The sequence below is a fragment of the Electrophorus electricus genome, chromosome 19, assembly GCF_013358815.1.
Source record: "Electrophorus electricus isolate fEleEle1 chromosome 19, fEleEle1.pri, whole genome shotgun sequence".
NCBI classification, from domain to species: Eukaryota; Metazoa; Chordata; class Actinopteri; order Gymnotiformes; family Gymnotidae; genus Electrophorus; species Electrophorus electricus.
In genome coordinates, this window is record NC_049553.1 from 5,184,405 (window position 1) to 5,256,248 (window position 71,844).

At 43.2% G+C, this 71,844-nt stretch overlaps 3 protein-coding genes across 10 annotated transcripts in view; 2 read left to right on the plus strand and 1 right to left on the minus strand.

Annotated features, from left to right (window-relative positions):
- Positions 1 to 3,182: 3,182 nt before the first annotated feature.
- On the minus strand, positions 3,183 to 6,643 carry gba3 (glucosidase, beta, acid 3). Of its 2 annotated transcripts, none has more exons than XM_027015055.2 (5): positions 6,171 to 6,643; positions 5,720 to 5,944; positions 4,761 to 5,563; positions 4,500 to 4,623; positions 3,183 to 4,333 (listed from the first exon to the last, which is right to left on the minus strand). In XM_027015055.2, the coding sequence occupies exons 1-5, from the start codon at positions 6,253 to 6,255 to the stop codon at positions 4,122 to 4,124; spliced, it is 1,449 nt and encodes a 482-aa protein (XP_026870856.2). In that variant the 5' UTR covers positions 6,256 to 6,643; the 3' UTR covers positions 3,183 to 4,121. The 2 variants fall into 2 exon arrangements, with proteins under 2 accessions (XP_026870856.2, XP_026870855.2); XM_027015054.2 differs by having other exon boundaries at positions 6,156 to 6,643.
- A 466-nt stretch (positions 6,644 to 7,109) lies between these two features.
- LOC113580469 (adhesion G protein-coupled receptor A3) lies at positions 7,110 to 35,070 on the plus strand. The gene is given in 20 exon segments (XM_035519822.1): positions 7,110 to 8,246; positions 15,566 to 15,637; positions 19,182 to 19,253; positions 22,536 to 22,607; positions 23,235 to 23,306; positions 23,528 to 23,688; positions 24,451 to 24,664; positions 27,553 to 27,717; positions 27,939 to 28,038; positions 28,040 to 28,141; positions 28,366 to 28,515; positions 29,168 to 29,323; positions 29,480 to 29,680; positions 29,958 to 30,165; positions 30,420 to 30,628; positions 30,937 to 31,061; positions 31,435 to 31,558; positions 31,930 to 32,075; positions 32,313 to 32,408; positions 33,253 to 35,070. Coding segments are annotated over 20 exon segments (4,134 nt in total). The 5' UTR covers positions 7,110 to 8,025; the 3' UTR covers positions 34,721 to 35,070.
- A 6,305-nt stretch (positions 35,071 to 41,375) lies between these two features.
- Positions 41,376 to 71,844, plus strand: part of kcnip4 (Kv channel interacting protein 4) — a 127,849-nt gene continuing 97,380 nt past the window's right edge. The window contains exons 1-2 of one of the 7 annotated variants that reach the window (XM_027015035.2): positions 41,376 to 41,398; positions 41,603 to 41,715. In XM_027015035.2, coding sequence (XP_026870836.1) covers positions 41,643 to 41,715 — 73 coding nt within the window. In that variant the 5' untranslated portion in view covers positions 41,376 to 41,398; positions 41,603 to 41,642. Of the gene's footprint in view, positions 41,399 to 41,446; positions 41,716 to 53,387; positions 53,469 to 54,028; positions 54,189 to 71,844 lie in introns of those variants that run through there. The other 6 variants (XM_027015040.2, XM_027015038.2, XM_027015037.2 and 3 more) reach the window with 6 other exon arrangements.

Below are 71,844 nucleotides of genomic sequence, written 5' to 3' on the forward strand. Positions count from 1 at the left end.
AGCGCGTTAGTTATGAATGCACAAATACTGGAGAGAACTTCCATGAACTTCTAACAGTGCCAGTACTGATCTGATGTGTTTTTCCTCACTTACAATGACTAGAGCAAGAGGAGTATGGACACAGGACGCAGATGGAGCCTCACCTCCAAAGTCTATTTTTAAATGATTGTTACTGACTCACTCACATTTAACAGGCTGAAGACTCTCTATAAAGCCACCAAGAAAGGGCTCTACGTAAGATTGGTGCTTCACATGATACCGTGTCTCTGTTGCCTTTGTGATGTTTAACTCCTGATCTCACCAAATGTGCATACTGACCTGTGTGCAATATCAACCATCCCACATTTTATCAGTGACTGAGAGCTGTGGTTTTATCCTCATTTCTTTAGTTACTCAGTCTACTGTACAACAAATGCACTGCGACTACAGCAGAGCATTGAGGAAATGAACGGCTTAATGGGATTAAGAAATGACTGATCACCAATGTAATGGTGCTTCTTCATTGCAGTTTAGATATCAGGCTTACATAGGAAGATAAATTCCCATTATCTTCTAAATGATTTCATATTTAGTTGGGCACAGACAGGTCTCTGTATTTTATCTCTCTTTCTCTACAGCCCTCGAATTCAAAAATCAATGTCCAAACTTGTGAAGGGGCTAAATTATTGCCTTCTAACTCCACTACCACACTCCTTACATCACTGATAAAAGTCACTGTGTGGATCCGAAGGACAAGGGAGGCCACTGAAAGCATTTATTCATCCGACGGTCCATTCTGTCTCAAGAGTCTCTTTCTCTTGCCCACACAAACCAACACAATAGGATGGACGGAAATCTCAGCAGCAGCGAGTAGAGAAATATCTGCTCTAACTCACGATGCATTATCACACGCATTATTTTATTTCATTTATTTGCTTGCGTGTGTGTGGTCACAGTTTTCGCAGTTGGTTTGGGGCGCATTGCGATTAACATAAATTCAGAAAGAAAAAAATTCGGAAAGACGAGGACAAAATGAGGAAAGGCACTCCCTCATCCTCGGGGTACTGCACTGTTTCTCCTTGAACAGAGAACTACAGACTGAACAGCTGAGCAGAAGCCTGAAAACAGATGGTTTTCTCATCTTTTTTTAGGACCCTCCCCCCCTCCTCAACCATGTCTGGCTACAGAGAACTACAGAAGGGAGACAGAAAGCAAAGATGCAAAGATGGTAGGAGGAGGACCTCCTCAACTCCTGGTTCCTTCGCTCTCTCAGGAGGTGACTAAAGAACGGGTTAGACAGGGAGACTGCAAGAGATGCAATACCTATGACAGTGGTGCTCAAGGGTAAAGAAAGATCATCTTCTCATTCGGATTATCAGAGAAACGATTTCATTACAGACTAACTTGCGGGAATATGCAGATGAGGGCAATAAGCAATAGAGTGGGTTATTATATGCCAGAAGTCAACCGCTGTACCTGGACGAGCTACAGAAGCCCCGCACTTAAGCTTCAAACTTCGTATATAACGCATAATGGCGATAGTTCATTGGAGGCTAAATTAGTCAGAGGGTGTACATTAAGCAAATGTGCTTCCTTGCTCGGACTGCAAGAAGTTAACTTCGGTCAGATACAAATACGCCTCCGTCACATGACAGTTAAACATAGTAACGCATCCTCACAAGTAACTTACTTGTGAATCGATGGATCGGCATTTTTCAACGGAGAGCAAGGTTCCCCTTTGCCACTTCATACCCAGTGGTTTAAATCACAGATATACATAAATAACGAGAGCACTGCTCACAAGACATTAAACCGCTTTTACAGTGAAATAATTTAAATGTTAATCGGTGTTTGGTTATTATGACCTGAAGGTAATAGATAGCGCAGCGAGCCCCGTGACAGGATGCTTTTCATTGACTAACTGTTCAGTCGCTCTGCTGTTGACAGACAGGAGACACTCTGGACTGCTCCAGTGTAGAGATGAAGATGGAATCTCAGAGTTGTGGAAGGCTGTAAATGCTCTGTTTTTTTCATTCTACTTCATCAAGACGGTCTGCTAATGATAACTAAATTCAGTAGTTTTAACACAAATTATTCTAAGTTTGACTAATACATTTGCATAATACGAAGGCAAGAAACAAATCATCAGAGTGTTTCTGTGGGGTTAACCAATGTAATTATAGGAAACTTGTCTGAATATCCTGTGGGGAAATCAAAAAACTCAATTGATCGAATATTATTATTTTTTATTTTTTTTGAAGCTGATGTTATGTTGTTAAGACCATGAAAACGATTAATTGCTTAGACTGGGGGCAACATACGGTTCCACGAAACAAAACGAAACCAGCAAATAAAAAATCCTCATCGTATCTTTTGATTTATCCACTAGTTTTCTTCTTCTGGCTTTTATCAACACCCAGATGCGCTCACTAATTTATGAGGTCCTTGATCCTAATCACTAATGCCTGAGGTCCTTTCTTGGTACGCATTCAGACTAATGTACACCTACAAGCAAGCCTTACGCCATGCACTGGAAATATAGCTGACCAAGAGACGTATATCTAGCCATATTGGGCAGCTATAGGCAGAAACGGTAAAGGAGCTAATTGCGACTGTCAAAAAGCACCAGTCTTGTCGCTCGCGAGATTAATGATACTGCCATGGAGGTTAGTTTTATCATCGCCAGAGACACTACACCACCATAAAAGCCGCGCCCTCATGGGAAGTTGGCTCACTCTAAAACACCAGTGTTAAAGACGGTGAACCTTCACATGTCGAAAAGCGACAGCCATTTTGCTAATGCTGATTAAAGCATCTGTTTGCGTTTGTTGTTTGTTTTTGTGCTAAAGTCATAGCACTATAAAATAATAAGCTACAGTGTCTACAGCAGTTAATCGAACAGACCAGTCACTGATAATTCTTTGCACAAATATCAGAACATGAATTAGCCCCATATTACTATTGAAAAGTAATTGTATGTATAGGTGTGTTCTCTTAAATGTGAGATTTTGACCGATGTGACACCCCACCCTGAGAGTTTGCCATCCCTGAATTAGATTGAGATCTACTATTGCTGAAAGAACCTAAAACCTACGATACCATACTCCACCACACTGTGGCAGTATACATCAACAAAACACACGGGGCATCAATGGACTCTTTTCTTCTCATACTTTCCATCATATTTTAGAATGAAAGGGAGACAAAATCAATCTTAATTTATTCCACAACTTATTTTCAGCATTCAGACTAATTATCAAAGTAGATCACACAAAGCAATAGGCCTACTTCAGCTTGGCTTATTCTGCAGATATCAATCTGAAAGTTATCGAACACCTATTTATCATCCAGAGCAACAACGGCTTGTTTTGCCGTTCTAACCCCATGTTTCATGTCTTAGTAGTACAGTCAGAACTTGGGACTGCCTTTTGCTTTTCAATTTTATGAAACACATTAAACTGGTATATCCCAGGGGTTCTGGGCTCTGGTCCAGGAGACCCACTACCCCTCCCTTGTCCAGGTTCTCTGCTCTCCTATTATGCCTGGCCTGACTCAGAGGGGCCTGATAATAATCTGATCAGCTGGTCCAGCTGTGCTGGAGGTGGGGAAAAGTGGAAAAAGGTGTAGGTCAGGGAGTGTCCCGGATGGCATCTGACATCTCCAATTTCTCCTTTAAAATCTGGAACCAGCAAAGACTCAATGTGACTTAATAGCTGAGCATACAATGACTTAATATTACCCCCTCCTCACCCCTATTTGACATTGGTAAAAGCTGAACCTCTCAAAAGAACAACATAAGCACAACTAAACAAACCCTGACTGACTTGAACATACGTTTGGTACGTGCAAGGCTTAAGATTATTAGTATTGTTATGTGGCACCAAAATCTGTCGTAACATTTTAATGATTATTCATTAGTAATGAAATAGCAGATGTAAGTGAATTTACCCTGATCCTGATTCAGTGGAACAGCAATTTGACAATGCAATACAATTAGAATAGTTTTTTAAAACTGTGCATCAATAATATAATGTAAATATGGTCTCTCTCATTTAGTATATTTAATTTTCCTTCTGAGTACTATTACAGCTTTATTTATATTCTCCTGAGAGTTAGGCCTCTGTTATTGCGAGGCCTGACTTTCAATCCTTGCTGAACTTGGTGTGGCCGCGATGTCTGGCCACCACAGCTGCATACTCTCTACCAGAGCGGTAAACAGTGCGGCTCCGCTCGTCTCTGGAGAAGTCCACGTGAAAGAGGCCGAATCGTACGCTGAAGCCATGCGTCCACTCAAAGTTGTCCAGGAGAGACCAGGCAAAATAGCCTTTTACATTCACGCCATCGTCTCGGATAGCTGGATGACAAACCGAGGCATGGCAATTAGGAAACTGAATGTTTCAAAATGTCCAATTTTCAGAGATATCTTCTTAAATAATCACAAACATGCATGCAAGTAATATGAATGTGAAAAGCGTGAGTGTCTAATAGAACTTTAATGAAGTTTGCTGATATCAAAAGACCTTTGGACACTTCCTGTAGAGTATCCCGATAAAATTGGCAGCGGTCAAGGTCTTCCAGTTCAACGGGTCCCATCTGTGCAAAGCCATTTTCAGTGATGTATATGGCTGGATTGTTGCAGGTCTCCTAAGAAATGGATCCAGAACAGTATAGTAATGTTATGTTAAAGTTGCAAATTCTAAAAGAGCTGAACGTAACAACTGAATACAAGGCACATGAAATAGAAACGAGGTAAATTGCTTTCTTCATTCACAGAAATCCACCTTTATGTAGCTTAGCAACTTCCGCAGTCCCTCAGGAAACACGGCGAGCCAGGAAACCCCACATATCGGCCATGATGGATCTGTTGTTCGCTCTGCTCCCTGGTCTGCTGCGAAACTGAGCTCACCGGGTCGAGGGCTCGCTTGCTTCACTTTCCGCGATGTGTAGTAATTCAGGGCAAAGAAGTCTGCTGTGCCCAAGACCGTGGGCTCATCCTCAGAAAACTTTGGCAACCGCTGGCCATCCACGAAGTCTAGCTCCAAGTTCCTGGCCTCAATCCTGGACCTCATGGACTCTGGGTAGTCCCCTGTGCAGAACACAGGGCAGGCGAACCAGCCCAGAGAGAAGTCCATGTATCGCTGTGCAGCTGCTACATCCTCAGGACAGCCTGGGTCTGATGGCATGGCCCAGTCACTGTTCAGAGCTATGGACACTTTCCCTCTCTGCAGATGTCTGAAGTGGGCATGGTAACTGTGCCAGACTCGAGCATGGGCACGCAGCATGTTGTGGCCCACCAGGTAAAGGGCACTCCCTTTCTCTTTCACGCCTGGTGCAAAAAGGCCATCCTCGTATCCCAGTTTGGCATATATCTGAGGCTCATTCAGTGTAATCCAAAACTTCACCCTGTCTCCAAAGGTTTTGAAGCAAAACCTAGCATACGAGTCAAAAACATCCACAATCTCAGGAGACTTCCATCCCCCACGGTGCTCTAGGGCCTGAGGCAGATCAAAGTGGTTCAGAGTGACCATTGGTGTAATAGCTTTACCTGTTAGGTCATTAATCACTTTGTTGTAGTATGCAACACCTGGGGATTAGAAAAAAAATAGATAATGAATTTTACAATTAATAATGTCCACTAATCCAATAACGATAAACCTGTCTTCAGTTTAAATTTAGATAATATTTTGAGCTAGTATGTCTGTGGAAAATATCATGCTTTTGTCAGTATACAATGAAGCACCTTTTGGATTGACATAATTTGTGGTTCCATCAGGAAGAAGCCGTGACCAAGAAAAAGAGAAGCGATAGTGGGTGAGTCCCAAGTGCTGGATGCACCTCAGGTCTTCGTCCCACAGCCGGTAGCTGTTACAGGCCACATCTCCATTCTGGTCCTCAAATACCCTGCCTTTAGTATGAGAGAAAATGTCCCATATGCTGGGACCTCTACCATCCAGATCCCAGGCCCCTGCACAAAAAGAACAATTTGCATAAATTTCTTTATCCCCACGTGCATTTGCCTTACGCATTTATGACTGCATGTATTTCTGTATTTTCGTGTTCATGTCACCACATGAAAACGCAGCTTTACAAAGGCTTTAATTAGACTTAGTGAAGCTACCATCATTAGGGTAGTGTGTACCCAGAAACAGGTGTAGCGAGGGCAAACGAGGACTAACCACATGCAGATCTACCTTCGACTTGGTAAGCAGCTGTTGAGGCTCCCCATGCAAAGTCGGCTGCAAAGACTTCTACAGATACGTCTTTAGAAAGGGACATTTCGTGCGTTGGATTTCTCAATCGGTGCGTAACCTGCTCCAACTTTTATCGAAACGCTTCGCCCGTTCTGCAAAGTGCTCGTTCGTTGCACCCGGAAACTCCCATAAACACGGGGCGGGGAGTAAGCGCGCGCAGGATTATTATATAGAGCGTAATTTCTTCCTCGAACCCGTTTGGTAAAATCTGGTTTTATGATAAGAAGTCGTTTAGGCCTCTTATATCGCCTTCACAACAGCACGGACGTTTTTCGTTCTTGTTTGAAAAAGATAATTACAGTGGTGGCGGGTAGATGTTCCACACGCAGAAACACAGTTTTGATGCATTAGTTGCACGCGATGTCTTCTCAGTGTTCTGTTGGCTCACTGCGAACTGGTCTGAACTTGTCTGAAGCCCTTTGAATCCTTTTGAGGAACACAAAACGAATGCACTAATCTTGGATTACTGTGTTCTGGTTTATGTTATAGATTTCGCTTCGGAAGCAATTTGTTTGACCAGTTATATAAATTGCTCCGCTATGATTTTCAATAGTCGCCTAAAACTAAAGTTAAAAATGTAATATTGCCTAAAACACATACAACATGAAATATCTAATATTTATCTGGAATTAGGTTTTTTATCTCAGAATTCCTGGTCTCGTGCCAATTGTTTTGTGGTGGCGAATAAGAAATAAATGATTTTTTTATGGTGATTCGTGCTAGAATTACCTGGGTAACTTATTTTTGCAGTGATCCAGGTAACACTCGGCACTTAAAATAAATATAACAAACAGCAAACCCTTTCAAATCTAACTATTTCCGTGGGACTTTTTTTTGAAAGAGGCAGTACTCTTTGGACGGCAAACCTGCGCTGACGTCAGTAGAGGAACTGGAAGCTGGAGCCTGGAAGAGTTGCATGGGGAATATGGATGGGATACAATGTTCATGGATTTATGCAAAATTATGGACTCGATCAAACAAGGATAGTGCAGTTCTTACTACTGGTTTGCTTGTTCTTGCGCGTTGATGTAGGGGAGCGTGGCTTTAATCGTCCGATACCTGTGGCTGTCGAGGAAACATAATAACTGAAAGAGGGAAAAACTATTCGACGCGTTGTTTTCTAAGAACGTTATTGTTTTCGTGCGGATATGCGTTTAAGTCGTGTTTTCAAGAAGCTAGAAGATGCTGGCACTTGAGTATTATTTGACCGCCGTGGGTGTTGGGAGTCGTTGGCGTGCGGGTAATTAGAAGATCGCAGGGGAAAAGTTCTTGATCGAAGTGCGATCGGATTTCCCGAAGTTTTGCGTTTTTTAAAAAAGCAAATAGCAGCATTTGGTTCACCATCGAGGGCGAGAAAGAAAATAACGTATGCCCGAGTCAAAGTTTACGCTTTTCACTGCAATAGCTTGCTTCGTTGAGCACAATAATCGCGAACTTTTAAAGCGATTAGACCGACGTGATTAGTCGGAATCGCTGAGCGAATCGCTTGGAAAACAAAGGGCACCGACGCTTCTCGGTGTAGAGTAACGTGGAGCGCACAAAGCTATGCTATATCGAAACGTACAGGCGTTATTATTCTGGGCACGCTACTTTCAACATGACCTAAGGAACCCAGCCTACTGTTTTGACTTTTTTCTCTTTTGTGGCCGTGGCTGAGCGTCTCTCGCAGAGATAGCGGCTGTTTTAATGGAACAAACCCAGTAAGGGTGGAGGAGGGGTTTCTTTCATGTTTTACACGTTACACTAAATACTCCCCATCCCCTTCGTGTTTATATCGACAAAAGACGAGCCAGACATGTCGGCCGGGGGTTCCCTTGTCCTTTTATTGGCTTTTGTGCTGCTGCGAGTCGTGAGCTGTGCGGTATCGTCTGACTGTAAATCGTATGACGAGCGCTCCAGAAATGCGGGGAAAAGCTCTCCCTCGGTGGCTACGCCGGACAGGAAGGTCGTCTGCAGCAACATGGAGCTCCATCAGGTCCTCCCTGCGCAGTCCTTTCCGAACAGGACAGTCACACTGTAAGTAAAAGCACCGAAGCTGCGCTGTGACCGTGTCCGCTGCTCTTCTTCTTGTCTCTGCTCGTGTGGACATAACCAGCTACTCCTTTCGGTGTCTAGTGGTTTAGTATCTTAAAAATGACCGGTCCCCGTGCTTGCTTGAAGACCCGTCATGTCCATTTTCGGGGCAAAATCGAGTTGTTTACTACCTCTAATCCAGCGTAGCTATTGCCCCCCTGCAATGGAGAACATTGCATTCACTAATTTATAGTAGGATGAGCACAAACTCACTTTCTGGGCAACACAACAGTTTAGCCCTAGAGGATTTCTTTTCTGTGCTCCTGAGTCCAAACCTAAACTCTGAGTCAATAAATCTTTTGTTCCTTTTTGAGAAGTGTGAGTAATATAAAATGGGATTATATGTTTTGTTGCTACATGAATTACATATGAATGAACTGGAAATCCAATGGATTATGTGCACTGCTGGATACTGCAGTGTTTATCAAGTGTGGGCTGTTTTTTTCTTCATATTGTAACAAGTGCCTTTCCAGCATAGTTCCTTTCACTTAAGTGATCTAATTCTTGAACACGCACAAGCTGTGAACGCAAGCAAACTTGTTAGTTTGTTTCTGTAAGCAGCATGTTTTTGAAGCAAAAAAACAACTTTGATTACTTTCTTACAGTTGGTCTCATCTGGTGTAAAATATGTACATGCCAGAAGTAACAAGCAGAGCCATGCTTGGTGGGGTAGGATAATTCTGAGGGTCCATGACTGACAAGACCCTAACCCGGGCTCTATCAGTTTAGTTAGCATATACTCTTAGTTTCACATGATACAGGAATAATGCTTGCTGTCACATTAAACAGCAAGTGTATGTAGATAATTTAAGGATTATCAATTTCCAGATGACAGTGTTGTCTGATTCAGAATAGCTCTTCCATTATGGAGTAAAAGCATTTCTAAAGCATTACTTTGGGCAAAGGAAATGCTTCGTATTCTGAAAGGTCATTTTATTTTAAACTTTACAGAGCTTTGTTAAATAAACAAAACAGTCAATAGGAAAAGGTTTATCATGTTTCTATTTGCAGGGTCTAAAATTCTAATGGAAAAATGTGGGGATTTTCATGTTTTCTGAATTTTAGAAGGTTGTACTATAGTGTTGTTTTTGCTTTTTGCAACCAACCTAATTCCACTTCATTGTAAAATGGAATCAGATAAGCAAGTGCAACTGGCACATTTAACTGGAAACAGGACAAAATCTGAGTGTCACATTCATGCCTTTTGTGGTACACTCATATTTAAAAGATTAAGATGCTAATTTATTTCTAATTTTTTAATACCTGTCTACTGTACAAAAGCTGCGAGTCATTGTTTTAGAAATTTTGGAATTTGCCACCTATAATGTGCATGTTGTCCTGACCTTTTGAAATATGAAAGATGGAACTCGTTGAATAAGGGGAGTAATTAACCTTCAGCAAGCGTCAAGTCTGTGGTCTCTCTATGGGATGTTTGTGCATTCCAGTGGGAGGCTAAAATCTGAACTCACATTTAACTTGCTTAGTCCCACTGGCTTCATGAGCATGAATCGTGGAATTCAGACCAAACAAATCTGTCCATGCGGTAGTTCTGTGTACTGCGTAATTCAAATTGGAAGTGGAATCAAATTTTTGGTGTTTGTTTAGAATTTGCTAATCTTTCTTTTGTTTTAGCAGGCCTTTGTGCTTTCATTTGTGCATAAAGAAAAAAAGAAATGGAAAAAGTTAGTCAGTTGTGATGGTCTTTTGATATAAAATACTATATAGCCTAAATGTCTCAAATAGATCTTGTTCTTGCTGACAGTGTGTAGTGACCTTAGAGAAAGGTGTACTCCTGTACTACTAACGTGTCCGTGTAGTTAACTAGGGGAGACGATGACTGCTAGGGCCTCGTCTGACCCCAACAATCACGTACCTCCTGGGGCCTGTACTGGGACCTCCAGTTCCACACACACACACACACACACACACACACACACACACACACACAAAATCATCCAGGCTGTTTGGTTTATTTCATTGTCCTCGGCAGTTAACTGGGCAGAGCAGTTAGGTTGAGAGTTTTTTTTCTCAATGCCGCACACCTTTCAGGGGTCTCTCACAATTGTAGAAAACATCATTGTTTGTTTGTTTTTTCACATCACATGTGATTTTTAAAAATATATATTTTTATGGTGTGGAGGGGTGTGTTGGCAATGGTCGGTTTACACCTTAAACTTGAAAGGGAAATCTCACCCCCTAAGTTCTGTGAAATACCTTTGGAAGGGAGAATGTTTAATATCAGGGCAGTGTTTCATGCTGGTGTTCTGCTCTTTTGTGGAAGTGTTGTTCTTGGGGGTTTTTCCCCAACGTGAGATTTCAACCCTAGATAAAATTACAGGCAGTATTTCTCAGCTTGTTCCCCTTCAAAGACACTCTTCTTTTGGACTTGGGCTCTGACCATAATGAAGCAGCAATCTTTCACCACTGCTGTGTCATTCTGAGCGGCGGTGACACTGCACTGACGGTTAACAGACAGGCAGACACTACAGCATATCACTTGTGGGGTTTTTTTCTGTCTTTTAGAATCTACCATGTCTGTGTCTCGGACACGCACACATACGTTCATACGTTTTTTTTTTGTATGCCTTGCTGATTGTGTGTACACACAGCTGTGAGTCTTGGGTGTCTTTTTGAAGGCCGTGGTGAGTGTGTATGTTCACACACACGCACCCCCACGCAGGCCCACAATCACCCTCTACATGCACCTGGCTGCTTCTCTCTCCTTAACACACACCTGCTGCCCATAGCAAACCACTGTACCATGACGGATTTCCACCCAGTGTAGGAAAATCCTGGTTTGACAGTCCAGCAGTCCTGTTAAATGTTGTTTCACAGCAAGATGGGATCATCTGGGATGATGTGAACGATGGACAGTTCCAAGCCAGCCCGAGTCTGTCACGCAGCCAATCCTCCCTCTAGCTACACCCAAAATGTCCCGTTTTTGTCATGTGTAAACAAAAAAAAAGGAACATTTGACATGCTTCTTATTTTGACAAAATTGTATATATCTTTTTTTTTTTTTATCCCACACTTTCTACCTCGTAAAGAGACTTCACTATTTTGGACAGATGTGTCACACTAAAATGTGTTGCATCAGATGGTAGAGTACTTGACTCCTTTGCTTAACTTGTTTAGCTGCTGCCTCATGAAGAGGTGAACTGGGATCATTTGAAGTGTTTGTGTAAGCGGTGCCCAGGCTAAGAGGATTGGTTCCGGCATGCAGCTGTTTGCCTTTACTCAGACACTATTAGGAGTCTAGTTGAATTGTTGATTTTCTTTCTTTATTCTGACTGTTTCTTTTCATTTTTCAAATTCATTTTCCACTGGTCCGAGAGATCAGAGGTGTTGTGGGATGATTTCTTCTGTAAATGGGGGGTAGGTTGGTGTTACCTCAGGTCTTTAGGCTTTCCAAAAGGATGTAAAATGACTTGAACGTTTTGCTTATAGAGAATATTACTTTACCATGTGAGCTATGATGTGACCGCCATTTGCTAGTCATACCGTGACCTACTGTAAGTGAAGGGGAAACCTCTTTTCTTAGTGTCTTTTAGTGTTACACTACCCGTTCAGTTGTGAATGAACAAATATTTGTGATATTTGCTTCTATTTTCTTGATTAAGAGCTGAACAAGAATCTTGATTCTACCTCAGGAAAAACCTTTGAATAGGTTTTAGGTCTACAGGACACCAGGCTCTTCAGTATGCCAGATTTCACAGGAAAACAATGCTATCAAATTCCAGTGCATGGATTTGATTTTTGGGTATAATTTTTCAATACCACCAAACAGACAAATGATGTTGCCCAAAGCTCTGTGTATATTTTTGCAATGGAACTGGAAGTGGTGGTATGTGTTACAGCACTGATTTCGTTTCTTTGTGACAAGCACTTTGTTGGTAAAGTCTCTGATTACAGTGCCTCGCAATTTTGCTCTCCACTGGGGGGGTGCCATTTAGCAGTAGTTATACGTGTGTGTGTGTCTGTGTGTGTGTGTGTGTGTGTCTGTGTGTGTGTGTGTGTGTGTGTGTGTGTGTGTGTGTGTGTGTGTGTGTGTGTGTGTGTGTGTGTGTCTGTGTGGATCTGACATGCTTACTGGCTGTTCTTGAGGGTACTTGGTAAGCCTACTTATATCGGCCCATTGACTAAGCTTGTGGCAGAAACCTGGCCCTCCTTCTGCCTCTTGGCTTCATTCACTTCTTTTTGACAGGTATTTTAAGCATTAAATGAGTCTAACCAAAAGCCTATTGTGTGTCATTAGGAAGCTTTCTACATGCTAATAGCACAGGGTTATCAGTCTCTGTCTCATCAATCCTGTGACTTCTTTAGAACTGAGACCGTGTAATCATTAGCCGGTTGTTTTAGGGGGCAAAAAAGGAGCTACGTAAATGGACATGGGTTGTTTTTTTGTTTTGTTTTTTTTCTCCCTCTGCAAAGCTGGAGTGTAGTGAACAAGTCACTGCTGTATGATCTTTATCGTCTTCTGGCCCCATGCCAAAACACGGAGTTCTGATTTCTCGTGCAGTCTATCCCATTTCAAGAGGCTTTTCATACGGTCAGACCTTAATAGCTGATGGACTGTGTTTGGCTTTGAGATGTTCAAGATGTTGTTTCTGACATCTGCTGCACTAGGCTAGGGACTTCTTAAGGGATCATCCACAGAGTTGTGTTAAAGGGGCATCCTCTAATTTTAAACACAGGGTCACCTTAGGGTTATATTCTATCACCAGTATTCTTTCTGTCTACAAAAATGAGATGAAACAGCAGAAGGTTTGTTTTTACCTATTTAAATATGCAGTTGACATTGCCTTAGTTGGCCTGTTCTTATAAGAATGATGACGCTTCAGATTATTTTGGTCATGTTTCAGAATTGGTACACTTGTGTAAATTCCATGTTGATCAACATTGGAAAAAACAACAAAGGATTTTAAATCAATTGTTTAAGTACTTATGAATATACTTTGATCACCAGTTGAATGGTACATTTAATGTTCAACGTGTATGCATGAACATTAGTCAGAGGTCGCCTTTGATTTGGAAATTTAAAGGGGTTGTGGATAGAAATGATATTTTGTTAAGTATGCATTCACTGGATTCTGTGTAATATTTCTGAAATGTGTGGACATCTGTTATCAGCAAATGGAAATGATTTGGCCTGGGTTATTAAAATGTCATTGAAAATTGTAGGCAGTCTGCAGAAGTCAGTCGTTGAGCTCTAGAACAGTCATACTGAGTAATGGCGAGAGAAAGCTAGGATAATTATTAGGGTCCCAAAGCATCTTGTTCATCCCGAGTTAGAGCTGCTCCTCACTGAGTAGCGATACTGAGTGTCCCTGACAAAGATCTATGATGTGTATTTTTCCTTAATGTAATCAAACTTGGCAACAAATTAAATTAATTTACATGCTTTTGAAGGCTATGCATGTCTGTGATGTGCTGCATATTGTGTATGCTGTTTGTTTTTCATACCTGTATTAATGAAACAAATGACTTGGCTGGACAGTAACATGCTATTCTCTTCTAGTCCTATTGTCTTCCATTTACTGGCCATTCATGCAGCATGACTTGACTTGTTTGTGTTCCTTGAGCTGTCCTGGTTGTAGGGAGACCCTCGGGCTCTCGGATTGTTTTTGAATGTCAAGATAACAAGTAGAATGCCGGGGGAGAGTCCTGTCTCCTCGCTTGTAGGGCCCACAGGTCCCAGGGCTCGTTTACATGCCAATTGTCCGAACTTTATTTGTCCTAGGAAAAGGTGGGGGGGTACAGGATTGGACTTCGCTGGAGTCAACAAATTATCCAGACATTTGAGCATCTGTTTACAGAAAAATATAGGAAAGCTCCACCAATATCTGAAACCAAGCCTGTATTGGCCTAAGGAATTGGAAGGCATCACCTCCCAGATGAATGTGTGAGAAGTTGGTGATTTCCAAGGTCTGGTGGAGGACCTCCACAGCTCTCTTAGCCATGTTTTGTCTTCTGCCGCTTGTTCTCTAGGGGAGACGGCCATGCGTAGAACGTTACAGACAGAACTGCCTTTTAGTTGGCCTCCCCAATGCTGATTTACAAGACATTTGTGCATATTTACGCAGTTTTTTCTGAATTATGCTCCCTCTCCTGGGAATTGGCCTGTAAACCAAATTATAGCTGTTTTACTATGAATACTATTTGCAGATAGATGTAACATGCATCCAGATTTACTGCAGACTTGACCTTTTGAGTTTGAAAATACATTTTAAATTCATTGTTCATTAGACTCCCTTGTTGATTACAATTTAAATTCATTGCTCATTAGACAGCCTTGTTTATTACAGTCAGCGTCCATCTTGATTTAACTACTAAGACTGTTCATTAGATTTTATTTTCTCGTTTTTATTCCACCCGTGTTTTATTGCTTACCTCATCCAATATTTAATTCCAGGCTTTTGATGCCAGCTGACCAATAAGCTATGCATTCAGGGCTGCTAATTTTCAGTGCAATCTGTACCCTGGCTAGGATAACCTGGCTTTGCGGCCCATGTTGGGTCAGTGTCTTCCACCAAATCGCGCCAAGAGGTGATGTGATGGTTTGCCATGCACCAGCATTCTGCACATATGGTGTTCGACATGGGGGGGCTGGAGTGTGATTGGGCGAGCACAGGAACCGTTAGCGGCTCTCGCGGGGCCCCGGGCAGAAATATCCATGCCGGCGGAGCAAAGCTGGCCTGCTCGGCAATAAAGCAAGCCTCCAGCAATCGGTAACTACAGCCGCGTGGCCCTGTGAGCGAAGAGCGAGCGTGCAAACTGCATCCTGCCCGGCCATCAGTGAACGGCCTGGCGAGTTTTCCTTTAGCGTGCAGCATCGCTTGCTTAATGTTTGTGTGCAAGCGTTTCCTCCAGAAAATGCTACTTATACATATTCTGGAACGTTTCTCCTGTGACATTTCATCAGATGAACACTTGGTACAGCTGCTTCTCAGCCCCGTGATCCGTGATAGTGGAAGGGAACTGTTGGCATATCCGGCTTACTTATTACACCATCAGATTGGCACGTCTGTACCAGCTGGCACAGGAAAGCGTTAGCCATAATACGGGAAGTAGCGGCCTTATTCAGCTTGTGCTTCACATATTGAATCTGCAGAATCTTCTGCTTGAAGTCTGATGTTTTAGAAAGAGAGTTTGAGAGTTTTCTTTGCTTCAAAACTTTAAAGGCTGAACTATATATATTACTGTTGCATTTCATTTGCATATGATTATGGCTGTTCTAAAAATGCTTTGTTTTGCTTTTGCAGGATTTTAAGCAACAATAAAATCCAGGAACTTCTGAACGGCTCCTTCGCTGGTTTGTCCACGCTCGAGAGACTGTAAGTTCAAGTTACCCTGTATTTCTTGTTATTTGGTGTTCGCTTGTTCTTTTAATGCGCCTTCATTGTTTGGAACCTGTGAAGATATACCACCTTGGCCTGACAAAGTGCGCATCTCATTTAGGAGGGGAAAAAAAACCTACCAGCAACATACAGGTTCATGCAGACCCCGTGAGCATAGACCTAGCGTGAAGGCTGCCAAGAGTAGAGCGAACTATATTAGTCTGTCAGCTGCCAGCACAAGTGCATCAGCGTATTTGAGGAAACTTAAAGTGCCTGTTGAGAGTGGGGGGTTGGTAGAAGGGAAAGTTAATTTTAGTGGCTGTCTGCAGAGAGTGCCATTGTCAGGCCTCAGTCATATCTATGGATACAGTCGGGAACATTGTTGGTCCTAAATGGTTTGCACTGGTTTAGCGATTATTTCCTGCATAGTAACATTTGAATAGTGGGATTGGGATGCTGGGTTTGCTCCAGATCCGTTTGCAAAGTTTCATCTCGTGGGCCAGTGTTGCTGGAGTTAAACGTATTTGCTACATCGTCTTTCCAGAAAATACAGGGAAACATTTGGGTCCTACAGTGTGTCATGGAGTGATTTACTGCCTGAAAATGGCTTCATGCAGATAAAATAACCAGCCCATTAATGGCCTTCGTGCTTCTATAAGGGCTAAAATAACATGATGCAGTCAGACTGGAATTCGAAGGGTATATTTTCCATGTCATTACTGCTATTCCTGCATAAGAAGAAGGTGGGGGGAAAAAAGACAGAAGGCATTTCTGAGGTGTTTCTTGATAACTTGGCAATGATTAGATGCCACTGGCAACCCTGTTCCTTATACAGTACCTTTGACACCAATATGCCCTGGGTTTTCAATGTATTCTGGGTAATCTCACCGTTAACAAAGGCATTAATGCTTGCCCTCTAGGTGTTATTAAGACACAAAATAATTAGAATTGACCCAGTTGGGAATCTGGAAAAAGGACTCTGCTGGATTCTGACTTTTGATGGGATGTCAGGAAGAAACTGTATTCAGAGCAGGGCGGGCTTCACTTTTTGGGAGGTTGTCCTTTCTTGGTTCCCAAAGCAGTCTGAGCACGGCACGGGCCATCTTGACAGGAGCACATCCTGAGCTGCACGGCTTCCATCCTGACAGCCTGGCCCTCCGTATTAAAACACACATTTCCTTGTTTAAACTCTCCACTGTCTTGAGACACTAAAATTCAAGAGAGCTGATGTCTCTCCGATCCCATCAAGGATGTAAACAGCTTTGATCCATCTACGGCTGGAAAGCGGGAGGAATCTGGGCGTGAAAGTCTGCTGCCGCTGAAGCTATGACCCCGTCCCCCCCAATCTCTCTCTCTCTCTCTCTCTCTCTCTCTCTCTCTCTCTCTCTCTCTCTCTCTCTCTCTCTCTCTCTCTCTCTCTCTCTCTCTCTCTCTCTCTCTCTCTCTCTCTCTCTCTCTCTCTCTCTCTCTCTCTCTCTCCCCCCACCCCCTGTCCCTTCCTATACCAGCTCCGTCGCCCTAACGGCACGTGACAACACTCTACTTTTGTTATGCTAACGAAAGGAGCAGAGGCCAGAGGTGTCGGTGGACAGATTCCCCCCCGAGCACTGGGCCTCCGGATGCCTTTGTGAGTGTCGGACTTTTCTTGGTACGGAATAAAGGCTCGGCGTGGTCTGCGGCTCACACCGCAGCCCCCCTGCGTGCTGGAGCAGCAGCTGTTCGCTGCTGGGTGATTGACAGGCAGGAAGGGAGAGCTGACGGAAAAAGAAAAAAAACCCACTATCCACCTTTTGCCTCCAGCTTTCCAGCCATGAAATTGCAGCGCCACCATGGCCGCCGCTCTTTTCTGTTCAATAGGAATGCGCCGAAAGAATTCCTTGTTATTGCTGTCTGAATGGGCACAAAGTTACTGCTTCACTGGGATGGTCTGTATGACTTGGCCCCTCATCTTGAAGCTCATTTGTTTTTAAATATTTACTCATTTTAATGTATATGATAATGACTTGATGAAATGTGTTAGTGCAGTCAGTCCCCAGCATTCTGTGCCGAGTAAGATGGCACTACCATTCCAAATGGACCGTTAACGCCAACTCATCCACAGTGTCTCCCATTTTGGAGGAGAAAGAAGTGTCTGAATTATTTGTTACAGTGCAGCAGAACCTTTCTGCTTGTTGACACTTGCTCGCGATGGAAGCTAGAATTCAGTTCCTGGAGTGGCTGAGGCCAAGAGCTTGATTTTGCTGTCCATGGGTTAAGATGATCTTCTTTTGTCTTTCTACTCCAGAAAGCCACCGAACTTCCCTCAGTGGTGCAGAACAGTCGGTTAAACTTGGATTAAGACTTCCTCAGACCAACAATAACTGACTACCCATTTAAAAGATTCGTGAGGGATCTAGTATATACCTGGCTGTTAGAGGTTGAATGTTTGGACCGTTGTGATGCAATGAGAGCTAAACTAAACTGACTAAAACTGATCCAGTTATGTATTTAATCTGGTGAGAAGTGCCAGGACAGTTTCGGCACTGTAGATGAATTCTTCACTCTTATTCTTGCTGTTGGAGTTTAAGCCCTGTGCAGTTTTCAAACAGTGGCTGCGTGGGTAGGGTGCCTGTCGGTGTACAGGGCATTGTGTGCTCCTGAAGCTCCCTGACTGCCACAGTCGCATGCTCTGCTGCGGAGCTCGGTTTCTCCTGCTTGAGAATACCTTCACGTGGAAAATTAACACCGGTTAAGATGGCCACCATCTGTACAGCCGAGTTCAGTGATGTGCTCCTTTGTACGTATGCCGATCATTTCATGTCATTTCCGATCGCAAAGCTAACCGGTGTATTTGCATTCCCGCTCGTTTATTTGAAGCAGAAGCGTAAAAGCTTTAAAAACGAGAGCCTGCGTATTCCGTTGAACTCCTCTTTCCACGATGTACTCGCCTCTCCCCCTCATCCTGATGAAAGGCCTTCAGCTGTCTGAAAATTACAGCGTCCCCCCGCCGCCCTCCCCAGAACATCAAAACCCATTCCTGTCAGCAGGGCCTGTCTCGTCTCTGCGCTCCTCTCCCACAAACCACAGTGACGAGACCTCAAAAGGGCCCTCGGCCTTTGAGGTATGGAGAAGCCGGGTAGTGCTGAGGGGTTGGGGCAGGGAGGTGCTGCTAGCGGACTAGCAGAGGTCGGATGTGTGGTGTACCTTTTCTTCAACGGCCTGACCTAGGAGGTCACTACACTTGGTGTTCTCCTCCCTGTGCTCTCAGTAGGGTCATTAAAGCCCCGGTATGGGGGTGGCAGCCAGTTTGTCCAAAATGCTAAAAAGGTGCATATGAATTCATTCTTGCATTATTCCATATTGATTTTGGCAGTGATTATAACATGTTGACAAATGATGCCTGATCATCTGTCAGTATTTTGGTTGGGTTTTTTTTGGGTTTATATACTGTTATTAGATTAGATTATGTTTGTTAATGTCATTGAAGTCATTTAAGAACTCGTGTATGATCTGGAGTGAGCTGTAAAACTTCCTGCTTCTTATCTGCCGTTTTCCTTTGTAGGGATATAAAGAACAACTTCATCACCCGCATTGAGCCAGGAGCCTTTCTGAGCCTCACTGCTCTTAAAAGACTGTAAGTACATTTCAAATCAAATCCCTCTCTCTCCATGGGTGTCGTTTACACCAGACTTGAAGATTTGTTCACTCCAGTCTTGAAGTGATTCATTGCATTTTACCAACTGAATGCATTTGTACAGCTGAAAGTCTGCTTATGTGAAGCCAAGGAAATTGAAAATAGTCTGTCTTTGTTCCTGCATTATTAATGCACACATGACAAGGGTGAAGTGTGTGTGTGTGTGTGTGTGTGTGTGTGTGTGCACACATGTATGTGTATGTGCATGTGCACATACTGCAGAAAAGTATCTGTCAACTGTGAATACCTTGTCATTAATTCTAGTAGTTTTGCTCAGGATGAATACCATACCTAATGCATATCCTTGCTGTTTTCCGCAAATGTTTACATCTAAAGAGACTGTGCGTGTATAGGTGGAAAAGTTTGTATGTGTATGCATGTGTGCGTATCTGTTTGTTTTGGCATTCCTTTATGTATATTTCTTAAAGCTCTTATTTTCTGAGCGGCTGGTATTGGAGATTGGAGTGTTTTGGGTTTTTTTCAAAGTTTTATTTGTCGCGTACATAGTCATATATGGTATAACTCGCAGTGAAATGGTTTTGTGACTGCTCTGTACGAGCTGAGGGGATACAGTGCATATAGTGTGTGTGTGTATGTATATATATGTGTGTGTATGTATATATATGTGTGTGTATGTGTATATATATGTGTGTGTATGTATGTATGTATACATACATACATACATACATACATATATATATATATATATATATATATATAATATGCAATTTACAGTTTACAATTTACAGTTACTGCAGTCCTTCATGATGTTATTGACATTGTGTCTGAGTGTATGGCAGTGACCCCATGCCCCTCCAACTTTTTGGCGTGGGGGACGAGTTAAACAAGAAGAGTGGGTTTGTCTGAATCGAGCATATGTGCGGTGAGACGTGAATATATACACACATGCAGAGAGCTTGTGTGCATAGCGGCCCTGTTAGAATGTCACATTTCTTGCCAGTATAAACTATTCCTTGGCTGCCTGAATCGAGAGGTATGCAGCTCCTCTGTGAGAGTATGGCTGTCATCCTAACGTTCTTAAAAAAAAAAAAAAAGGCCAGAGTGGTTTCCCCCTTTTATACCCCACACTGCTGCATAGTTTTAAGGTACCAGTGAGAAGAACTGCTATGCTTTTGGGGTTTAAATGTTGGAAAGATGATGTCCCGAATCCTCAGAACGATAAGACAGTTTGGGTTAAACCCCCTTGTAACTGTAAACAACAATGAAAAGACTTGTGTTTGACGCATACCCCGTGCTGTAGTTTGATTTTGGAAAGGGGAGACACAGGTGATTGACATACGGAGTACACTAGGGGGGAAATTTGCTCAGTCGCATGGTCCGTCAACAAAAGGACCCCTGTGTGCTGGCTCAGCTCAGGCCAGTCTTTAATTTCTCCCGGCTGTTTCTGCTTTGCCCCAAATCGCCTAATTGCGTTTGCCCCGTTACGTTTCGAAGTGAGACATGGCCTCGTCTGCTGCTCCCAATTTTTCTGTCTTCACGTGGGGGTTGGAGCTAGAGAAGGTGCGCTGGGGGTGACAGAAAGGGAGTTTAAAGGAGCACTGTGGAGGTGAGAGATGGCAGGATTAGAGAGATGAGGGAGAGGAGGAATGGAGTGAGATGAATTGATAATGGAAGGAATGAGGGGGAGACGGTGGAGTTTATGAGGAGGGGAGGATGAGGGTAGGATACATAACAGTTTAGATTGAAAAAGGATAGAGTGACGAAGGGTCAAGGGGTTACAGGTGCAGCTATAGCAGTTTCCTGTCAAAGGAGGCCTTACTTTCCATGAGGTGCTAAATTCCTTTGGTTTTTCGCTCCTTTGGAGTGAAATGTCTTCGTTTTCAGCGATACAAAATGATTGGTCTTCTTGATCACAAATGGCCTATAACTGTAATATAGCCCTCCCCCAAAGTAAGCCATTCAGTTAGCAGGGCGACATGCATCAGGTTCTGCACCTCCTGGGTCTAAAGTTAAAATTGCTGATCCCAAGTCAGCTATAAAGGTCTTTCTTAGTTAAACTGAGGTCTCCAGTCTCAAGAGTGGAATATCTTTGCTGTGAATTGTGAATTCCCCCACAGGAAATGGTAACTAGAGTCAACAGGCAGGACTTCAACTGAGCAAGAACCTTAAAACATGTGGTTCTGGCTGTTTCCTAGAGTTAATCACTGTCTGCAGAGCATAGGGAATCCATTCTAACGTGTCATGTTGGCTAGAGGAGTGAAACACCGAGCTCCATCCCATGTGCAGTCGCCACTGCTGGGTGAAGGGGCAGTCCAACTCGAACCTGGCCGATGTAACGCCATCCACCCTCTTCCCCTCAGAGCTGAATTCTCAGTCGCTCGAATAATCCAGAGAATCTAGATAAGAACGTTGAAACTAGCCTGGAATCCTGCAGCAGCAGCTCCTCAGCTGGTGCCAGTGTTGTAAAGCAGCACGTCTCCATGACGACGGGCTGAAAGGTCCGCGTCTGCTCCCAAACACCCTACCATTTTACAGGATGCAGGACTGATGGCAGCTCTCTGTGGTTCCCTGAGGGCCGTGTCCTGAAGCGTTTGCCCATGCAGGATCTTGTGCTATTTCTGCTCCTCTGGAATTGGGTGCATCTTTCGCATATCCGAACGCATGAGGGAGGAGTCAGGATTTATGCTTTACGTCCAGCCGCGAGAACCATCAGCTGCATGAGTCCTTTAGTTCTTTTCAGGGGAATGATTAGTAAAAAGGTTTAAATACCTTTTGCTTTAAAAGACAAATGTAGAACACGCCATGATATTTTGATAGTTACAGTTCTAGGATCTTCCACCAGGATCTTTCTTCTACCATGAAGAAGCCCAAGGCAAAATTAGACTTTCCTAATTAGAAGTTCCTTTGATATGACTGCTGCCTGCAATGTCAAAAAGCGATGGAGCGATAACGGAGGCCGAGAATTATACGAACACACATCGCCAAGAGTTAAGGCTGACGATTGGATTTATGTTGGGGTTTTAATAAGACAAAGATCTTAAAGTCTAAGAATGCACTTGGTGAAAAACACAGGAGCACTGTCAACCTACCATGGCCTCACCCAGTGGCTTTCCTCTGTAAGATTCTGTAAGCATCTAGGCTACTCGGTGCAGGGTTTGATGCTATAAGTTATGCAGAATAGGAAATTTATTATGTGAAATTTTATGTAACATTTCTTCCACCTAAATGTGCCTTTTTTTTGCCCCGCCCCTCCCCCCTTAGAGACCTGTCCAATAACCGCATCGGCTGCCTCAATGTGGATATATTCAAAGGCCTCACAAATCTGGTCAAACTGTAAGTAGAGCTGCCTGTTGTGATATTTGTTTGTTTGCTTGTTGTTTTGTGTTGGTATGTTTTGAGATTAATTTTAAGATATCAGTTTTGGCTTTAGTGGCAAAGACACTAAAATGTGCATCATGTGATCTAAGATTAACATGTTAGCCTTTGCCTCCCTTGGGTGTAGACATGCATGTATTAGTGTGTCACACCCACCCCCCAGTTTGGGGGTAAAATGACCCCTGCTATCTTAATTAAGTCTCTCAAACGACATTAGAATTAAGCTGTTGAGGAACTGGGGGGGGGGGGTATTGATTAGATCCCCGGGTCCACAACAAAGTGTATGCAGAGACCACGGTGATGCACCGGCTCTGAGAATTGTGAAATCAATCAGGTTGAGTGTCCCTTGAACAATCTAAATGAAAGATTAAAGTCCATCCTCTTGAGCGCTGACTCATCAAATTGGCCTTGGCCAGGACTGACAGTGTGGGCAGCAAACTTTGCGTTAGATGACCTCAGTTAGTTCTCCGCGAACTGGGTCACAATATATGACCAATCTAATATAGAGGCCACTTAGCATTGCAGAATTTCACCCGTGCTCGTCCTGAGCCGTGTTGTGGCAGTCAAGCTGTGCTTTTGTTTCAGAAACCTTTCGGGGAACATGTTTTCGTCACTGGCCCAAGGGACATTTGACAGCCTCGTCTCCCTTAAGACACTGTGAGTAAATTGACAAATGTGGAAGAAATTATTTTATTTTATTTTTTTGTATCGGTCCACCAAATCGGGTGTATTTCAATCCCAGGACTGAAGGCTTTGTCTGCAAGCCCTGACGTACCACAAATGTAACGCAAGCACTGCAGAGGGAGAAATAAAAGGTGCACCATGTCGTGCTTTGTTGCCTGCTATGCCTGTCGACTTGTTTTCCTTCTGTGTCTCAGGGAGTTCCAGAGCCCTTTTCTCCTGTGTGACTGTAACCTGCAGTGGCTGGTGCGCTGGACCAAAGAGCGGAGCGTGGCGGTGAAGGACACCCGCTGCTCGTACCCGCGCTCTCTCCAGGGCCAGCTCCTGACCGCCCTCAAGCCGGACATGCTCACCTGTGGTACGCGCGCGTTCACGCACCCTGGCGCACGCGCTGCAGTGCTCGCATGTGACTGATGTCTTTTCCTAACTGTATGCGTTCACACACATTTGAGAGTGGCAGTATGTGGGTCATGAAAGAATGTTGCATATGTGCTGTAGAAGTAAGAGAAGCCATTAAATGTAGATCATGGGTAGTTTTTTTTTTTTTTTTTTGGTTTTATTACAGTGTTCCAGGGTGTTGTATGCAAATGAAGCACTCCTATTCTTAACCTATGTCCAGGGCCTAGTGCAGACTGCTCAGCTAGATGGCAGATAAGCTTGGCACACAACAAACCCCCCCCCCCCCCCCTTCTTTGCAGAGGTTGTGCAATATAAAGATTGATAAGAGCGTGACTCAATGGCACAATGAAGAGACTGTCTGGCTGCTTTCCCAGACACAGATTAAGTCCAGGTCTAGTCCCCTTGGTGAAAAATCGCCCTTCCTGACAGGCCTTAATACGTCTGTGGAAACTGCTTCGCGATGACGTTTTGATGTTGACCGTTAACCATTATTGGTGAAAGATGGTTAAAATGTTAGGGATTTAAAATGGCAGTTTAAAGTTTAAAGCTGTTGGTAACGTATATAGAGACCCACTCAATGGCCCTGGAAGGGACCAAGCGATAAAGATAAATAGAAGTGTAAGTAAGTGCCACGCCGTCTCCTTCCGTGAGATCTCTTGGCTTGCCTCTCTCTCTCTCTCTCTCTCTCTCTCATATTCTCACTCTCCCTCTCTCTGTTCAGATGCACCCCTGGAGTTGCCCTCATTTCAAATGACCCCATCTCAGCATCAGATAGTGTTCCAAGGTGACAGCCTGCCCTTCCAGTGCATGGCCTCCTTTGTGGATGAGGACATGCAAGTGCTTTGGTACCAGGACGGCAAGATGGTGGAGCCGGATGCCACGCAGGGCATCTACATCGAGAAGAGCATGGTGCAGAACTGCTCGCTCATTGCCAGGTAAATGCAGGCGGGCTCGGAGCTGAGGATGCAAGGAGGAAGTTTTGAGTGGTACCTTTTTTTTGTTTTGTTTTTAAGTTATTGTTATTGATGAGTAAATCATAGTTGAAAATGATACAAAGTCACTGATACAAATGGCCATCACCAAGTTTTTACCCCATACAAAACATAAAAACAAACCCGTCCCCACCAAGGAGGGATTAACAAAAAAGGAGGGTGAGGAATTTTTTTAAATGCACTAGGAAGAGTGCCAACTTCAACCCTGGCAGGATGGTAGTTTTGGAAGTGTCTTAAAATGATCAGTGAAAGGCTGTTGGCACCAATTAAACAAAGCCCTGCACTCTCTAAAACTAACTTAATCTTCTCCAGACATGGAGAAAACACCACGTCTGTCAGCTAAAGGGAGCAGGCTGGAGGAGTGGTAGACTTCCAGCTGATGAGTGTTCTCCACCACGCCAAAAGAATCGTCAGGATCTAAACATAGTAGAATCAGCAGAAAGGCCAAAAGGGGACAAACATTTTTAAGAGTTTTGTTAAAAAATCTCTCCAGCTTCTTATATGATCAAAACACGAGAGAGAGAACTGCTGGATCAGTGTCGCAGTGAGGACTGCTCGAGCTAACGTCTGGATACATCTTAGCCAGCCTGGCCTTATACGTATAAGCTCTGAGTAGCTATCCGAGCTGCATTAAGTTCAAATGTGCACACAAGGAGGAAGAATTAAATCTTTCCACAACGTCTGCTGCTCGCCAATCCTAATCCAACTCCGCCTTGACTGCACCTTCCGTTTGGGCCTTGTCCACACTAACATGGGTAAATTGGAAAACGCTGTTTTTTTGTGTTTTGGCTAAACTGGTGTTTCGAGGCTGTTTTCCAGAGGTTTCCGCAATAAACACAAAAACGATGGACAAAATGAATGTGTGACCTTTTGACGCCTATGTCATAGCATTCCTATGTCACACTCCTTTGTTTACCTGCTGCAGTTGCGTGCAGACCCAGCAGCCGACATATAGAAAAAATTGTGAGGGAGGAAGAAAAAGGATAAATGGCTTTTTTGTCTGGACAGACAATGTCGAGCAGCTACACATGAAACTAAAATGCCTACTGCAGTAAACAGTGTGACAAAAGGTTCTGCCATTTTGTAACTGTGGAAGTCACATGACGACATCGCATAAAAGATACATTTTCCCTGATCCACATTATAACGCTAAAGCTGCGTTTTCAGAATTAACGACTTTGGAGAGCATATTGGGATGCATTTTTAGTGTTGGAAAGTGCAATTTTAGTGTGGTTGAATAGGCAGAACGCAAAAACATGTTTTCGGATTCACCTCTGTGGACTAGGCCGTAGGCCTAGTATATTAATTTCAGAAAGAGATAAAATGATCTTGTGAAGCACAGAAATGACCCCTTATAAAAAACAAAGGTACATTTTTAGGCTGCTGTGGAAATGAAGCAAAGGCAGTTTGTGTGCAATTTGGAACTTGAAAATGGCAAAACAAATGAGTTCTGGAAAGTTGGAATTTTAAGCATACTATCAGAACGCTGCAACAGGTGTCATTATAAGTCCTTAAAAGAGCTAATACTCAATTTGTCCCAGTTTAAAAACGTGGGATCAAAACTTGAAGGTGTGAATAGGTTATTCATGTATAGGACTAGGGCTAGAAGTTGCAGGAAAAAAAGAAAAAAAGTTTGGTGGAACTGAGCCCAGATGTTTAAGGTAGATGGAACTAAAGGATTAGAAGAGAAGGAAGAGGGGGAGGAGGAGGCGGAAATTCCAGAGCTCCAGGCGATGAAGAATGACGAGAGAGTGATCCGAATGCACACCACCTTTCAGGAAAATGAAACCAAAAAGCAGTTTGTCTACTGGCTACAGAAGAACAATTAAGAAAATTGGGCCCTTTCCCCACTGTAAATAAACTCATCGATAACTTTGTTTTATGAAGAAAGAAAAATGATTTAGGTAAGAACAGTGGAAGGCTATTAAATATCCAGGTGTTTGCTTTTATTTTTATATATATATATATATATATATATATATATATATATATAATTATTTTTATTTTTTTTCCCTTTTCAACCCCGTCTGCATGAGAGAGCGTGAGACTCCCCTGCTGAAAGTCCCTGTTCAGTTTGGTGATTAAAGGAGTAAAATTGCCATCCTGGATAGAAAATGTTGACATGTAACACTAACACCCAAGTGTTGAAAACCGTCTGGGTGGTACCTTTTGAAGATCTCCAGCTGGGATCATCGAATGGCATCCTCCAGCCTCAACTCGTCCCCGGCTCAGGACTATGAAGCTGTGGCGTTATAATATCATACTTCTGGTTTCTTGTTTTTTTTTGTTTTTTTTCTTCCAAAAATAATGGTTATGCTCCGCAACAAAGTGATGAAATATGGTGATATTCGTTGCTGGTTGCTTGGTTACTTGCAGTGTACATTTTGTACATTATTTATATTTCGTTGGATCGTATCGCTTCCCTTGCAAACCGCCGGCTGCGTTGCGGGTGTGCCCCTAAAATTTGACCGCGTTTCACTGCCTAGTAAAAGTGAACACAGTGCTAAACTACCTCTAAGCCCTGAGGACCACCACTCAACACTGCTTTGAAAATAAGACCTATTCAGTACATTTAAAGTAACAGGCCTCCAGTGAATATCGGTACCTGTTTTTCGCTATTGATCATTGTAATTATCACAATGTACATGTGATGTTAAAGAATAGATGGGTGAGCAGGTTCAGGTAATATTACAGAATAACGGGTCTGTCCCTTCTCTTTTGTAACCAGTATGTGTAGCGAGCCCTGCTGTGGCTCAGGAGGCCGGGAGATGACCTCATTCCCTTGCCCGTTTCTTGTCATTTGAGTATTCCTTTGTCTCCTCCCCGTGCAGCGCCCTGACCATCTCCAACATCCAGCCGGGCTTCACCGGCGACTGGGAGTGCCGCGTGCGCACCAGCCGGGGCAACAACACCCGCACGGTCCACATCGTGGTCCTGGAGAGCACGGCCAAATACTGCACCCCCGAACGGGTCTCCAACAACAAGGGAGAGTACAAGTGAGTGCAACAGACCTGTGTGCTTCCCTCTGCAATGAATAGGGTTAGGGTTGGGTTTAAAACGCGTGTTCCTGACGTAAAACTCTGGTTCCGGCATTTCAGCCATTTGCTGCCCTCTAGTGGTCAGAGGAGCTGTGTGCGTAGCAGAGTTTGCGCTAAAGCCACTGTCTGTCCAGGTCTCTACACAGCGGTTCGGTCATGACTTTGTCCGGTGCCTGCAGGTGGCCCCGCACGCTGGCAGGAATCACGGCGTACCTGCCCTGTGCTCGGCAAGTGACGGCGCAGGGATCTACTCGGGTGGCTCGGGCGGAAGACCGCCGCCGCCCGCAGGCGCTGCAACCGCAGCGGGCGCTGGGCCGAGGAGGACTACACCCGCTGCGAGTACATGAAGGACACCACCCGCGTGCTCCACATCATCAACCAGGTGCAAGGCCGCATGTACACACACGCACAGGCTCATGGGTCATGGTTCTCCCAGTAACCTCACACGCCCTTTTGGGAGCCTCTTGGGGGTGGGGGGGTAAACGCTGTGAAATAACGCAACCCGATGCCAGCAATGTCACAACATTATTCCGAGACCACTTTTTCTTAAAAAAGCAGTATTGATTTGTGTTGAATTGCTCGGGCTTCTGTTCCTCGCGGGAGCAGATGGCACTGAACCTGACCAACGCCGTGCACACGGCACAGCAGCTCCTGGTATACACCGTGGAAGCCCCCAAGTTCTCCGACAAGGTGGACGTCATCTTCGTGGCCGAGATGATTGAGAAGATCGGGACGTTCGCCGAGAAGTATAAAGAGGTGAGGTAGCCAACGATGCGCGTGCTGGCAAGCATACGAGAAAGCACTTCGGTGTGTCACTGTGATGGTTTTAAGGTTTGGGCCTGTCCAATCTAATGGTTACTTGGTTTAACTCTTATATTATCTTCAGGCCTGTGGTTAAGTAACTTCGAATAATTCATTTCCAAAATTTCTTGAAGACTTTTAAGACAATGTTTGTGCTTCACCGGACCAGACTATCCTGAAGTCTGAAACTTTGGCTGCTCCATACTTACTTTACCATGTCCAAGGCTATCATTAAGCCCCTGGATGCTAAACCCGACCGTGTAGACCGAGCTTAGCTCAATAAGGGGATTTTTTCTAGACAGTGCCACTCTAACCCTTATTGTGAAAGCCCCCCCCATTGGTTCGCAATGCGTAGTGTATTCTAATGCTGATCTTATAAAGTAATGATGCACGTGTCTCCACGACTGTATGAGTTGTGCTGAACCCGAACCCCCACACCCTCCCCAACAATCCGTCCTTTCGTCCTTTGAGTTCTAGGATCCCCGTTTCTCTTGTGGGTATAGTTTCCCGAGATCTACACGTCTCTGCGCAATAAACACCTGTACATGCTTTACCGGCATGCTGCACGGTTCTCACTGGTGCGGGGGGGTGGGGCCTCGTGTCTCAGCTAGGGGACGTGATGGTGGACATCTCCAGTAACCTGATGCTGACAGACGAGCGTGTGCTGTGGATGGCACAGAAGGAGGCGCGCGCCTGCTCACGCATCGTGGACAGCCTGCAGAGGATCGCAGCTCCACGCCTGGCCACCGGCTCTTACTACACAGTAAGTACCGCGCAGCACTCCCGCTTACAGTTGTCACCAGGGAAATCAGTAAAAAGGGGACAGATTGATTAGGTGCTGCCCACTGTTTGGTTTAGCTTCACGTATTCTGATTCTCTGTCTGTTTTTGGTTGGTGGCATTGTTTACTGCCTTAACAGAACTCTCACAACATTGCACTGGAGGCACACGTGATCAAGGCCAGCAGCTTTAATGGCATGACCTGCACATTGTACCAGAAGGTGGCGCCAGAGCGCCCCATGATTCCCCACCTGGGCCCTCTAAACCCTGACGTTAACCTGGGCCGCCAGCTCAGCTTTAAATGCAACGTCACCAGCAATCTCTCTGCACTGGCGTTAAAGGTCTGCAGCTTTTATTTATTTTGCACACGGTTGGTGTTTTTCTGGAGCAGTTTTTTTTTTTTCTTCCTGTAGAGTATATGCTACGAATTTTATGGTGAAGTCGCTGTACAGCCAAGAAGATATATGTAGTCTGATTAAGTGGCCTGATTTAAATCATTTGAAATCATCAGAGGACATTTGAAATCCTCCGAGGTTCATTGGTAATCTAATGTGCAAGTGTCTTTCATGTTTCACTACTGCACACTCGTTGATGGAACGCCCCCCCGCCTGCGTGCAGAACACGATAGTAGAGGCGTCCGTGCAGTTCCCTGCAGCCCTCTTTCCCTCGCTGGCCGAGCCTGGCACGGCCGACGACACCGCCTACAAGCTCCAGCTCCTGGCCTTCCGCAACGGCAAGCTCTTTCCTCCGACGGGCAACTCCAGCGTGCTGGCCGAAGGCAGCAAGCGCAGAAGCGTGGTCACTCCCGTCATCCTCGCCAAGATCGGTAAGGTCCGATCACTCGGGACACGGGTGCCGCCCCCCAGTAACGTCGCCCTGGCAACACGGAGGGTACTGCATGCGCTGCTGCGGTTCATGCCTGCCCCTCGTCACAGAATGTGTCTGATCATTTTCAACGTGTCCGCCCGCCTGAGTGTTTGGATATCGAAGCCGTTATTATCGAAGGCATTGGCGGTGAGTTTCAGTGGCGAGGTTAATGAAATGGGAGTGGGAGCTGAGTTTGTTTCTGTGTCCGTTCAGAGGGCGTCCCGCCGAAGCCCCTGCTCAGCTCAATCAACGTGACCTTGCGTAGGTTCCTTCAGGGCTCCAACCCCGTGGCAGGTCGTTGGGACGTCACCGCCCTCGACGGCCAGGGCGGCTGGCAGTCAGACGGCTGCGTCGTCCTTCACCACGACGACAACTTCACCACGCTGTCCTGCGACTCGCTCAGCAACTATGCCCTGTTGATGGTAAGGTAGGGGGCAAAGAATCCTCAAAGTTCTCTCTCAAAAATGTCGAGTTCTCACCAGACTATCAATGTCATCCAGTTCAAGACTGTTCGGTGGTCCGTGTCTGCTTTGGTCTGTTATTTCTGTTGTGTCTTTGACCCTTGAGGGGGACACACATTACAAAGTCATTGCATGCCTTGGCAATGATTGGGCCACGTGTCTTTTGCTTTGGGGCAAACATATAATGTTTCTGACCAAAGTTTGCAAAGCCCTCAGAATTGCATGAAATGTTTAATAAAGATTTTTGCATCGTGTTTCTTCTTTGACAGGATCTGAGCAGGACGGAGATGATCGAGTACAACTTTAAGCCTCTCCATGCAATCATCTATGCCACAGCCATCGTACTCATGCTCTGTCTGCTGGCTGTCATCGTCAGCTACGTCTACCACCACCGGTACGAACCAAGGAGTTGTGGCCCTCCATCAAAGGCCAAACATAAGGGTCCAGTCAGAGCGCTGCTCCTAGAGCCCCCTGCTCTGAACAGTATGATCCGCTCAGTATGAGCCGCTGTCCGGACTCACGACACCAGATGATCGAATCTTATTCAGTCGTATGCAGTGCATTCCAGACTGAATTAATTCTAACACCTTCGACTTACACTCGGGTAACTGAGTGAGATTCCTAATGCTCCATTCCAGCATGCCTCCATCCTCTTCAAACCGGTACCGGCATCCGGAACCGTCACAGTAAGGTTTTTGTCGGCGGGGCGCACTGGGTTCGGCTGGCACATCGCATCACTTTGGTGCCTTGTTTCCGTGTGTCCACAGGTCCGTGCGCATCAGCAAGAAGTGCTGGCACATGTTGGTGAACCTGTGTCTGCACGTCCTCCTCACATGTGCTGCCTATGCCGGGGGCATCAACCAGACACGCTACACCAGTGTTTGCCAAGCGGTAGGACCTCCCACCTTCCCACTCCTTTCAACCTGACCATCTACTGCTCGGAGCGTTTAATAATGGCAACATGAAATATTTAAGGTTTTTTGCTTGGTTTTTTTTCTGTTGATGCCCGTAGAGGCAAAGAGGGTTGAATGTAGCTGTAGTTTGGAATCTTTAAATCGGGGGTGTCTAGCTGCAGGCCTGCAGAGCCACAGTACTGCACTGTGTCCTGATTTGACTCCTGAGGTCAACAAACAGCCTCTTTTTCAAGAGAAACAGACCAGGCAGTAACCCTGCTATAGTCACACCGACTGCTTCACTTATAAAGGGTTAAATACTTTATGGAGATTTGTAATCGTGTGTGTGTGTGTGTGTGTGTCTGTCAGGTGGGCATAGTGCTGCACTACTCCACTCTGGCTACAGCCTTGTGGTCGGGAGTCACGGCACGGAACATCTACAAGCAGGTCACGCGCAAGACCAAGATCTATGAAGAGCTGGAGGAGCCTCCTCCCCCACCCAGGCCCATGCTGAGGTACAGGACTACATTTCCCATGACAGGAGAGGTGCTTGCACAGTACAGGGAATAATCATACCACTCTTTGTAGATATGTACTTGAGGATGCATGTTTTTTTCCCCCAACACAGTCTTTTATTTGGCTTTACAAATGTGGGTGTCAGCAGTCATGTCGCACATTAGCAGGCCTAGATGTAGCTAGGGCTGGATATCACGGTGGGTAATAACATGAAAACACTCTGCCTTCCTTTCCAGGTTCTACCTGATAGGTGGAGGGATCCCGATAATTGTTTGTGGCATCACCGCTGCCGCTAACGTCAAGAACTACGGCAGCCGCAGCGGAGCACCTTAGTAAGTATGGCCCGTCGGGTCAACTGCCTGGATCAGGTGACAGCTGAGGAAAACCAGCTCCATATGAGCTGCTGAATAAATGGCTCTTAACTGCCAGTGGGTGGGGGTACGGCCCGGGGTGGCGGAGTAGCACAAGAACAGTAATAAAGCACGATGGCATGCTTGAATGGAGCGCAGAGCGCAGGTGTACGTTTCGATACGCTATAGGCCACGCCTTTGTCGGCGTACGCTTTCTCACTTGTAAGAGAAGAGACGTCGGCGTGTCGGTCCCCGAGAGGTTATCGCAGAGCCCACGCTGCCATAGCTCGCTGCAGCTGTCACGGTCGTATCTCCGCACTCCCACAGGCTTAAATAACAACAGACAGTGTGTTGTTTAGGGATGGCGTGTGCTGCCCACCCGTTACCGAGCGAATAACGGAGGCGAAAAAGTAGAGGCCCTCTGAAGGTCTGCGTTCGCAGCTCCGCAACTCTATTCTTGGGGCATGCCTGGTCACAGGGCGTCTGCCACCTGTTCGCTTTTGCACAGCAGCGGAGCGATCCGGTAAGCCGCACCATCTGAGGTCCTTCTGGAGATTAATTAATCTTGTGTCGCCGAGACAACTGCCAAATGATGAATGCGGAGATGCGGTTCTGTGGACAGACTCTGGCAAAAATGAACCGCAATCTAAACGTTTGCCCATATGACCGATGGAGCTTTGATCGCACAGATCTCTGCATGCGCCTGCGTGTTTTTGTATTCTTTACGGGCTTTACGATCAGTAAATATTTAGTAGCATGTTACCTTTCCCCCTTTTTTGTGATGTAGTTAAACGAAGGCTAACGGAAGCGTGTTGTGTTTCCTTAGCTGTTGGATGGCGTGGGAGCCCAGTCTGGGCGCGTTCTACGGCCCAGTAGTTTTCATCATCTTCGTGGACTGCATGTATTTCCTCCGCGTCCTCCTGCAGCTGCACAGACATCCAGAGAGGCGCTTCGAGCTGAAGGAGCAGGCAGAGGAGCAGCAGCGGCTGTCCGCGGCGGAAACCGCCGAGGTCGGCCCGGGCCACGCCGAGTCCTCGCCCGCTGTGGGCGAGCCGCCCGTGCTGCTGTCAGCGCTGGAGAACGAACACACGTTCGCCGCCCAGCTGTCGGGCGTGGCCGGCACCCTGGCCCTCTGCACCTTGCTGTGGGTGTTTGGCGCCTTGGCTGTTTCGCAGGAGCACCCGGCTGATTTGGTGTTTGCCTGCCTGTTCGGCGCGGCTGCCCTGGCGCTGGGGGCGTTCCTGGTGGGGCACCACTGCGTAACGCGCCAAGACATGCGGCAGCACTGGACACAGGCCTGTTGCCTTGGGAGGCGGAGCTACGCCCCGCAGGTCGATGCCCTTCTCGGCCCAGGGGCCGCCGCCGCCGAAACGCCGCCGACGGGAAACGTCGAGGGGGGGAGGTGTCCTGCCAGCGGCACAGAGTCGTCCTGCACCAATAAGAGTGCGCCGAGCCTGCTCAACTCCGCCCAGGGCTGCAAGATAACTAATCTGCAAGTGGAGGCTGCGCAGTGCAAGGGTGTCCCTGCACCAGCCAATGGCGCCGTCCTATTGGATAACAGCCTGACCGAGCATTCGCTGGACACCGAGATCAAGATGCACGTATCACCAATTGAGGTCCAATACCGGCCCGTGAGCACCAACGGTCTCCCCGGCATGGGCAGTGCCAGCGTCAACGGGCACCCGGTGCGGCACCACAAGAACCGGGCGCGGGCACACCGCGCCAGCCGCCTGACCGTTTTGCGTGAGTATGCGTACGACGTGCCCACCAGCGTGGAGGGCAGTGTGCAGAGTGCCCCCCACAGGAGGCACCACCACCACGACAGCGTGCATGCCCGCAACAGCCGGCGAGCGGCATACCTGGCGTACCGCGAGCGCCAGCAAAGCCAGCTGCAGCAGGACAGCAGCGATGCAGGCACCAGCCTGCCCCGCCGGCCGCGCCTTCAAGACAGGACCGCCTGCAAGGCGTTGGGCAACAGCCTCACCGCCAGCCTTGGGAACGGCCTCGCAGGCAGCCTGGCCAACGGCCTCGGCAACGGCCAAAGCAATGGCGTTAGTAACGGAGGTGCGGCAGGGGAGGACGCCGAAACACACACTCCGAGCCCGGTCAACGGCTGCCCAAAGCAGTCCCTCACCGTCGAACTGGAAGTGCAGCCTAAGTCGTACGGCCTGAACTTGGCGTCAGACAGCGGAACTGCTAAAAGCTTAGAGAGGCCCCAGAACGGTCAACCTATCAATATGGACAGTTCTGGCATCGTTAAGACTGGTTTGTGGAAACATGAAACTACAGTGTAGCGAGTTTTCCCCCTCAAAGACTATTTCCTGTGTAACTGTGAACCTCCTTTTTTATTGCTATTTTACACAAGAGTTTGAAAAAGAATTTTATTATTGGATTGTTTTAAATAAAGGTTGGAGGAAAAGACATATGTTGGCACACCACTTGCCAGTTGTTATAGATGATCTACAAATGGTCTATTTTTGTATCATTTATTTACTGATCTTCTGTGTACATCAGTTTGTATTTGAAAAAAGCACGACCTGCATCCCATGGCAATAGATAGGATTAGTCATATGTTCTAACATGTTTTGGTATAATTAAGCACATAATTTCCAATTGCAACTGCAAAATAAAAATTGGAAAAGAATAGAGTTATCTCTCGCTTTTCAACCCCCGTCATGTCAAACTAAGGCCACGGCGGTGAGCTTAAGATCAGCAGTGGAGATCTTGATCCGGACTCTGTGGTTTCTGTAATTGGGGTACAATGGAACACGGTGTCTTATTTCCTGAAGGACCCACACTAATTGAGGCACAGGTCTTACTCCCCCCTCCCTGCGCCCCCGCTGTAGTGTGTCGGATATAGTCCGGACCAGAGCCTTCTGAACCGGTGCCCGCACTGTGACTGACTGCTGGAGTTCGGGTCAGCCCGCCTGCTGTCGGTTGCGGAGAGAGATGAGGATAATTTGTGTTGTATTATGCAGTACCTCCACCTCTCCACTCTTGTGCAACGTGCATGTGCGTGCATGTGTGTGAGATTTGTAAGCAAAACAGAAAATTCCCTCACCTAAAAAGCAACAGTAAACTTCACTTGTATGTTACCGTAAGTGATTAGTTGGGTGATTCTGCCCCATCAAGTAAGGTCAAAATTTGAAGTGAGAAGTAATTTCATTCCAGTCAGGTCCCTAACAAGAGGATCTCACTTCAATCATTCCAAACAACTGCCTCAGAATTTTCTTTTCCGAGACCTCTTGTGGGACCCATCACATCTCCGCGTTTTGATCTGCCTTTTCACAGTCCGTGTCGAGTTGGTTTTTGCCTGTTAGCTCTGCCTTGTAAGGGGGAAAAAAAAGGACGTCTTGCTGAACATGATGGAAAAATGGTGAATCTTTCTTCCAAGGAAAGCAGTAGCGAAGAACGCGGGTATACTAGGATTCAGCGGAGCTGGGACGAACACCTAGAGAACACGCCATATATACATTTGAAAACGTCACCTTCCGGCTGGGCTCCTCCTGTTAAGGATGTGACCTCTATTGTGTATGAAAAATACTGCCCTTCTTTTGTCAGCGTTGGCTCTGAGGTGGTGGAGTTTTGTCCCTTTTAAGTTGCTCACATCTTCTGGCCCCACAGCAAGCGCTGTTTCGGCCCTTCCTGATTTTGCCTTTTCATAAATCAAATGCTCTCCCCGTTTGAGGGGAGACATCTGGGTTCGGGCCTTTTATGATGGTAACGATGCCACTGAGTGCAGCGAGGTAAACCGGTCACCTGTGGGGCCGTACTGTCATTTCTTACCCCAGACGGCAATGCAGTCCTCCCGAGGAGCATACAAAAACACGGCGCGTACAAGGGGAGATGTAGGTTTTTCAACCTTTGGTGTTGGATGCCTTTCCCTGACGATAGTCTTTCCCTGATGATCTTTCCTTTTGTCCAGAATGTATTTGACAATATTACCATTACTGCAGCTGTTTAAACACTGCGGTGTGTTCCAGTGCACCTCAGTACGTTTGCTGTACATTTTTGATGTTTTTTTTTATTTCCAGAATTTATCCATATAATGGAAGCTGTTTAGTAAAGAAGATGATGAAAGCTGTAATAGCTTTTTTAAAATAGTAACTATAATGAATCATTTTAAATAGTAACTAAATAATAATAATAATAGCAAAAACAATTGACGATAGTATTGTAGGGTTGCTGTACTGCAGTATTTACACTTTGATATCGGCCATCGGCAGAAACAGTTCTACGTTGTGCATAAATGTGCGCATGTAACAAGATGCAACCGTCAAAAAACCTACAGTCGTCTACGTTTGCCTCGCTGTCTGGGTCTCAGAGCCGCGCTGTTCACATGATCGGCGGTCAGCCGCTGGTCAGGACTTCCTGAGAAATGAGAAATTTTGCCTCCATTTCGCTCACAGGGGGCGTTATTTCTGCCAGCTATATTTGATCATGCGGAACTCTTGCACCCCAAAGGGGCTGGTAGCAGTCGGGTCGGATGGGTGCGTGTGTAAGGGTGACGAAATAATCTTGCGCCCCAGATACAACGATGTCAACGGTTAGTACACAGTGAAGTCAAGATGAGGAAACTGCCTGGGCAGAGTGTGGTCTTGCGTGTGACTGGTGTACAAGCAATCATCTTAAAGCCTCACCCAATGGAAGTGAATGATGGACTAGGTTTTCTTATTTTAGGTTCTTTCATGAAGGTCAACCAGTAGGGAAACTATTAAAAAACAGCTTATCTATTACTGTCATCAGCTGCCATGGAGGACGTTGCCCAGGAAAAGGACACGTGATGCTCTCAATTTTAACCCCCACTAATGATGTATTAAAATGTATTTCACACAGACAGTGAAATATTGCCTGGCTGCAACGAGTGGGACAATTATTTAGGAGATGCTTGTTTTAATTGATGGTTTTAATTATTTAGGAGATATTTGTGTGTGGATTAGAGATGAATGAAAATCAGCAGGTTGAGCCATTCACATCAAGTCAGAGCAGGCTGAAAAAAACATTTACTTTGTCTGCTGTGTCCTGTGGAAAGTTTCAAGCCATTTAAACCTGTAGTCTGCTGAAGGCAGCAAAACCTGACAGGAGCCTACTCTAAAGTTTTTGCTTGACGTTGAAATTCTCTGAAGTCACTCAAGACATTTTCTTCAGATTTGTCTTCCTTTAATTGTCTGTAAAAGTAAGCTGTCTTTCCTCATTACAGATAAGTTGAACAAAATAGTTATTTTGTACATACTGTGGGTTATAGTCTTACCTGATCACTGGTTTATAAAATGCCCCTTTTTGCATGTCTTGTGTGCTACATTGTGTGTTCTAAGCGAAATATGTAAGATTGACTTATTTGCAGTTTTCAGTGCTTGGCAAATGTGACTTCAAGACTGTCTGGCAGTACTGTGAAGACTTAAATCAGAATAGAATAGTAAAAGTCATGTGCCTGCTAGAATTAGTTTAGTTAACCCATGGAGAACAAAAAATAGCATATCTGCTTATTTATCCCTGCAGCAGTCAAAATATTTATCTAGTTTTTATTTATTTTTTATTAACTATGTTTTTATAGACGTCTGTCAAAGCTTCATATTATTCCCATTTCCAGAGGTTAAATCTTGAAAAAGGGTATTTATTCTTGGATATGCTGCAGCACCATGATGGTCATGGAATTAGTTCACTGGGCACATGCTAGTTCACTGGACCAAAGCCTGGGTGGAGTGGATATTTGCATAGGTTTTAATATGACAAAACAGTGTCTCTCATAAATGAATAATGAGGGGCCAAAAGTCTGTGGAGGCCAAGGTGACCGCAGATCTTAAAACGACTCAACATGACACATAGCTGGACGTTTGGAAATACAGGATCACAAAATATGACACCGTTATTTTGGGAGCCTTGTTCCCAAAGAGAAGTTGCCAGTGCATCATTGATGAGATCCACCCTACAGCTGTGACGGCGAGGGATCCAACTGGCCCTCTTAGTCTAATTGTCATCACTGTATGTCAAGTGAAACCTTGTCACACCTCGCGGGACACAGTCTGGTATTGCTGTTGAACATTGAACGGTGGGATTATAACGTGCAATGTTTGGGTATAAATCTAAAACCACTACCTCACAGGTATCTGATTGAGCATTTAGTATATTTTTGGGGTCACGGGGTTACCGTATCACCCTCTGAAATGTATACGCTGTACTCCTACGTTTAAGCGTCATGACTGGGCTCAGACAATGAGAGCCTTTCTTTTGCACCTCACTGAAGACAAGCAGTTAGATGAACAGTTGCTGAACTTTCGCAGACTCGTCTAAGCTGCCTTTTGGCCATATAGATACCAAACGCTGAAGAGAAACTCCAACCTCAGCAGTGTGTGGTAAAGCAGTAGGGAGACTGCTTCAGGTTTATATTTAAAGAAACAGCAGTTCTTTAAAGAAAATGGGTTCTTTCGCTGATCTTTAAAGTTTGACCCATATTCCAGCATTAAAGCTAAAAAAAAAAAAAAAAAAAAACATGTTTCAGCATTTAGGGTATTTTAAAAAGGTATTTTTAAAGTGTTACCTGACAAATGCTTGGTTTTAGAGGATGGAACAGATGGTAGGAGAAATATCTCGCACAGACCTTTCAGTTCAAGAAGTGTTTTACAGCTAGAAGCACTGTAAAACAGTTTAACAATATAATGTCTTTAGATTACTTTTTGAATTATTAATGAGTATTTTGACATTGCTGTCCTAAAATAGCTGTTTAGGTTTTAGCTGCACAGCTTTCAAGTAGCTCCAGTTATCTATATTCCCAGGTAGAGAGTTGTTTGACATCTTGTGTATATATAGCAGCAGCTCCTTCATAGTTAGAGAATCAATTGTGACATTTTACCTTGACATGAACAAATATGTCTGACAACGAGGTATAAATATTTCCATGTGAATGCAAATTGGAGTATGCCGATGAAGAGCTGTTGCTGTAGAAACACCACCCACCAAAACAACCTCACCAGGTAATTGTAAGGGAGCCGATGCAAACAGGAGGACTTCTAATTGTAATTTTCTTTTGGCATGCAGGGATAGCACGGCGCCTGCCGTTCTGGCTTCCTTGACAGATCCACAGGCTTAATTCACTTCTTCATGTTCACAAGAGAAATTACAAGGTGCAAAAACGTATCACAAACTGACAAGATTCAGACAAACATAGAGCAGGTAAGTAATCCCTGGGAAATTGACTACAAGCATTATGGGCATATTTTGTAAGGTATGTTCAAAAAATGGAATTAACAGCCAAAGTATTAAAGCAATTGGTATTTTACAGTTGTGGGGTTTTTTTTTGTGTGTGTGTGTGATTTTGCAATCTTGTAAAGGTGCCTGCAGAAATCTATGGGAGCTCATGATTGTGCTGTGTGTAACTATAACCGCGCAATGGCTAAATAAACACTGTAAAGCCATTTCACATTACCCCAAACACTAAACACTGTACTGTTCCAATCTGACTCAGTAAATGATAAATAGCTACAAAGCTGTCGAGTCATTACTATAAACCTGAAAGAGTGCATGTGAATAATTTTTACCTGATGGTCTTGAAGCCAAAATGCTCCGTGCTCGCCATTAATGTGATGTCCCGAAAGTCCATAAGCTCATTAATTTAGGGTCTCAGCATACTGGAATTAGCATTAGTCGATACAAGGGCCTCTGCATAGGTGTGCGTGTAGCCATCAAGCAGTGAGAAAGCCTGTGTGGAATATAACAGACTCGGAATAGATGGGTATTTAGCCACCAGGGGGGTTGGACGCGTTAGATCTGCCTTCATAATGACCTGGGCGATATATCACCTCCAACGGCCGTAGCTCCACGTGGATGTATCTTTGCGGCTCAACCGTTTCCTACCTGTTTACGTGACGCACCCGTCTGCAAGATGCTTTGGACGCGTGAATCTGCGCACACACTTCCTCGGCCTCTACGCTCACCTGTTGGGCATCTTCCTAACTGTCAGTATGTTGCATCAGTGAGCCGGACAGCAGGAATGAATTGAGTGGGTGATGACGGGAACCGAGATGCTTTCACTTGTCTCTGGAAACACACTGTCTGAGTGGGTCTTATGCTACAGCCATTCAGAACCTAACCTAATTGGTGATCTGTTTTGAGAGACGTTAGATATTATGGCAGTGTGGGAGCTGAATAAAGAGCAAGTCACTACATCCTAGCATAGTTTGCACTATGTGCATTCTACCTTGTATTATGCATAATGTTTTAAATAAATTCTCAAAATATAGTAACACAAAGCTTTAACATTTACACCACAGGTTTTCTGACTGTAACTCGTAGAATAAGTGAAACTCGGGCTAAGGGCTGTAGGCATATGAATATAAAGTGATATATAGACTTCCTAACAGCATTTCATAAAAGAATGCACAATAATGAACTGGGCTATAAAAGTGTGGCAAACACTAAAAGTTTCCGCTGATTCCGCCAGCCGGATCTATTGGTGCACATCATTTCACGTCTACAATTTTTGCGTTACGTTAGACTTTTTTCAGTTTATTCTATTTTCATAGCTGGCTCCCAGTTCTCAGCATGTACACGGTGCAGTGAGGGACTCTAATGTGTAGGATGATTTTCTGGAGATGTCATGAGTCCCTCTGGCACTCAAATAAACTTAAGTTTCTGCAAAAAACAAACAAAACAAGGGGAAGAAATGTCCTATCTTGCAGATGCGGAGTGCCATATTCCTTATAATTTTTCCCGCTGTTTGTCTCTGTGGTATACTGCATTTAAAAAAGGCAACATCCATTGAGAAATGGGATCCAATTCTGGCTTTTCCCGAAGTCCTTTCGGGAGGTCTTTTGATGACGTCACTTGCCGTATTATTGTGCACGCATGATTATTTAGTTTTTGTTTAAACGTCAATCTGTTGTGGCCAATGTGCCGCAGATATAGCATGTTAAGATAACGTTAAAAACCGTGAACATTAACAGATTAGTGAGACATCGTTTAGGACACCGTTTGCGGTAAGGGAATGTTGCACAGCGCTGGAGACCGTGGACGGCTCGAGCGCGCGAAACTATACCCGCGCGCCACCCCTGCAGCGTCATCATCATCATCATCATCATCATCATCATTATCATTAACATCAACATCAACATCATATTCTTCTTCTTCTTCTTCTCGTGAAGTTGGTGTGATTGCAACAACTAGTCTGTTCTCCAAACCAGCTCCTCCTTAATGTAGATCGAAACGAAGACTGTTGTGATTATGGAATCAAAGAAACTGCACGGCGTTTCTGCCCGTGTGAACGCACCAAGTTCATCAAGCGGTAGGACGAAAGGTGCATGGATATTCTTTTTTCTTTTTGCATGGCTTGGATGCTTGTGTGAAGTTAAATGTGCTCTTTTCGGGCGTGCCTACAATCCATCTTTGCATTTTTGATGCAGTTGTCATGTTTGTACTTTTGCCGTTGTCTAAATTAAGTGTTTGTTTGTTTTTTACCTACCCCTTTTTCTTCACAACGCTACTCGGAAACTGTATCGTACCTGGTAGCTACTGTAGGGGAGGGTTTCCTTTTAATTACACTCATTAGTTCTGAGTTTTCGAGGTATTGCCAGATGTTTTGATTCCGCTGGACATTACTCCCAAGCTGACTGCGGATGTGTTGTCTGATTATTGAGACTTTTAATGGGCTATTTGGTGCTTTGCTTTGAAAACTTTATGCTCAGCCTGAATCAAAGTTTGCAAAACTGTATGTTGGGAAGTTTTTGTCTCTGCTTTACCGAGCATAAATGTGGTGCAAAGCTGATAGGATATCTCACCTGTTTTGGTTAACGTGCCCTCAGGTTTGTATATTTGTAGTATTTCGGGGGGAAAAAAGTCCTGAGATATACCGATGCTGTACTCTTGCTTGAGTGGTGCAAATCTGCCTCCACAAACTGGCAGGGTGGTCTATAACAGGTCTGCTTATTAGCACACATGTCATGTCTACAACTCTATTGTACCCTGCCATTCACTTGGTTTGTACCACTGTAGATTTTCATGCTACCAGCAGTGCTTTGTAAAGTGGTCACTTTCTCATCACTCCTACAAAGGTCACCTTCTGCTTTGCAGTAATGAGAGCATAGTAATTAAGCTCATAACTGCGTCCCTATAAAGCTGTTCTATTAGTTAGCTGCAGGCTAATTTGATTTCTATTACTCTTTTGGTATGTATTATAGTAGTACCCTTTTTTTCTGTTGTCGAGTTCATGAGCCTCCATAGTGAAATGATGAGGTAGGCAAAATTTAAAATGGGCAGTGTGGAATTTCTCGATGGGGAATTCCTTACCTTCACCTTTTGTATACATACATCTGGTAACGAATAACCCATGTGATGTGGTCCTTTGAGCTCATTTAAGAGCGAGCAGTACCATTTAAGATTAATGTTAGTAATTTTGTTTTCTTAGTTAGGGGATGGCACATAATTCTTGTTTTGGGGTTTGAACTTGCAAAAACACTTAATGTGTTTTGTTCTCCCTGTTAAACTGAGCTCTTGCACCTATAAATTTCACCACTGAGTTGTTAATACGTCGCCCACTGCAATACCCTGCTGCAATGTATGTTAGCTGCAGAGGTGCATGAAGCATTTTTCATCATGGGACGTTGAAGGAGGTCTTGGGGTGCAGTAGTGGTGGATGATAATATGAATGTAATGTCGGTGTGGGCTGTGTGTTGCAGTAAAGAGACCGGCTCCTCTCATATCTTTTTGATAGAGGTGTCTCTTTGATCTTAAAACAGGTATATGCTGAGTGAATCTTGCTGAGTCTCATTTAGAGCCGTTATCTCGGACCACCCAGTGCAGCTTTTTGGCCTCCGTCCTCGGGACCCTGGCTGTTGTAACAGTTGTGCTTTCATTTCTCTAACGCCTGACCCAGCTCATGCTGACACTGGGAACTGATGTGTTGAACTGGACTGTGTGATCCTCATAAAGGACAATCACTGACATAATGCAGCATGGCATTTTAAAAATGTTTACTGCGCTGAGAGCGACATCTTATTAAACTAGATACGAAACTCCTCTTTTTAATCTGGACAGACACATTTCCATATAACCTCGCATGTGCTGAGCTGAGTAGTGTCAATGTCCTGCAAGATAGTTGAAGGAATTGGTGTTTTACATTTCAGTAGCTGACCACAGTGTGTGATGGTTTGCAGAAGTGCTGTGTAATGCAGTGCTCTAGTGGTGAGAGAGCAAAGAAGAGCAAGTTCTGCCTTATGTCAGTGGGCTCTTCATGAATTCCTAACACAGCATATCGTGACTAATACAACCTGCTAGTTTTGCTTGGGATAGAGTTTGGAGAAAAAGGTTGTAAATCTACAGCTCCTGCTGTCTCTGTAGAACCATCCTCAATTGCAACGAGCTTACACACCCCTGCCACCAGCCTGTTGTTCTCCTGCCTTTTGGATGGCGCTGTAGGTGCAGCTGTAGGTAGACTGAGATCTCTATACCAAAGCTGTAAAACTCCTGAACTGAATTGGCTAACACACCATTATAAAATTCTAACATTATATTTTACATGAGTATGTGTGCAATTTTAATACTAATCATGTGAAGCTACTACTTTACATGCATTGTCCTGATACATTTGCGCTGAGAGTGCATATTGTGTACTTGCACTACTGCTAATGTTTACACACCACTGTTTACTGACTGCACTGTCACTGTAAAATTACACACCGTTGTTTACTAACCACACTCGCACTTTAAAATTACACACCACTCTTTATTGACCACACTGACACTCTAAAATTACACACGACTGTTTACTGACCACACAGACAATTTTAAAATTACACACCACTGTTTACTGACCGCATCGTCACTTTAAAATTACATCTCTGTACACATATTAGGTCCAATGCTTAACTCTACAGCTGGAGATGCCCAAGGATGAGACCCAAGCACTCTCAAAATGCGCACGGTGCCGTACTTCATTTCATATTCCTAACTAGCCTTTATATTTTATATTTAGAGTTTATTTCATTCCTTCTTTGTTGCTTAGTACTGCACACTGTGTTTTTGTTGTACAGTGACAACAAATGGTATTGATGGTATTGATAATGGTATTTGTATTCATAAACCTTATGAAATGATCATCTGAATTTTATTGTGAATTGCTTCTGAATTAATACAACTCTGTATTTGCTTTCACTAGTTACAGAATAGCATTTTCCCGAGTTGAGCATGATTACTTCAACCAGGCGTGCATAACACTGAGCCTGAAAGGCCAGACCCACTGCCCCCTCCAGGACCAGAGTAGACCATCCCTGCTTTAAACCATTCATTCAGCAATGATGCTAAGGTCTGTCTGTCTGTTTGTCTGTCTGTCTGTCTTTCTGTCTTTCTGTCTTTCTGTCTGTCTGTCTGTCTGTCTGCGTGCGCGCGCGTGCGTGGTTAGTTTTGTGAGGAACCATTTAGGAGCCATTCAAGTCATTCCAAGTGTTTGCAAACATTTTTTCCAGACAACACTGCAGCTGGTTGCCTCTATCCAGGCTGATTTAGGCTCCCATTAAGCTGCCAGTGAGCAGTGAGGCACCATCAGCCTACTGGGGAAGCCTTGAATAATGTAAATGGGGAAAAATAAAAAAAGCAGGCCATAAGAAACAGGTATGTTGTGCTGGAAGAGAAGCATGTAGCGTAGCGTGGGGTCAGCGGTGCAGGTTGTCTCAGGTGATTATGGCTCAGCAGAAAATCTACCAAGACTTCACACTTGGATTCTCACTTGGCTAAAACCATTACATATTATAGTTTCTATTTTTTTTATTACAGTTTGTTTGCACTTAATGTGTTTGGAGTAGTTTGTTTTGTATGAGTCGCAGCACTACTAAGAGGCTTTTGTCTTTTTGCCCCAGTTAAAGGTTCTGTAAAACTTGCTGGCTTTTGAAGTATAAACTGATTGCAATAATCTTGTGCAAGTAGTGTTCATTTGATGAGTAGAAAGCTGTAATGTATGATTTAGCAACTCCTTTTGTATGTAAGTAAGACCTCATTTAAACTTTTTACCTGTAGGTCTTGTAAAGCATGATGGAGTCACAGAATATAGGAAATCAAATATTAAAAATTTAATGGAGAATAATTTGCATATTAAGAGTGGGCTTTGGTGCAGAACTTAATTAGGCAAATGCTAGATGCCTTTAAGCAGTTAATTATGGCTGTGCTAGGAGGGTGACCAAGTCTTCCACTTAATGAAACCAGCAACAGTAGTGTGGTTTTTTGTTTTGTTTTGGTTTTTTTTGTTGTTTTTTTATTCAACATATATTTTAAATGGCATGGTCTAAAAATTTATATTTACATCCTCCAAGAACAAGCTTGTTTGTGCAGATCAGTAAATGGGGTGAGTTCCTTTCACCCGGCCAACAGCCGGTCCATAGTCCAGGAGGCTGTTGCCGTCGGCGACTGAGGGGGCTGCAGTGTGGCTGTCTGACAGCCGTCATGGCGGCTATGGTGTGCCTGTAGGCAGTGACCCGTCAGCGTAGCACCTCTAAATAGAGATGAATGCCTTGCCCTGAATCTGTCACCAAATGGAGGCAAATGTCTGTTTCCGAAGTTGGAGCTGGCACTCTGGAATTTTGAATTGGCGTGTCTGACGTCCACACTGCAGAACTTAGATGTACAAGTGGCTTTTAAACTTTGTGTCTGAATTATACTTGCTCGAAGCACTAGTCCAAAGAATGGGTGCCAAATGATACCAGCCGTGCAGAAGTGGTCATCTTTAGCAGAATTACTGAAGAACAGCTTGGTAGAGTGGTTCAGAAGGTCACCTCTGGTACCCAACCAATGGTTAAACAATGGCACTTCTCCAATGTATCTGCAGACATCTGTGACAGTTGTAGCCACACATGATGCAGTTACTTTATGCACGCTGGAACAGCAAAGCAAACGCCCGGTCTGTCCTTAACATTCTAAATGACGCTTGGCTGAAACCACGTGCTCCATCTCTTATCAGCTCGTAGGATGAAAGTATTTGCCACAGGCGTGTTCCTGTATAACTTTTTTTTTTTTTTTTGCCCCCCCCACCAGGTTTTGTTTTTGTATTTCCTGTCGGGTGCCAGGGTAGGCAGGCATCTGCCATGATGGCCTCGAGCCACGGGAGCGGCGCCAGGCATGACCAGTGGAGGGGCAGCGTCCGACTCAGAAATAAACTAACGCGGAAGCGTGGACAGAAGGTGCTTGTTTATGGTGGTGCCGCATGCCAAGCTGAGAACGGGCCCTCATGTTTAGGGTCCCCTGCTCGACTTGTTTATGCCACATATTCACTCCCATGCCAGCCAGCGTGGCTCAGCTGACAAAGCAGCTCTCTTGACCACCTTTAGGGTGTTAAGCTTAGTAAAATCGTTCTGTGCCTGCTGGATCATACGATTAACGTTTTAGTGATTTTTTTTTTTTTTTTTTTTTTTTTTTTCTTTTGGGGGGGTTTCACCCAAGGCAGTTTACCTTGCTACAGTCTTTTGGTTCCTGCTAAACTGCTTTGAGACAATATATTGTTAAAAGGGCTTATAAAATGTTTAAAAATGTAATAAAAAAACAAAAAAAACCCTAATTTTTTTTGCCTTTATTGAATTTCTGTCATCTGTACAGTTGTGTGCATTATGAGAAATTTTGCTTTCTTAGGCTTATGTTTCTTAATAACTTCTACATGTTCCAGTTCAATTGAGGGACAGTTCATACCATGTAAGACCCATTAATATCCGATATCTTCACTTGCACTCCTAACTAAATAAGCAGTCTTTGTTATAGTCCCACTGTTTGAGCTAAAACCCAGAATACATGCTGGCTGCCAGTGGCAGTATTTAGACAATGTTCTCCTCTCTAAGGCTCTCTTCTGAAGATGATCATTAAGCCATGAAAAATGAATTCTGCACCACTGTGTTTTGCTACGGGCTTAACCTGTTCCAGTTACCACAGCAGTAAGTTATTAGAATTTATGACTTCAAAATGAGTGCACCGACAATCGTCAGATCAAAGATGCGATAGTCTCATGACTGACGCCCAACAGCCAGGGCAGATCAAACAGCACCACTGATGCAACTGCCTTGTCATCTAAACACATCAGAGTAGTGGTGTTATTCAGTGCTTTTATTGATCAAAAGATTATCCTCACAAAGGATCTAGGAGCGTCACAGTGCCAAGATCCTGAAGAACTCATGCATTTGCAGTTACATAATATACAATGTCATGTACAGCTTGACAAAATGGGCAATATTCGTACATGTGATATGTCTTTCAGTGTATTAAAAACATGTCACTTGATGCGATATTAACTTTGACCAATTACTTTGACCAAATCTTATTGTTTATAGCACTTATCATTGTTTAAGATAGACCTTATGTATTTTGCACTCCTAGGTATCAGCATTCATCACTGTATTCTACAGTATTCTGGTTCATTGGTACGTTTAATTCTAACCTACTATACTGTACTTGGATATATTCTATGAGTAAATGACAAAGCACTTTTGTAAATCGCTCTGGATAAGAGCGTCTGCTAAATGCTGTAAATGTAAATTTTTAAAAATATCACAGGAATCTGCATGCAATAAAAGAATGCATGATTTGTTGGAGAAGGTGAGAGCCCTTTTGCATATAGTGTCCTTCTAAAATATCAGGATTTCAAGTGCCAACACTGAAACAGCACTTAGAAATAATCTCTTGTGCATCTCTACGTGCAGTGGTGAAATACTGAAGAACACAGCATTTGCTTTTCTCTGCTTTGGCAAATTAGTTCATCTCGTCCCTCTAAAAAGTGGAAGGCTTCTTAGATGCTCTTAAATACGTAAGCAGGTGGTTCGGCGGCGGCTGTGCTGACCATCCGCGTCCACGCTAACGTGTCGGTGTTGGCGAGAACGAGGTGACTTGTTTTCATTTCTTAGAGAATTTTTTCTCTTTTTTTTTTTTTTTTTTTTTCATCAGGCTTGTAATCTACAGTTTCAGATGAATGTTAAGTTGCATTCGGCTTCAAAATGCACAGCGTTCATATCTGCGTCTTGGCTAATTGAATGGGTGGGGTTTGAAAACATACACTCCATGGAGGTACATGGTGTACTTCATCAGTCTGGCCATCCTGGGGCTTCTGTTGAACAGCTTGTCCATGTGGAGTTTTTTGCTGGGCTCAAGTATGGCATGTCTGTGAGACAACTACAGTAACAACAACAACCCAATAGCAACAACTACAATGATATCAACAAAAACGATTCATTCATAATGATAATAAATGTTCATGTTTTTTGATTATTGAACATGCGATTTCTAAAGGTGAACAGCCTAAGCCAACAACGGTCACTTTGAGCATAAATTCAAAAAGCAATTTTCAGGGCTGTGCAGTTTTATATGCTTTAAAACATGTATATTTTTATGAAAGTGCCAGAATTACTTTGAGCTGTGAGGAGAAATATTGCATTATGAATGTTATACTATTATTTTATTCTTCCTTCTTCGGTATGAACCTGCGATGTAGGAACATGTAATTGGGTCTGATAGTGATTGATGGTATAACTGGTTGAACATGCATGCTGTTGTAGGCCAGTACGTGTGGTGTAGGTCAGTGGAGGTATTTCATGCAGTATGATTATGCAGCTGTGAAATAAAGTGTCTACTCGGATCTTATGACCACAACCCTATAAAGGCTAGTATATGCTTTTTATCATAAACCAGGGGAATATTGAACTTTGCAAGTATGGAACCCATAACTGGAGGTTGTTTTTTTTTTTCTTCTTCCATTTATTTATTTATTTATTTATTTATTTATTTATTTATTTATTTATTTATATTTATTTATTTTTTTTGCTTGGACTTCTTAATTTGCATGATGTTTTTCTTTATGAAAAACATAAAGATGTTTGCCAGCAGCATTCCTTAATCCTTTATTTATTTATTTATTTATTGAAAAAATGTGTTTATTTAATATTATCATTATTAATAATAATAACATACAACGACATCATTAAAATACCATATGCATGTCGCATTGTCAACTGTGTACTATGTTAAAAAAAGGCATGCTGCTATTTGCTGATATTTATGCTATGTAGTTGGGTTTTTGCATAAGGCTAGAGGCTAGAAGTTTAATATGGCTGAATCTTGGCCCCACACCACTTCTGTTGCCCTGGTCACCAAACTTATAAGGTTAAGCGCTGCAATGTCTCAGGTGGTATTTCTGTTATCTTCTTGCTCTGTACATAGGCTATAGTATACACCCACCATTAACATTTCTTAAGGCAGTATTTCCTTTGCCACAGTTAGGATCGCACTTGCTTCTGCCGGGTGACTTTTTTTCTTTTAAGACTTAAAAAAAAAAAAAAAATTGATGACCTCGAATTGATTCATCATGCAATGGACCAGAAACCCAACTGCAGTATAACTTTATGATCTTCCTTCGTAATGGTGTGCAAGACTGACATCTAGTGGCTGAAGTATTCAGATGCCTGCTGATACCTGCTCAATGCTGTATAGCCAGCAAAGCGTCACTAATAGTCACAGCTGTCATCCTTCAGTGCCGAACTTTTTATTGCATATGTCTTTCCCTCCATTCTGATAACAGCTGCTCTGCAAACAGAGTGCATACTATGTTATTTCTTAACACATATTCTACACTGGTGGATGATGAGAATTCCCAGGAATGAAAGGCCTACACATGCAGTTAAGCTCTAGAGTGGGTAAAGTTACACGTGCTTATGAGGCGTATGAGCAAAGGTGTATGAGCAAAGCTCGGTGTATTGCAGAATGTAGTGGCAGGCTGACCGCAGAAGTGCTGCTTGTTATCTCCTGTTACTGGGCGCATTAGCTGAATTATTAATGTGGACATTCTTTCCCAGCTGATAGTGCCCCTTAGGGAAGAAGAGAGTACAAAAAGGGTGTGTGTGTGTGTGTGTGTGAGAGAAACACAAAACAGTGAGGTAAAGAGATAAAGAGAGAGCAAGAGATGAAATGTACAAGTCCCACCTTATTGATTCTTATCAAGCTATTCTGGTATTTAACAAAATGAAGGACCAACGAAGGACCACGGCACTCTTGTAACAGGCACAGCATGGCTGTGTTAATAGCCACGTCCATTACTGAATAGAAGGCAGACACCTGGATGAAACCAGGCGCACAGTAGTGCCTGGACCCTCCTGGAAGACGGGACGCAATTGGAGGCAAATCACTGCAGTTTGTTTGCTGACATTTATGAACTTGTTGGATATCAAAAGTATAATTACATTTCCTACTTTACAACATAAAAGCCTGTGTTAAAAGGGAGTGTGTACATCTCTACAGGACACTAGGCAATAGTAGAATGTGTTAACCATAACCACAACCAGTCAACATGTATTCAGACACAAACAGCATCTGCATTCAAACAAATGAGGGATCGCCATCAGCTTATATGGCGCTACCTGGGGTCACAATAATATTACGATGTCAGAATGGGATTGTGAGATATAGAAGTTCAAGCACACTTACTCACATTCTTTAGCACGCTTGTCTTTTCCTCCTCCACAGCATCTTGAAACATCCATCAGTCACTGCTGAGTGTAAACGTAGCCAAGAGATTAGTGCAAAGCCCACTCTCATGCCTGAGTCCTAAGATGTCCGGCACCCACGCGGGACACTTTAAGCCAGAATCTAATCTGTCATGCTCTCTTGCGCGCCTCTCCTGCCCCCGGGGGCTCCTGTGCCCAGGGAAGACAAGGTCACTGGGTTAATGGCAGAGCCCGAGCACATCAGTGCCCGGCACAAAGCTGCCACTCTCCCGACCGCAACCACGTGCGGGGGGGGCAGATGGGACATCGAGGATGGGCTGAACCCCCTCCCTATTTGCACGCATGTCCTAAGTCCTGAGATCTTGAAAAGTAGGGCATGTCTCTAGAGCGGCTTTCCTTTATGTTGGGTTTGTTCACTCTCCACCCACTCCTCGTAGGTGTGAAGTTGGAGACCATAGCCTCCACGCGTGGTTTCTGTGTCGTGTTCTCCAGCCCTTCGGCACTGGTCGGTTTGACCACACCACCACTGCTTGCTGGGGATTTGGGGATGGTAGATCATTCTCAACCCAGCAGAGACACTGAATCATTGTGCTGTACCTGATGCACTCATTTTAAAATGCAACACCCACTACCAAGTCACTACTGCTGGGGTGAGGATGGTTCACCATGCAGAACATCCAGCCAGCAGAGACCCTCTTGACAGAAACTGGCCTGTAATGAACTGAGAAGTAATGTGATGAATGGCAACAACACTCTACAGTTTGTGGTTCTATGCTGTGTATAAAATGAACCCATAAAAAGGTTACGGGTTCCCTAAAAACCTCACAGTAAATGGGCCGGTAAGTGCAGGTGATTGGTGTTTCAGAAGATCATACAGTGACTGACTGTGTGTTGGAAAGTGGGCATCTTTGTGATGTCTTTGTGAGGTATTTAAGGTCGAGCTATGTTGCCATGCAGATTTTTCATTAGTACTGTATGAATCAGAGGTTACACAGCACATAACTTTCATCAGGTGTTACTCAGGTGCATATTGTGGCCTTATGGCAGTAGTTCAGTGGTTCTTGATTATCCATCAATGTATTATCCATCAATGGACTCCAGTATATTTCTAAGGGACTGCTGTCTTCAGAAGCAGGTTTGTGTGTGTGTGTGTGTGTGTGTGTGTGTGTGTGTGTGTGTGTGTGTGTGTGTGTACTAAAGTGTTGGCTATATTGAGTGCTCTAAATGAGAGTGGTGGTTAACAGGAGATCGATACTGTCTTGTAAAGAGAGTCTGTGCTGCTTTACCGTGGGATTCATTCTGTCACTCTTCCAGCAACAGTGTTCCTGGTAGTGGTGGTTGTGGTGTAAGGTTCTTGTTTGTGGGTCAGCTTTCACTCTCCTGCAGTACGTTAGTTTTGTACAAGAGCCTCTATGCACTATTTAAAAATAAATAAATGTATATAATATATATATATTTACTTGCTATTAAACAGAGGACTGTAGTAAGGGGCATATGTGTGCTTTTTTATATGGCGGGGGTTGGATATATGGCGGTATGGACTCCAGATGTCATGAATTTTGTTGGGATCTAGAGGAATATTAATATATTATTTGGTGTAAATTGTGAATGGTTGGAAGCACCATATACACAGGGAATACACTTTACTGACAAGCCATTCCTAATTCATACTGTTTTTTCAATTAAATTTCATTGGTTAAAAGTAAGTGATTTGTTGAATATTTGAAATATCCCCAGCCTCGGTAAAATGGGAGAATTTATTCCAGTGCTGCGTATTGCGGTGATACTGCCATCTGAAAATAGAAGGGCTTCTTTGGCTAGGATGAAACCCTTTTGCCACCGGGAACAAACTACTTCTAATCACTGTAGCATTTGGATTGACTTTATAGTCAGTCGGCTGGGAAAGAATCGGTGCCTTCGTACTATTTTGAGAAGTGTTTGACTTGCGGTCTCTTGGCCACTATGATATTGTCAGGGTCAAATTTAGCAGGCTGAGTAATTCTGTTGGGCATAGAGGGTGGGTGGGGGGCTTACTGTTACTAATTATGGCAGCTGAGCAGTAGGGGAGTCTGTCTGAGCCCCCCCGTGTGTGTGTGTTTGAGCGTGCGTGTGTGTGTGTGTTTGAGCATGTGTGTGTGTCAGCATGTGGGTGCACAAGTATATGGAAGTGGATGCAGAATTATAGATGGTGTTAAAATGCAGGCAACCGGAACTCATTTTATACACCTTTTGTTGGACAGTAAGGCAAACATCCATCTGTGTCCATTTGATATGTCTGCGTCCGGTATATTCATGTTGAAAGACACGTGCGAGCACTGACCTGCAAGCATATGAGTATGACTATAATTCCTCACTAGGTGAGTGAATAAATCACGCTGCCTGCTGAGCACACGCCAGCAATGATGCACTGCTCGGACATTTCTGAGTCCATTGGTCGCCAGTGTGGTCACACGGTTTCGCTCTCCTCCACCTCCCTTACTGTCACTCTTGTTTCGCACACTCGGGAGAAAGGGAGAGCCGTCAGCTAAGTGAAACCCGAGCACCGTGTGTCACTCAACAGGGGAGGATAAAGTTGCTCGTGTCCTCCTGCAAGGTAAGGGCATGGTCTGGGATGGATTAACTGGAAATGCAACGTTTGTTGATGTAACTGTTGGATTTAGGACATGTGTATAGAGAATAATGCAGGAGAAATTATATAAGCTTTGACAGATACTTGGCATAGTGATGTGCAAATAGAGGGCTTTGCATGGATCCAGTCCCAGTTTTGGTCATAAAATAGCTATAAATGTTTGTTTGTTGTTGCGTCTTTCATATATGAAATATTTCAAAATTGCCTGGAGCAGGCCAGACCTCCTCTTAGGCAAAAACTATGCATTTTTATGGTTCTTTTATAAGGTTGTCTCAACTCTCGCTAACTGATGAGCATTTTAATAATTTACAAAGCTTCCAATGGGTGTAAGCATAAACATTTATGCAAGTGTATACATCTTGGCTCTTTCATAGAACCAAGGGCAAACACTCCAAGTCAGATGATGGAAGTTAAATTTAAACTTTTAACTGATTTTGCTGTCATCAACATTTGGCACACTAATGATGCACTAATTTCTGAAAGGACAATACCAAACCAAACAACCGCTTGTGTCCTAATGTTAGGTGAACAGTCTGAGCATGACCATGTCCACACCAACCAAGAGGATCCAGTGGAGGGAAGACCCTTGCCACCTTCCCAGGAACCATGGACTCTCCAACAAAGTGCTGCTCAACTGCTGTTTGGTGAGACGCTTCGTGTCCTGGGCACTACCTGACAAAAAAGGTAAACATTCCTTCAAGACAGAGAAGATTGGTATGGCACCCACTGTTGAAAGTGAGTGGAAGAGGCTTTAAGTGATTGGAGATGCATCTGGAGGTTTTACATTTACCATATTCAGCAGATGCTGTTAGTTAGAGCAACTTGGATAGTTCGTATCAGTATGACAGTATGTGTGCTCCCTCAGCGAATCAAACCCATGACCTGTATGGGCTGCCAGATTGGCTAGAGGTGAATATGATGGCATATTACAATGGAAATGGCCTTCATCCTCAGTTCTGCAGGACTGAAGGTTGCAAGTCATTTCTTACACATGCAGCCTACCTTTCCTTAAAAGTCATGCAAAATGGTACCAGTAAAGTAAGTCAACTTTCCAACAAATTCCTTGATGACACAGTTTGAGATTTGTAAGATGGTGTGTTCAGGATCAGAGCTCAACCACTGAGATGTCAAGGTCTCCGGTGAGATTTCAGTGACTTATTTCTTGGACAGAGTTACTTGCTTTTAGTATCATGACTCATCTATGTTCACCCTAACTTTTTTAAACCCCTGAAATTGCTTTTTGAAAAGATAGCTTCTGGTTATTTTTATCCTTCTGTTTTGTTGTACCTTACCTCTCTTCCTTCTCTCATTGTCTCTTGACTCTACAATGACAAACTAGTTGAACATTTCACCTCAAGCGACGTGTTTCGTCTTGTGGAGTCCCTCAATGTTTGATGCTGCAGCCAGGACTGTTTAATCAGTATATGTTCCCATTAACATGATCATTCATATTTCTTTTTATCAAAATGCTCACACTACACAGCTGCGTATTTCTCTAGCTTCTAACCCTTGAAGATCTACAAGCTCTCTGTTTGAGCGTCTAGAGCACATTAAATCCTGAGTGCGTTACAGGATTCTGCAGCATAACAAAGGCAAAACTCAAGGACTTGTTATTATGGCAACCAGAAATTGTGCTGGCGCATTGAGTTGCATGTAGGCACATTCTCATCTGTGAAGGCTAAAAACTGTGTATAATCTGGAAGCTACATTTGAAAGCAACTTTAACTTTAAGAAAACATACAAGTAATTTTTGTAAAATGGTATTCTTCTAAAAATATATTCAAGTTTTGTGACATTTTCTCAACAGATGACAGGGGAAAATAGTCACTATAGACTTTTGTGTCAATTTGTCTAGACTAAGGCTTTTTATAGTCTAGCAAAGAACTCCATTGCTGTGGCAAGAATTTTGACAGCTACAAGAATGAGTGATCATAGTTTGTCTGTTCTCAGACAGCTGCAATAGATACCTATGTCTGTTATAATTTTATTTTAAAATACTTTTTAATGACCTTTAAACGCCCTCAGTGTCTTGTTCCTCGTACCTCAGTGAATTGATTCTTAGGTCTGTTCCTGCAAGTGCTCTCAGATCTACCATCAGAAGTATGCAGGCCATAGTTCACTGCCCCAGGAAAGAGTGGTGAGACAGACCTCCGTTCATACGGCGCTAAGCATTGGGAGTCCCTTCCTCGGGGCCTGAGGGATTTTGACAAGGTACAATTAAGTTCATCTTAATCAGCCTGAAATTAATGATTTGTGTCACCATTGCACTTTGTTTCTTTTCTTCTTCTCATGTGTTTTATTCTTTGTTTCATTCTTTCTTTTTATTGTATTTTAGTTTTATTTCTGCTGTACTTTCTGCAAAGCACAGTGTAAACAGTGATTTTAAAAGTGCCGTATAAATAAAGCTTTCTTTCTTTCTGTCTTTCTATCTATCTTTCTTTCTTTCCTTCTTCTGCTTTATCCCTCACTAATGTGTCCTTTGGCATTGCCCTCCTGTAGAATGCTAAATTTTAAGATTAAAATACTGGAGTGTTATTCTTTTTTTTTCCCTTATAGTGGAGAAAACCCTAACAGGAATTGTTTTATTAGTATCTACTTACCGACCAGTGCAGAGTATGTGCATTTGTTATATTTACATTTGTTATCCATTTAATATTAATCTGGCAACATATGTAGTGTATTGAGTTCTTCTAAACCTTTTTTTCCCCCAAATTCTAAATGAAGGCATGTTATAACTGCTAAGGAATTGAATCTATAGAGTGAGGCAGCAGACGCACATATGATATTGATCTCTTTAGTGCTGGCTGGATTTATGTTGCCTTCAATGGAGCAAATAATCCTGGCATATGTAATGTGACGGCTGTAATAAAGCATATTATGGCAGTGGGTTGGACTTTGGTAAATGGTGCTTGTAAATTTAGCATTTCCCTTTTGTTAAATGAGATTGATACAGGTGTAGAGCATTAGCCTAGATCTAGTTTTCTATAATGCTCTCTACATACGCCATTTGCATTTAATGAAGAGAGCCTGGAGATTAAAGTCATTTTAACTAAAATACTGTCATTACTCTATCAACAATGAAGCCCCTTGTTCAACATTTTATGCCAAGTTTTATTTATGACTGCTGTATTTATTTTGGAATCATAGATTATTACACCCGCATTAAATTGTCTTTGGTGTGATTTGCGTGGGTGTGTGCGACAGAGAGATAGAGAGGGATATGTATCCTGTGTTTATATCTGTGTATATACTCAGAATGATCCTAGCCTCTCCTCAGTCTATTATTATCCAAGGCTCTTCTGTCTCTAATCACGTTTTGTCTGGTGCACAGCTGGCTCTTTCACCGTGTCAGGTGCTGCTGTCAGCAGCCAGCCCCAGGGCTGAATGAGCTAGTTTTGCTCCTGCCATATTGGCCCGTCTCCAGGCAGAACGATCCCCTGCTGTGCAGGGTGTTTATTTCACGGGAAGGGAGAATAAACCAACCCCCAACAAGTTTGTTGGGCCAAACCGACGCAACGAGGGTCTCAGAAGGCAAAACCCCTGTGCCGTTGTCCTTAACCCTAGCTTTACTTTTGATCCACCTCATAAGGTTTCTTGTGTGTATTCTACTTGGAATGGGGCTGGTTAGTTTCCATGGCTTCATCAGAGACAAAGTCTGGGAGTTCTAAAGATAACCCTGCTGTCTCTGCAATGCATTATGATACAGCTTTTGAAAGGGAGTCTTTTTTTTCTTAGCAGTTAACACATACATTTCAAATATCTCTATGGTACCTGTCAATCATTTGTAAAGACTTTGTAAAGATCTTTGTCACAGGATGCCTTGGATAGAACAGTTGTTGCAACGTGTTGTATGTAGCACTTTAATATATTTAAATATATTAAAATATATTATATAAATATATTTAAATATATTGTGGGACTGTTATTCTTACTGTTGCCACAGGAGCAAAATCTGCAAAACCTTGTTCACTTTCTCTTCAGTATTGTTCCATCCAAAACACCTTTATTACAGGTACACAAGTCAGTTACATTGCCTTGAAGAATCATTGGTATTTAAAAGAAAAACAGACACAATAATTGACGACCCTCAACTTAGTACTTTTTTGCACTCTCTTTGCAAGGACAATAGGACAGCAGAAGGTAGAGTCTTCTAATGCTGAATGAGGTTGTAAAGCATATATACAAGGATCTGAGCAGATGCCTATAAATCCTCCAGATGCTTTGGCCTTTGGTCCTCACCTTGGTCCTCACTTTGTGGACTCTTCTCCTGAGCTCACCCCACAAGTTTTCAGTGGGGTACAGGTGAGATGACTAAGATGGCCACGGTTGAATTCTAAAGTGAGCAGGTTGTTTGTGTGTTGATTTGGAGGTATCCTTTTTTGTCCTGTTGGCAGAGGTGGACGGGTTTGGGCATAAAAGCTGGCACATGATGGTCCATGATGCCATTTATTTTCCAGGGCGGGTGGAAGAATAATAGCCCCACAGTGACAAAGACCCACCAGCATACTTTACAGGGGAGATTACATTATTTTCTAGATGACCTTTAGTGGTTTTATGCCAAGTCTCTCTCTGGACTGTGATGTCTGTGCTGTGTTTTTTTACACCTGACAATAGGACGTAAAGCGATGTTTTGTGATGTAATAAAGTGATGTGGTTTATACAGGTGAACAACCTTTTGTCTCATTTCATTAGTGTATTGTCTAACCTTGCCCATGCTGATGAATGCCTAAAGGTGTTTTTCTAGTGTGACCACAGGAGTTCCAAAAGACTAAAGATACATGTGTATTTTAAAAGATAAAACATACATGGAAATATACAGTATGTAGTTTAAAGTTCTGAGTTTCTATGAGTGCCTATAAAATGTAGTTTTAAGATTAAACTTTTCATAATCTTTATTCTTTAAATAGTTCATTACAGATGTGGGGTTTTTTTTGTACTTGTATATCTCCATCTCCATTTTTGTGTTTTGGCCTTTTTGTTAATATTGTTTCAGACAAATGAATCTGTATGAAACACCGTCCATTTATAGATCATGATTGTAATTTACTTATGTGATGTATCAGCTCACCAGTGGAGGGTGCAGTACCTTTATGCATTGTAGATGTGTTCTCAGCTGTAATGAAATGAGTGTATCTAAGAAACGTCAAGGCATGACTGATGGATTTCATTACCATTGCTTAAAAACAGAATACTTACTGATAGTAAGCTATAGGATTTGAATGCATGTTTGTGATGAGTAAAGAGAACTGGCGTTGGCATATGAGCATCAGCTGTGTTTACCGGTCAACCGGTTAGGAGAAGGGCAGTTTCCTCTTTAACAGGATTCCTTTGCTGTGTGTGCTCATAAGAGTGAAGGTGTTGGAGGAAGGTGATGATGACATCTCTCTCTTTTAATTAGGCTTTCTATGGTTTTTTACATTTTTATCATTATTAGGCATGATCAGTTTTATGCATTTATAAACAGTAGTGTTGTGTTTAACATTTTAGTCAAAGTGAAGACCAAAACCTATGGCTGGTGAGACCCAGATGAGACCTAGATTTTAACAGATGTTAGATGGCCAGTTACCCTGTGGCAGAGGTATTCAACTCAGAGCCTCTAGTTTCTGGTCTAAGATTCTGTAATTGCAGGTAGTTAATTGAACAGATTATAGAATCCAAACTAGGTTTAAGATTTAAGGATTTGAAAACCTCTGATCTTGTATTACATTTGTATTTATTTATTTTTAATTAATATGTGGTATCTAGAACTACACTACCAAATAATAACTTGGCACAAATGGGATATATTGTGAGTCTACTTTTGTCCATTAGATGGCAATGAAACACTCCAAATACTACCAGGACTGGCTTGTCGCATAGTTTTGCTGGTTAAATTACACCATGAGCTATCATCACATTGTCCTGTGTTTCACATTTGTAAGTAACTCAAGAGGGGACAGCATTGTAATACAATGTGCTCCAATCAGCCGCAACGAAGTTCTAGTATGCAAACTAGTTTCAGGGAGAGAAAAACTGCTTTACAAAGTCCACAAATCATATGAATTATTAGTGAGTGCTAAACATTTTGTGAAGAATGCAATATGTAAAATAAAATCCATAAAAGTAATAGATAAAAACCAGCACAGAACTGACAGTGCATCTAAAAGAATCTACTTGTTACACCCCTCTGCTAAAGCATTGTGGATGTTTGCTTTTTTTCTGCTAGAATACACCCTGCATGTATTGCATCGTGTTGCATTATTGAAACACGAAACACTTTTTTGTACTTTCTGTGTCCTACACAAAGGTTCACTAGTTCTCCTGTATTCTTTGATCATTTTTGACATTCCTGACCTGAACCAGTGGCCCTGTGGTTCCTGACCTCTAGCCCTGGGACTGCTCCTCTGAGCTGACCTCTGCCCTGGCTCTTGCGTCCCTCTGTGTGCCGATGAATCTCCAGCCACTCATGATGAATAAATGACGCTGGCTTGGCTACGGGGGGAGATCAGTGACAGCGCTGTTGCCGTTGGGTCTCACTGAGCGGGAATGTCACGGTGTAGCAGCATGTAGCGCAGGGCTCGATTTATCATCATGACGCGGCGCTGCCTCTGATGATGAAGAGGCATCTCGGAGCTGCAGCTTGGACTGCTAATGCTAACCCTTTATATGAGCAGTTCCAAGGCATAATGCCACTTCAAATAGCTAGTGATTGCTTAAAACGGACTCCGTTCCCAATGTGGAATTGCACCTCGTGACAATTGTGGAAATACGTTTTTCAATCTCATCATCGTGCTAGGTTGCAGGCCTCTTGTGTTCAGGGACTGTGTTTGACTTGAATGGTTCTATGAACAAATGAGTGCATCTGTTGACCCTTCCTTTCATTGTTTGTTTGACTGCCACGTGCAATTAATAAGATGTAGCGATCTGTGGGAACATGGGAGACCATGGGAGTGTTAAACAGCCTGGTGTTCCATCACTGCTGTGAGTGAGTGGTCTATGGGCTCCTCTGCTTTCTAACAGTCAGGGACCGCCAGACCCATGTAGGCCACCATGGTAGAGAAAAGGGAACAAATGACCAGGAGGACTCCTACACTAGGCTAAATATAAAACACATGAGTGTTATTTGGCTGGAGGCTGAGGTACTCTGTTTGTTTAACCAGCAGTCCCACTGCAATACTTCTCAAAAATCAGGCTGCATTTTGCAGATTGATGCGACTATTAGAGCTACTAGCATCATCAGTTTTAGAGTTTGATTTACATTACCTATGTGATGGAATTGTAATAAAAGCAAATGTTTTTAAGGGGTCTGTCTAACATTTTAAGCCTCATAGCTCTGGTGGCTGCTGTGTGATGGGGTAATGTCTGCCCTGTAGCAGCACTAAGTCTCTACAGGCGAAGGTTTACGGCCTGCAGATTTTAATGCTAGTTGATGTATGGGCTTATTCTCATTCCTCTGAGTTCTTATTGCATATTTCCATATGATAAGAATATGATAAGAATCAGTTTATTCACTAAGTATAGTGACAGGCAAACCCTGAATGCTTTAAAAAAGGATATATATAAAATCTAAAGAAGATTCTAGGTGAGTAACTGCAGTGTACTGTAGTCAGATGTAGAGAGATTCAAAATTGTAGTAGAGTACACAGAGTTTCCAGAGAAACAGGATGTTTCAGCCAGAGGTCTGTCATCAGCTATGCAAGCAAAGTGCTTTGCATATGTACAATATTCCTCAATGGATAGAATATTACATTCAAAATTGTAGAGATATCTCTCTATTTCTCTATCTATCTATCGGTTCCATTTTTATCATAAGATGCTCATGTGGTGGCTGTGTTCTTATTTAACTACATATACATATCACAGCATATTTAACCAGCTTTTATTAATCACAGCATTGCATACTTGCAGCTGTGATTTTATATATGTGAAGTTGTGGTAATTAACCCAGAAAGCAGCTGCTGTAACATGACAGTTATGGTGCCAGTGAAGAGCACGAGGCACAGGTCCGTATTGTTAGCTGTGGTAATTAGCGCTGAGATATGAACATAGCGTCATGACCACCTGCGGTTGTTTTGCCGAAGGGCTAAGATAATGGATTTTCCACTGGTTTAAGTCGCCTCACGCAGTGGGAATTTGCTCTTCAGGTCTGGGCAACAGATGATTAATAAGATTAGCCGCTAAAAGCAGCTAACGGCTGAGCTTTCCCCTGATTAGGGGTCACATTTGGTGCCTATGCAGGGTTCCTCAGGGTAGCCTGTCTACTGACAGTGGACTGACAGTTCATTGACATATGATGGGTCACATGAGATGTCATTACAAAACAAGACACTTGAGTCATGCCAGACTCGAGTTTAAACTGACGTAAATGGATGAGTGTGTGTCTGTGTGAATGACAGCTGTTTCTGTGTGTAGAAGTGTTGATGGCCAAGGACTCCAACTTCACTATTGTGACTTAAAACATAACTTCACACTAGTTGATGTAAATTTTGGTTTCAAAACATGATTTCTGGCAGTCATCTCTAGCAGAGACTTGGTACATTTGCTATGTTTATATTTCAGGGTTTTATATAAATAAAGAGATGGATGGATGGATGGATGGATGGATGGATGGATGGATGGATGGATGGATGGATGGATGGATGGATGGATGGATGGATGGATGGATGGATGGATGGATGGATGGATGGATGGATGGATGGATGGATGGATGGATGGATAAAGAGGACTTTCACTGACCTCCTTCCCCAGTTTAATTTAATGTGATTATTATTTTTTGTCCTGTTGCTGGTCTCTACAATAATTTCTTTTTGCACACAGATGTGGTGTGGTAGGGGATGAACGGTTGGAGTCTCCTTGCTGTTTGCAGGTATCCTACATTAGCCATATTTCTCCATTCCAGTGGTGGCCTGGGGTTCTATAAATAAAGGTACGATTGATGCAGGGCACAGTGATCTTTGTCATTTCCAGCACCTGCAGGCATATTTGACTTTCACGCATTAGGCTAGAAGGTGTTCTCTTCTGGTACATGTCTGGGCCCACCACTGAACCGAGTCACCGTTTCAGTATCGACGGCCGGAAAACTGCAGAGACGGCTGACCTAGCCTGCCAGTGTGCTGCAGGACCCGCTGCTTATGCTAGAGTGCAGCATAAGGAACTTTTTTTTTTTTTTTTCCTGACAGCCGTTCGATTTTCGAGAAATGCTTTTACAGTGAATACATTTCCCGAGCACATTTCCAGTTCCAGGGATACGGTAGATGCAATCCGTCTGTGTGTATTTGCTTGTACATTTTCTAGCATTTGTATTATAAATGTACTGTGAGACAAAGAAAGAATTTTCTGAGTATTATGGATGCCACTTGAAGAAAGTCGTTCTCTGGCGAGGGATGCCTCAGTTTCTCACTCTCAGATGCAGTTTGATTTAGTTTGATGGCCTCAGGAAGTTGTAGTATGAGCAGTTGAAAGTGTTATTTGTTGACGGCAGTCTGTTTATTCACCACCAAGCCAAAGTGTAGAGCAGTCCATGCTTTTAATATCTGATCACTACCAGCCGGTGAAGGCAACTTGGTACTTTAAATAACAGACTGTTAGGCCCAAGGGAGCCCCAGATTGAGATCTTCTAATTAAGTGTTGCCTTATTGCAGGTGGCAGAGGGCTTTGGTGCTAAGTCACTTTACACACGGGTTGCCAGAGGTGTTGAAGGGTGGACAATTATGTAATGACTTAGAAAATGATATTAGAGAAGCTTCGCTGTCCTACTGAATGTTTTCTCAGAGTAACACTTAAGGCTAGCCATGTGTATGTTGTATGCATTGTTTTGGAAACTCAATGTTTTTTAATATATATATATAATATCAATATTTTTTATATTACGTTTGCAAAAGGTCAGACTATGCAAATAGGACATTCATAGAAATCTCTATTTGAGCTCAGCGTTTGATGACTGTTCCATCAGTGTGACAACACGTCATGGGGAAGTGGAACGTGCTCCCTAATGTGTTTTGACATATTGCAATTAATATTTTGCGCCAATGTCTGTAGTCAGTTTCATACCGTGTAACATATTAGAACACTGAGTTTCTTGACAGTTAATTCTCTTAAAATTGACACAGTCATGTAAAGCCAGAGAGATCCTCGATTATTAAAAATAATTTTCACTGGACCTGGGCATAAACATTACGTCTTTTAAACTACTCAACATTTATATTATCGATTTTGCTTTTTGCTTCATTTTTAATTTTAGAACTGTTGCTGCATTCTGTATGACATCCAGTCTGAGAAGAAAGTTGTTTGAAGTGCATCTGACAACCCTCGGGGCAATGTGGCGTATCCTGCTCTGAAAGCCTTTGAAACTGTTAACGCCTAGCTGCATGTAAATGTCCTCTTGACTTCATTTCCCCTGCACTCTGGTAATAAACACTTGATCCTATGCATTCATATTTGAGTTAGGGCACACTGCTATGAATAATTAAACACCAGCACCTTTGTTTACCCTTGATCGCACAGTTTCATCAACACTTTGCCGAATGGAAGGCATTGAATGGATGTTCTTGGGACGTCTACGTGATGGCACTGCACAAGTGGGTCTAAACGGAGCGTGCCAGGGCGACATGGTGCCAAGAGATCATCGGCTGATGGTTTTCATGGATCGTGACTCTGTCCAAAGACTACAGTAGCTTCAATTTGAGCAAGGGCATTCACAAATTACCACTCTTATTTAATCATGTGGAATTAGATTTATCTTTCCTGTTTAGATATTTTTGTGACATTGGAGGGAAAATTCTGGTTGTTATTCAAATCCTGGCTACATTTGTTTTTCCTAGCATTAAAATGGATTCAAGCACTGAAAAGAATCCACAAGTAAAGCATACAGCTATGTAGTAGCTTGCAGTTTTTCTAAAAGGTTTTTCACCTGAACATAAGGTGAGGTGGAGAGCATGTAACTTCTTAAGTCTGGGAAGAGCATCACTGACTGCTCCAAAGGGAGCCATTATCTCTTAGTGAGCTTGACATAATCTCTAATAGAATTTTCAAGTGAGGGCGTGCAGCATTTTCCCGCTGAAAAGTGGATGCTTTCCTTGGTGCTTTTTCCCTGTCAGCCTAGTGTGCTGGAAGGTCTGTAGCCCTCCTTGTTATAAGGTGTCTGGGATTAGATTGTAAACTGCCTTTTGTAGAGGTCATCTCATTTCTGCCTTAAAAACGAAGGTGCACCCAGCAACCTGTCAGCCGTTGGCTGGAACGTCGTGATGAACGTTGCGCTGTAGGCAGCGTTAAAGCTTCACGGACTAACGTGCTGTGGAGTTGTGAAGAATCTGTGGTGTACCTTCATTGTTCTTATAAAAGTATGGTTCTTATACAAGTATGTTGCTGCAACATAAACAATGATTTCTAGTTATCAGTAGCACTGCCTATCCATTAATTGCCCAAAAACAAACAGACATTTTCTGTGATTGTGAAGGTTGTGTTTATGCTACCTGACAAATTCAGTGCTCACATGCTAAGTCTGTGCACTTCATTAAAATCCTTAAAGGTAGTTCATCATCAAAAGCACAATCACAGTCCCATCATGTCTGTGTCCAGCATAAAACCCACTGCAGGCTTCGTGGGAGAGTCCAAGATGGGCTCCAGACTGAAGGTGCAGGCTGCTGTTTAGGTTGGGAAGAGAGGGGATGGCTCTTGTGTTTAGGTTGAGACCGAAGCCTGCTCGGGGGAATGTAGGTCAATAGACGGCTCCAATCCTCCCGCGAACGTTAGGCTAAACAAATCAGGCCGTGGAAAAAGTGTGTTGGCACCAGCTGGCCCTTTTTAATGTGGATAATCCAAGTGTGTTTTGACAGATAACTCCATTTGTACCAATTTAGCCTCAAAGAGGGGATTTTTTTTTTAATCAGACAACAGATGAAGAGGAGCCTTATTTTCATCAGCTAGTGAGACTGTCTGGATGGAAAAAGTCTTGTTTGGTTCCTCAAACAGGGTTGTAGTAATTTACATTTCTATTTCTTTATCAGTTCTGTTCTCTCTTGCTTTGTTATCTAAGGAAAAATATTCTCCTGTGTTGACTGGTGGGAATAGGTCTGAAAACCTTTCTGGACATCTATTTAATGTTGTTTACTTTTTCAGTAAATAATACTTGCCTGACATTCAGGTGATACTGTAACTAAAAGTCAACAAATATTGTTTCTGTCTTGAAGCTCTGTTGCAACGCACTATAATCCCCAGATCTTAAGTAATCGAGTGTGTTTTATCATCAACCACTTAAGTGCTGTTATTAGAAATGGCCTGTGCTAGAAACAGTTGTATATAGTTTTGAACATAACCAGATCCATGCTGAAGATGAAGAGAGCAGCAGGCAATGTGGGATGCCATCTTACTGGATGTTAGTATCTTCATAACAGATTTTTTCAAAAGATTTGCATAGACTGCATCAGGTGAAAAATCATAGATCTTTCTGTTTGCATTGTCTAGTGAGTTTGAATTAAATAGTTAAAGCATAATAAAATTTTAATGATATACAGTGATGCTTGAACGTTTGTGAAACCTTTAGATGTTTCTATATTTCTGTATAAATTTTGCTTAAAACTATCAGATTGTCACATAAGTCCTAAAGTACATAAAGAAAACCAAATCAAATAAATGAGACAAAATATTATACTCTGACATTTATTTATTTTTTTTATTTATAGACTCTAATCCAATATAACATAGAAAATGATCCAATATCACATATCATGCATATGACAAATGTCATATTGCAGATTTGTCTGTGAGCGAACTCTCAAGACACCCACCTTAAGCACACAAATCGTTCTACCAAGGAATGGTTAAAGAATAAAGTTATGGCTGTGGAATGGCCAAGTCAAATTCCTGGCCTCAATCCAATAGAAATGTTGGATCACATACTTTTGCCACTCTCAGATATGTAAGATTGGATCAATTTCCTTATTAAATAAATGACAGAGTCTAATATTTTTTTCTCATTTGTTTAATCTATTTTTTGGACTTTTAGGACTTTTAGAATCTATGCAGAAATATAGAAGCTTCTGAAGAGTTTACAAACTTTCATGCATCACTGGCATATCCATTTTTGGCAATTGAGTATAGATTCACAAAGAAATTGCTAAGGGTCCAATCAAAACAGTATTTTGTATATTTTGTATATTTTTCATAGAAGCATTATTGTTTTACAGTTCACCTTGACACACAACACATACCAGAAGACCACTAAAGTAGAATAGTGTTTTCCCCAATTTACACTGGATCATTCTACTGTTATTCTTACCTATGGATGTGACAGTACTGATCTATGCGCTACTACAGACATTAAGCAGTATACTTTACAGGTGTTTCCATATTGTCCATAAACTCCTCTTTGACAATACAAGAAATGCTCCAAATTCTTTAGTACATTTTTGCGCACTTTATGCTCACGTAGTGTTCCTCTCTCCCATGCCGTTTGCCCTGTAAATGTTCAGTTTCAGCTCCGTTTCCTCAAATCAGTGTTCTGCTGCAGAGAGGCCCAGAAACATCTGCGAATCAGCTTTACGCAGGCTGCAGTACAACGCGTTATGCAAGGCGGTCTGTTTGCAGAGGACTCAGTCACATATTTGGAAGGTCATGCTTTTTGTGTCATCGTGTTGTATTTACAGTTAGGTTCACTTGGCTGTCGGGCACAGTGACGTCTACCTTGCTCTGCGGTTGGCCTTGGTGACAGGCTCGTTTAGCAAACTGCATCACTTTATACGAAACACACCATGCATGTCCATATGGCTTCTATTTTTGGTAGGATGTTGGCTGCTAAAACTGATGACTTGGGCATAAATGGTCATTGTTATGACCATGAGCAGGTAACAAGAAATAATATTTAATTTTATCTGGCATTACTGCGAGGTAACAAAATACTTGGGATACATTTGGATTTAAAGACATTTATTAGCATAGCTACATGAAATGTATTTCCTATTATATGCTGGGGGTTTTCTGTCCATTCAGGCTTCCTGATTGCATATTGCAATTTTAAAATGATCCAATGCATGTCTTATTGTCGCATGCCTGTTTTTTAGATTTGCGTTTCACAGCTGTTATCTACCATCTTTGTATATCCTCATTTATATGGCTTGGATACATATTTAATGTCTTTCCTGCTCAGAGGGAATTGATTCAAAAGGTTTTTTTGGATTTAAAATGTATGGAGGTTCACTGTTACATCACCTGAGGTTGAACCAATGAGCCCTCAAGTGTATTAAGGGATTGTGAATGGAGAAGCTGTAATGGCCACTGTTACAGCCACTGTCACATCACTATCTAGCTGCACTCCACAGTCTCGTTCTGTCTTTTGTTCTTATTCTTATGTTATCTTGTGTCTGTCTGTTCTGTGCTTAGTTATTTTTCGTGCTTTCTCCTGCTCATTCTCTCTGTCTCTCTCTCTCTCTCTCTCTCTCTCTCTCTCTCTCTCTCTCTCTCTCTCTCTCTCTCTCTCTCTCTCTCTCTCTCTCTCTCATGTATGCATATGTTCACTTTAACATAAGGCAAATTTGGTCAAAGTCCAAGTTACTCACATCATTAATCCTGCATTCACAGAGCCAGTCTCTGCGTTCTTGTGCTATCCATTTCCTTTCCTTGCTGACCGTTTCTGTCTTTTCACCTCAGGTAGTCAAACCTCCCTCTGTGTAGAAAGCTGGCACCAGCAGTCACATCTCCATCATGGCCTCAGTCTGTATCCATCATCACAGAAAGGCAGAAGAAGTATGCCCCCCCCCCCCCCCAATCCCCTTTATTCACAGTTAAGTGCTTGTGACAAAGGAGAGACAAGTTTTCGTTGGTTAAATACTACTTCTTTTTAACATGTAGATGGCTAAGGTTTCTGTATTATATGGATGGGGAAGTATTTAGGATGTACTCTCAAAACAGCTCCTTTGAATTCATGCAAGTATCCAAATAGTTTTAGAGGCTTTTGTAGTTCTTTCCAGCTGATTCAGTACACAGTCTACTGAGGCAAAATTTTATAAGCATTAATGGATGGTTTGCTGTAGTTTTTGTTGCAGCACAAACACAGACACAAACAGAATCAGATAGCAGTTTCAAGCCCCAGAGGGGTGGGTCATTTATAATGATCGGAAGCGCAACGGTGAGAGCAGGATGGGAGAGTCGGATGGCACTCGGCATCTTGGGGCTTTGTGGTCGAGCGCCTGATCATGTGATGCTGCTGATCTGGGTGCACTCCGTCTCTATCTTGTTGCACAGTTGATGGCCCCTTATGCAAAAAATCTACAGCGTATCGGAGATGGTGTGAGTGAGAGTTCCCAGGACCTTACCCGATGTGGGGGTCTCCATCCTGCCTCTGTCGGAACGGCTCCTTTGGCATCCCGTTCATCAGCTTCAGGTTGAAGGCAGCTGGGGTGATTAGTGGGTAGCAGGAGCAAATGATTAGGCCCCGTCCTGTCACACCCCAGCATGCCTCTGGCCCTTTTGTTAGCCCCGCCTCTGGGCCATGTGTTTGTTGTGCTTGTGGGCGCTGTCCCTGGTACTGAGGTTTGTGTAACTGGGATGAGCTGGTACCCCATCGCAGTTCCAGAGAGCCAGATTCATTTCCACATAATGAGGTGACCTACTGCAGTAAATACTAAAAATACAGGAACATTCATCAAAATAAAATAAGTGTCTAGGATCAGATTATACATACCCAGCATGACAAATAAGGCATCTTATAGAACAACATCAAATCCATCATTTAACAAAAGCCTAACATACAACCGTGGCCTCCACAGACACACAGCATGTACCCTAACACAACTTCGAGTGATTGCAAAGCTATTGTGAACTTAAAAAGCCCCTGCATGTAATGTTATTTGGAGTCGTTGGGGGCTTTGTCTGCTGGTTACAGTAAGCAGCTGGAGATCTGAGATTATTTTTAGCCCCTCTGTGTAAATTGGCCCTGGGAATGGTTTTGCATAGCTGTGCTTCATCTCATTTACACTAAATCCAGGATCTGCTGTTGGAACTCAGCAGCCTAGACCTGTGTCTCTGAACCACAAAGCATCACCATCAAAATTACCTCTAAACACACTCATGTGTTTTAGGATTAAAATCAAAAGTGATCATCTCAAAGTTTTTGTTTGGAGTTTTGTTTGAACTTTTAACCCCTTCACATTCCTTTGGTTCTCTTTAGTTCAGTTTTTGTTGTTCATTACGTTTACATTTACATTTAGCTGATGAGTTTATCCATAGCTACTTACAATTTTCACTGAATACTTAAGCAGTTGACTCAACTAGAGAAGTTGAGGGTTAAGGTTCTTGTTCAGGGGCCCAACAGTGGTAACTTGGCAGTGCGGATTGAACTGGCAACCTTCTGATTACAAGTCAATTACCTTAACCACTGTTCAGTGACCTGGTGGCGACCCCAGTAAAGCATTTAGTCTTTAGTCTTGGTGGTTGCTGTTGGGACTCTTCACGTGGTTGCCCTGTTTTCTTATTTTGTACTTCTTGCCAAAAAGATGATGTTCAAGCCTTTGGGAATATTCTCTCCTATTCTGCTGAGCACAGTAATGCCTGGTAAATTGGAACATATGGCTTCCATTTTTAGCAGACCTTGCATGTGACCTTGATTGTAATGGAAGCATTTAGAGGTGGGTGATGAACACAGCACTTGGGCCACTGCCAGGGGTGAAAGTTCATGTAAACGGAACAGCCACATCCCCCAGCATCCAGACAGACAGTCCGTTAACAGAGCCTAATGCATTTGTTCTTGCCATTTCTGTGATTTTTTTTTTCTGCCCGCTCTCTTGCCCAAAGACATTTCTTTTGTCTAAAACTGGAAAGTAAAGTTTCTCAGAGGAGATAAGAGTCTTCAATTACAGGCCTCCTTAGTGGCACTGAAATAAGGTCTGAGTGAGCCAGTCTTATCACCATCATGAAACCCTTACTGAATGGCCTTTCTCTGATTCCAAGGGCGAACCAGTGCCCATGCAGAGACTCCAAGCTGGCTGCCTTGATGTGAGTGAAAGTTGCATTATATGTACACCTACACGATCACCGACCATCTGATCTGCAGGAGGGATGACGTAACATTAGCACGCTGACTTCGTGTCAGGTAGTGTGCGATGTCCTAGGTTTAGTATGCATTACAAAAGCAGACTTTATTACGGTGTAGCAGCATAGCTTTACAAGGTCTGTACATGTAGAGCTCATGGAATAAATAGGATCACTGTGGGTTCTTGCTAAATCCTCCTGACTTCCATTCATCGTGTGGTACTACTGAACTCTGTTAGCAGTCTTTATGCAGACGTTATGCCACCAAATAATTTCACACCGATGTAAGGCAGCAGTGGAGATTTGCCAGCAGAGCTGTTCATTTAACTGGTATTTAGATGGTTGGACATTCTGACTCTTCCTCCTTTTGGAAGTTTTCCTCACATCTATTAACTTCTCGCTTCTTTCTGAGTGTGAAGTGTGAAATATACATGAAGCATATCACTCCTTTACAGAAAATCACCACCCTTGTTTGTACTTGATTTCCGTCAAATTGTTCAATAGCACTACTTACTTTATTTTTAACATAAGCCTTTCCTTGCAGAACAAAACATCAGCCGTTGACGTACATTGAATTAATATTTCACCCAGTGAAAGGACTTGGTTTGCTTTGTGGTCTGCTCAAGTCTAATAATATGTAAGACTGATTTATGTTTCTGCATTTCATGAAAATCATTATAACTCTTTATAACGCTGGCCTTGTTTCATGCCACGCAGCTTAGTTCAGTTCATGGAGATCCTCTCAGAACACTGTCTCTACGCATAACAGCGTACAGGGAAAGTGCCACATTAACTACGTTTTAAAGTAAATTTTCTTACCTCTCACAAAGATTTTGCTAATGATTGAATGTTATGTGTCTGATGAACCAGATATGTAATTAAATGTAATATGTAATTGTTGCTGCCATTTTTGTACAGGTATAAGAACGCCTATGATTTAAAAAAAAAAAGACACAATCTCCAACAGTAGACACTTTGCTTAATCTAATGTGAAAATTCTTCCAAACAGGTTGCACTTTATAAAAGAAAACAAACCATCTCTTTTTCTTATAACTGTAACTATAATTAAACAGAAGGCTTAATCTTTTGGTAGATAAATTATTCAAAATTATTTATTGGCTGCCTATATATCATGCACCTTTGCTTAGGAGGCAACAAAATATAAAAGCGCCTGCTAATGTCTCTCTTCTGACACGCCACTCTCCACTGGTCTGCTTTTAAACAGGCATTATCCCATTTTGAAGGGTACAACTAAACTTTCTCTGTAGCTGGAGATAGCGCCATGTGGCACACATCCAGAATCTTATTAACACTGCTTGAGCACAGCAGGCAGATTTTA

Coding starts and splice junctions, on each gene's coding strand:
- gba3 (XM_027015054.2), bottom strand. CDS start 6,255: ATGTCCCTTTCTAAAGACGTATCTGTAGAAGTCTTTGCAGCCGACTTT. Junction 5,564..5,719: donor AAATTATGTCAATCCAAAAG/GTGCTTCATTGT, acceptor TCTAATCCCCAG/GTGTTGCATACTACAACAAA. Junction 4,624..4,760: donor AGTTGCTAAGCTACATAAAG/GTGGATTTCTGT, acceptor TCCATTTCTTAG/GAGACCTGCAACAATCCAGC.